At 38.8% G+C, this 72,089-nt stretch overlaps 1 protein-coding gene across 1 annotated transcript in view; it reads left to right on the plus strand.

Moving 5' to 3' along the window:
* The first annotated feature begins 71,662 nt into the window (after nt 1-71,662).
* LOC118617409 (40S ribosomal protein S12-like) overlaps nt 71,663-72,089 on the plus strand; it is a 485-nt gene continuing 58 nt past the window's right edge. Inside the window, exon 1 of the mRNA XM_036243328.1 lies at nt 71,663-72,089. This exon is cut by the window's right edge and continues 58 nt beyond it. Within this exon, the coding sequence (XP_036099221.1) occupies nt 71,740-72,089 (350 nt within the window). The 5' untranslated portion in view covers nt 71,663-71,739.

The raw sequence follows: 72,089 nt of genomic DNA on the forward strand, positions 1-72,089 counted from the left end.
ATCAGCGCTACCTTATTTCCAGGCACCTGGACCCCACCTCCACCCCCAGGTTATGGTGTCCCTCTCACTTTGGAGGAGCCAGGACTATGTTTGGAGCCTCCTGCTCAGAGCAACTCTGCCTATGCTCTGGGCATGGCACACTCAAGCCTTACACTTGGGGCACCTGCCCAGGGATTCATAAGTGCTGCCAACCAATTTTATCATACATCTCAACAAATAATGAGCAGGTCTTCCTCTGCAAACTGTGTGTAACTGTAAATGGACGTAGCCCCTTTAAGGGAAACTTAACCTGCTGGTGACCCTACATCAAGTCAGAGGACCACACCTCAGGGGTGTGGGGGGGGGTGGGGTGTTGGAGGGTGAGGAGAAACGAGCCCAGATAAGAAGTACACTGGACTTGAGATGTCCTAGTGGAGAATTGAAGATTGCTGCCTATATTAACTGTGCCATCCGTGGCTGGACTGTCGACTTGGCCAACCCCAGCTCTGGGCCCGTTTTCTCGAGTCCTGAAACGGTCAGGATGCCCACTGTTGTTTATAGATGCTTCCTTTTCCCTACACATTTGCCTCAATGGGCCCTTATCTTTCCAAGATTATATATATATATATATATATATATATATATATATATACACACACACACACACACACACACACACACACACACACACACATACTTGTTTAAAAACAAACAAGAGCACATAATGTAGAATAAAATACTCTAAGGACTTTTATAGCTCAGTCTGCAGGTGACTTGCATAAAGTCATGGGCAGGTGACAGCAACAAGGTATTTCAACTCCCCGGAGCTCTGTACTGAAAGCAAGACATACCAGGAATGGAAAGAAGTCCAACAGTTACTTCGAAAGTGATTCATTAACAGTTAGTGAGGTATCACTTGATATGCAAAAATTTGCATTTTTTGAATTTGACTCTATGGTTTGCCTTAAATACATTTATAACTGCATGATATAATGAAAAGCGTATGAGATCACAACTGATTTACCTACGTAGAAATTCTAATTCTGCTTTTACTGGTTGTGTGTTAAATTAAAGAAAGGTCATTAGCTTTTGTAAGAAATAAGTTCTTTATAACTGGTATAAGATGATACCTTTTATATATACTTTTATTGTGTTATTGAGTTAAAACATTATTATGGGAAACATTAACTTGGGTGTAGACTTTGCCTTAATTTTTTTAACTCATTTTTATTGTTGAATGTACTACAGAGGTCTACCCTTTTTTTCACTGTTGACCCCTCCTCTCCAATCCCACCCCCCTCCTGCCTTCCCCACACTATTGTAGGTGTCAATTGGTTTTGCATATATGCAGAGAAGTTCTTTGGTTTATCTCATCCTGCCCTCCCTCCCCTCTTCCCTTTGAGGTTCATCAGTCCAACAACCAATTTGTACTTCTTAGTGCATTCTTCATTTCTGACTGGTCTTTTTTGATGTTGTTGATATTTACACTAAGTTCCTTGGAGGTCTCCTTAAGTTCCTTGAAGGTCTCACTAAGTTCCCTGAATGTCTCACCAAGTTCCTTGAGCAACCTTATAACCAATGTTTTGAACTCTGCATCAGATTGATTGCTTATCTTCATTTTGTTTAGTGCTTTTTCTAGAGTTTTGTTCTTTCCTTTCATTTAGGACATGTTTCTTTGCCTCCTCATTTTGGCTGCTTCCCTGTGATTGTTTCAATGTATTAGGCAGAGTTGCTATGTCGCCTAGGCTTCGTAGGGTGGCCTGCTATAGTAGGTGTCCTGTAGGGTCCAGTGGCACAGCCTCCCTGGTCACCCCAGCTGGGCCCTCAAAGTACACCCCTATTGTGAACTATACACCCTTCTGTTGTAATTGAGCCTTGATTGCTGTTGTAATGTCAATAGGAGGGATTTACTCAGGCTGATCAGCTGTAAGGACTGGCTGTGCCCACTGACCACTGGCCTCTGACTACGTTGGAGGATCAGCTGTGCAGGGCCCACCACACAGAGGGATGCTTATTTCAGCAGGGCTCTGGTACCCACTGAGTCTTCTCATTGAGTGTGTCACTTGTGGAGGTGGTTGGGTGGTGGTGCTTCGACATGGTCTGAAGCTGTCCACTGGGTGTGCCGGCTCTGGGGCAAAGTCAGCCACTGCCTGTGTTCTACCCGGGGCCACCAGGCATAAGCTACAGAGTGATCTGCAGATGGTGCTTCTTATGCTGGGCTTGGAGGTGCCCAGGCAAAGCCAAGCTGTGAACCAAGGCTGGCAAAGCTTCTAGTGCCAGGCCTGGGGCCACTTAATGAGAGGTATGGGGCTCGCTGAGACCAGATGCTGCTTGTCTGAATGATTTTTAGAAACTCTGAAGCAGGATCCAAGACAGGCCGATCCTATGGTAAAGCCTTTCCAAACAGCTTGGTTGGGCCCGAAAGTTGGGTGGGGCGGGGCCTCTGGGAATCACCAGAGCGGGGCCAACAGTGTGAGCTGGGTTGCTGGAGTCCCAGATATGGTGGCTGTCTGCCAGCCTGGGGAAGGTCTCACCAGAGGAACATCAGCCTCCACCAGCACATCTGTCCGGGAGAAAGCCGCCTCTGGCCCTATCCTGAGGCCAAACAGCTCAGTTCTTCCACGTATGTCCTGGCACCCCTCAAGCTGCCTCCCCTCCAAGCTTAGAAAGAGCAAGTCTGAGTAAATCCGTGTGCGAGCCCTTTAAGAGGAGCTGCCTGGGGCTCCTGCAGCCTCAACCTCCCTGAGCCTCAGTTCCCGCTGGTTTTACAGCCAGAAGTGATGGGGATTCTCTTCCTGGCACTGGAACCCTGAGCTGGGCACCTGGTGTGGGATGGGGACCCCTCAGACCTCAGGGAGGACCTTCCCAGCTGAGGTGTCCTCCTGATTTTATCCACCACACGTGGGTGTGGGACCAGCCCGTCTGCCTCCACCCTCCTACCAGTCTCCATGCGGTTCCTTTAATCTCGTAGTTGTAGGACTTCTGTTGAGCTTGATGTCAGGTGGTTCTGAATGATGGTTGTGTTATAGTTTTGTTGTAATTTGAATGTGGTTGTGGAAGGAGGTGATACCGCATTTACCTACCTGCCACCCTGACCGAAGTCCCTACACTTTGCCTTATAGTGTCACCTATTCACCCCAGAAAAGGAAGGGGCAGTGAAGGCAATTAACATCTTCTGACTCCCAGCTGGATGCCGTGCATGGTGCTGGGCACTTGATTTCCTAATTCCTGAGAAGCTGGGCAGATGTCTGTCTTTATTTTATAGGTGAAGAAACTGAGCTTCAGATAGGTGATTTGCCCAAGTTTTAATGGTGATGGTTTATACAGTTTGAGAGTCAAACATAAATATGTGTGTCTTTAAAGATCACCCCTTTTCTCTTCTATCAGTTGTCCAGTGAAAGCAGATAATTTAACAGCTTCAGTGATTGTGTAGGAATTGTAGACATATTTCCCTCTGGGAGGGAAATAAGTGTTCTTTGGGCATTAAAGACAAAATTTAGTAAGTGACAGGCAATAACACTCACATGGGATTGGTCCAGCATTTTTATTTTCATGGTTGATTTAGGGGCCAATATTCTCATGCCCCTCTAGCTCCCTCCCAGTATCTAGATGTTTGACAGTCATTAAACATCGATGTAAATTTGAGTTGGTATGCTCACTCTTTGATCAAGATTTTCATTTTTTCCTATTCATTCTGCTAATGGCAATAATTTTCACAAGTTAAAATGTGTTAAACATGCCCAACAAAAGCATATCGTATGCCTGTTGTATGTATTACTTTAGTTAAACTTCATGTTAATCCATGAGGTAATTAACAATTGTCATTGCATCTCACAGATATAGAAATCGAGGTTTGAGACATTGCCCACATTCATACAGCTAGCTACCTGTGGAGCTTGGATTTCTGATGCCAAAGCCCTTGTCCCTGGTGCCGTTCTGTCAGATGCCCAGAGGTGATCAGTGCCTCTTGTTAGCAGTTTTCAGGAAATGTGGGGAACATTGTTCGGAGCGGGGATCTTCTTAGACCTCTTGCGAATGTTCACCTAGTGTTGACCCTCAGCTGGTCACATAATGTAAATTCACACACACACACACCTCACAATACTTAAAGAATAAACAGTTAAGCCAAGTGATTTGTGGAACCCATTCTGTAAAGGCATTTTCAGGACTGATTGAATATAACTAAATATTTCCATTTCCACATGAGGTATATGTCTTTGAAACCCTTCCTTAAATCTAGTTCTAACATCTGTTTTGCGGAACAAAAGAATAACCTATACAAATGATTACAGCATATAATTCATGGGTAAGAGACTCAGATTCATCGTTTTCCTCACTTACAATGAGACCATGTGTATGAGGGGGCAGTTTCGAATTCAAAATTCTGTATGGTCTCGGAATTTTCTTACCAAAGTCTGGCTTTAGATATCTAGTCATACTCTAGAAAGAAACTCAGATATATATTTTTGTTGTTGTTTTTAGTAGAACATCTGGTATTTATTGGCAGAATGGATCAGTGATGATTTTCTGTGAAACGAAGCCAAAACTTGATGGAGTATGAGTTCATCTCTGTGTCAAATCCAAAGCCCAAATATTTCTTCCTACCTACAGTGGCATCTGAAAACATAATAACCACAGCCCCGGGATTGTAGAAGGTTCAACTAAAGACTATGCAGAGCATCAAGATGAAATAGATCAATAATTTAGCAATAATATACCATATTGTTAAATGCACTTGTAAATATATGTGAGAAACGACTCCGCAAAAATACATTTTGTTTCTCTTTTTGCATTCAATGCAGTTGGAAAGAGAGCCCCTGATTGTATTTCTCAAAGCATGAGTGTATTCCCCCACGAAGCAATCTTTCCTCAGCATGCTGATTTAGATAATAAAAGGAAAAAGAGATAACTGGATGAATCCTCCAACCTTGCGCTTCAAGAATTGTGGCTGAGAGCCCCTTGGGGTTGCAGGGCAATTCTGAGGCTGTGGAAGCTCTCCGAACAGCTGTTAGGTAGTAGTCTCGACAGAGCTTGTTAACAGGACGCCTGGTCAGGGCCATATTAACTGGATCCCTTCACTGTCGTCACCACAGTCCCTCTGATCATGTCCCTCCATTATCACTCGCCCACCTCCCCAGCTTGCTCTGTTAACACGTCTACTCTCCCGACAGGAAAGAACTCAGTCTCTCTCTCCCGCCCCCACCCCTTCCTCTCTCGTTCACCTCCCTCTGGCTAATCCCTTCTCATGGCTCTCAGTTTTCTTCTCTCTCGGTGCTGAAGCTTTTCCTGTCTTCCTTCGCTAACAGCTATTTCTCCACACCAAATGTGGGCGTCCCTCCCCACCCCTCCACCCAGCAGTGCCCCTCGCTAGTTTCCATACCATTGATGGAAGGAACTGCTTGAATATCTTACATCATCAAACTACATGGATTTTCTAGTCCTCTGTGAGAGAGGCGGAACAGAGAATTGGTTAAGAACACGGGTCTTGAAGGTAGACTAGAACTTGACTTAAATCTCAGTTCTGATGTTCTCTTGAACTCAGCACACATGACTGAATCTCCCTTAGCTCCCAGGTCCACATCCGTTAAATGAGGAGACTACTTATCTCAGGAAGTTAAGTATTTGGATTAAAGAAACCAGTTATAAGCGCACTTTACACAGTGATAGGAACAGCTTCTGTTACTTTTTATACCATACCTGTTGATCAGATGGCCCTAGTCTCACGTCTTCGTCTTAGCTACTTTATATCAGTCTTTCTCCTTGGCCCATTAAGTGAGCCTGTCCACCTCACTAAGTATAAATTTGTACTTAGAGGATATGTAATGTTCTATCCTCTCTGTCACTAGGCTATGGTCATGAAATGATTTAAGGCATCTTTCTTTCTGGACACTTTAATAATCTAGAGGTGGAGAAATTGGGAGGAAGAAAAGGGAATAGTAAGGGGTCTCTTCTAAAAGGTCGTTTATTCCTACAGTAAAGTTTTTGGTAATGGGCCAGGTACACAAGCACGAGAGGTAGTCTGGGGAAGAACCTTCTCTACCTGCTCACTGGCAAACTTCTTCCAATATCTTGCTTGTTTCTTAACTGCAAATAACTGAGTTTTGTCGCATAAAGTGTATCAGGAAAATTAATATGATCTTGCCACCATGCTAAATAAATTCAGTTCTTTGTAAATACTTTATAATCGCATTTGATCATCACAACATTTCTGGTTGACATTTTGATCCCCATTTTACAGAAGACCAAATGGAGAGGGTAAACATTTTGCTTTTCATCACTTAGCTACTCAGTGACAGAAGTCTTTCTGATGCCTGAACCTTGGCCATCTTTGATCTCATTGGTAACCCATTCATTATTTAAGAACATGCTATTTAGATTCTGAGTGTTTGAATGATTTTGAGGTTTTTTTGTTTGTTTGTTTTTGTTTTTATTGCAGTTGATTTCTAGTTTCATGAAGTTGTGAGCTGAGAAGATGCTTGATATGATTTCAAACAGCTTGAACTTGTAGAGATTTGTTTTGTGTCCTAACAGGTGGTCTGTCTTTGAGAATTCTCCATGTGCACTTGTAAAGAATAAATATTCTGCCACTTTCAGATGAGGTGTTCTCCAACTATTAATTAAATCCACCTTATCGAGTGGGTCATTTAAGATCTTTGTTTCCTTGTTTAGTATTTGTCTGGAAGGTCTGTGCGGTGATGTCAGTGGGGTGTTAATCTCCCCTTCTTTGACTGTGATGCTGTCTATCTCGCCCTTACCGTCCTCCAGGAGATTTTAATACATTCAGGTGATCCTGTGTTGGGTGTCTGTATGTTCACCAGGGTTACATCCTGTTGTTGGAATTATCTTTTTAGTGCTTAGTAGTGACCTTTTTGTCTCCTGTCATGGCCTTTGTTTTGAAGTCCATTTTGTCTGATATAAGTATTGCTACCCCTGTTTTTTAAAAAAAAGTTTTTATTGATTTTTAGAACTAGAGAATGGGAGAGGGAGACATAGATGGAAACATCAATGAGAGAGAAACATTGATTGGCTGCCTTCTGCACAAACCCTACTGAGGATTGAGCCCACAACCCGGGCATGTGCACTGACTGGGAATTGAACCAGCGACCTCTCGGTTCATGGGTCAACACCCAACCACTGAGCCATACCAGCTGGGTACTACCCTCGCATTTTTTATTGTTTCAATTTGTATTAAATGTTTTTTTCCCATTCTTTCACTTTCAATCTGTGTGAGACTTTTGATCTAAAGTGTATTTCTTGTAGACCGCACCTATATATGGGTTATGTTTTCTTATCCATTCAGCTACTCTATGTCTTTTGTTTAGAGCATTTCATCCATTTATTTTTAAGGTTATTATTGATAGGTACTTATTTATTGCCATTTTTATTCTTTATGCCTATGTACCATGCTCTCTCTCTCTCTCTCCCTGTCTCTCTTCTGCCTGTCTCTTGCTTCTAATTCTTACAACAGTCTCTAGCATTTCTTGCAATGCTGGTTTGGTGGTAATACACTTCCTAGTTCTTTTTTTTCTTTGTCTTGAAAGCTCATTTTTTTTCAGATTTGAATGACAGTCTTGCTGGATAGAGTAGTCTTGGTTTTAGATTCTTGCTTTTCATTACTTTGAATATTTTATGCCATTCTCTTCTGGCCTATAGTGTTTCTGTTGAGAAATCAGGTGGAATCCTTATGGGAGCTTCCTTGTAGGTACATGACTGTTTTCCGTCTTTCTACCCTTAAGATTATCTTTTTGTCTTTAACATTTGCCATTTTAATAATGATGTATTGGTGTTGGTCTCTGCATTCATTTTAATTGGAACTCTCTGTGCTTTCTGAACTTGAGTGGCTTTTTTCTTCGCCAAGTTAGAAAAGTTTTCTGTCATATTTCTTCAAACAGTTTCTTTATTCCTTGCTCATTTTCTTCTCTCTCTCTTATAGCTCTATATGCAGATGTTCTTTTGTTTCATATTGTTCCCAATTTTTCTTAAACACTACTCATGCTTTTCAAGGGTTTCTTTCCTTTTTATGCTTTGTGTGTTTTTTTGACCTTTTCTTCCTAATCACTGATTAGATCCTCTGCTTCATCAAGCTACTTTTAATTCCTTCCAGTTTCTTCTTGATGTCAGATATAGTATTCTTCATTTCTGACAGGTTTTTATGCATGTTTTATATATTCTTTTTTATGTACCCACTGATTCCATGTAGTTCTAATTAAGTTTCTTATAATCCTCACTAAATTACTTGAGCTTCCTTATAACCATTATTCTGAACTCTATATCTGATAAACTGTTTACCTCCATCTTATTTAGGTGTTTTTTTTGTTTGTTTTTTTCTGGAGATTCCTCCTTTTCTTTTATTTAGGTGGGTGTTACCTTGTCTGCAGGTTAGCTATCTCTTTGTGTTTGTTGCTATGTATTTATTATTCCGGCTGGTACTTCCACACCTCACAGGGTGGCCTTTTGCAGTGAGTGTCCTGTGGGACCCAGGAGTGCGGTCCCTTTGAACTCCTGAGCTCATGATCTAGGAGTGACCCTTTGTGCGTTTTTTGGGCTCTCCCGTTGCAATTGGGTCTTGATTGTTTTTGTCCTGTTCATGGGTGGGATCTCCTCCCAAGCTCACTAGTTGTGTGGCTCAACCCCAACCACATCATGCGCACTGTTGTACAGATGTGGACAAGACAAAAGAGGAAACAAACAAAAACATACAAGAGTACCAAACAACAACAGTAAAAACAACCACAAAAGAAAAGTAATCTAGGAAAGAAAAAAGAGAACAAGAATAATAAATGGCAAAGAAGGAAAGAAAATAATAACGTATAAATTAAAAGAAGAGAAAAGGGGAAGAAAAAGGATTCTGAAAGAAAAAAAAAAAATGAGAGATAAATAAAATAAGAGTAATGAGTAAGAAAAGGAAAAGACTTAAAAAAGAAAAAATTATGAAAAAGCTAAGAAAAGAGAGAAAGATAAAGTGAAAGAAAGGAAAAAAAGAAAGAAAAAATAGAGTAAGAAAAGGACGGACTCAAATAAGAGCTGCTAAAGAAACAAGAGAGAAAGATAATAACCACAATAATAAAACCAGAGCAGTAAAAAATAAAGAAAATAATGAGAAAAAATAATTTTCTTGTTTTATTTTCTTTTTTTTAATTAATTTATTTTTGTTACAGATGTTTCTCCTTTTTCCCGATTGATAACCCCTCCCTCTCCCTCCCCGCCCTGTCCCCAGCTTTGTTGTCCTGTCCATTGTTCATGCACACATGCATATAAGTTCTGTGGTTCATCTCTCCCCCACCACCCATCTTCTGGGGATTGTCACTGTGTACCCCACTTCCACGTCTCTGGGACTACCCATTCCTCAGACTGTTATGTTCCTTATATTCCACAAATAAGTGAGATCATGTGATACTTGTCTTTCTCTGATTGGCTTGTTTCGCTTAGGATGACATGTTCCGGGTCCCTCCCTGATGCTCCCTGAGGCTGCTGCCTCCTCAGCAGGGGTCAGGATGCAGGTGGGGCTGCTGGATTTCAGGGAGGGGGTGAGCTGTGTCCCATGGTGTGGGGCATTGCCTTCCCCATGTGTCTCCTGTTGAGGTGGGCGGGTGTCTCTCAGGACAGATGCCACTGCAATATCCAGGGCGGGTTGGGGGATGACTCAGCACAGGTTTACTGGCCGCCGTCCTCCCTGTGACTCTCCCCAATCCTTTCCACCCGTCTTTCCTCAGGAACTCTAGTCCACGCTGCCCTCCCCCCCCATGGAAACCTAGGGTGAGTGACGGGGAGCAAAATTCCTGTACACCATCCCTTTTAAAAAAAGTGGTTCTGTCTCCAGGAAGCTCAACTCCCCCACTGCTGTTTGCTGTGTGGGCCGCTGTTGTTGGCTCTAGCTGTCCAGGCTGGGGTGCCCTTGGCTTCTCTCCTCTCTGGGGGAACACTCTTTACCCTTGGCCTGGGCTCCTGAGATCTGGGCCAGCCCCTCTCGTGACCCCACCCTTCCTGCCAGTCTCAAGTTGGTTTCTGTCCTTCCTGGTATAAAAGTCTCCTCTTCAGCCCTAGCCGGTCTGGCTCAGCAGTGAGGGCCAAAGAGTCACAAGCTGGATTCCAGCCAAGGGCACGTACCTGGGTTGCGGTGGGTTCCTGGCCTCAGTCAGGGTCATATAGGAGGCAACCGATCGATGGGTCTCTCTCACATTGATGTTTCACTCTCTCTCCCTCCCTCCCACTCTATCTGAAGATAAATGAAAAATATATATATATATATCCTCAGGTGAGGATTAAAAAAAAAAAGAGAAATGTCTCCTTTTTACCAGTCTTCAGCTGGTACTGCAGAGTGAATATTCCCCAATTTAGTTCTAATTCCAGTCAGATTCTGGGAGGAGGTGGGAGAAAGACCCACCTACTCCACCATCATCTTCCAATCGTGCGTCCTCTTATGTCTCCTGACTTAACCACCGCACGGGGGTGTGGGACCAGCTCGGTCTGCGTCTCTGTCCCTACCAGTCTCATTGTGGCTTTTTCTTCATATGCTTAGTTGTAGGATGTCCATGGAGCTATGTTTCAGGTGGATGTCCTGCAGTTTAGCTGGCATTTTGATGTGGCTGGGGCAGGTTTTGAGTACTGCCTTTACCTACACCGCCACCCTGTCCAGAAGTCTGCAGTTATTCCTTAACCTCTGCGTGGACAGTGATGCTCTGCCCTGGTCCTCATATTGCTGAAACATGGAAGGGAGTATGGATGGTCTATTTTCATCACATTTAACCATGATTTTAGTATATATATATTTCTAGAGTTTGCCTGATTTTCTTTCGGTGCAAATCCTAGTCCAGAGTTTATATTAGACTTTCATTAAGTCAGAGGCAAAATGAACAGCAATTTATGTTCCTGTAGAATAAGTTACACTTATTGAACATTTTTATGTGGGTGGGGGTAGTATCAATTGTTACCCGGAACCTTAAAACTTGCCTTTTTTCTTGGTCACGTAAATGCCTACTCTTTTAGGTTGTGAAATAATTTTAACCCATCTGATCACATTTAAGGCATAAAATTCTATATTTTGTGTAATTGTGAAATGATGAAATTACAAGGGCCATAAAGCACTGATTTTCCTACTTGCATGATTGACATCCAAAGAGCACGTGCCTCACCACGAAAGAATGAAGATTTTAACTTAGTGGTTGCAAGCGACGGGACTTCAAGCTGAAGTCCAGTAACAGATAGACGGTGCATGGTTTAGCTCCACCAGTGTTTGGTTCAGCTTTTTTACTTGGATTAATTGTGTACATTTAGAAATCAATAGACTTCACATACAAATCTAGATTTTTAGTGTCACTTAAAAGGTGAGAAGACTGTGATACTGGGTGTAGTAGTAGCAACCTCCAGTTTCTGTGGGGGCACATGTGATCTGCTTCCAATTCACCTTCTCTGTGTCTCAGTACCCACACCTTTCTCTCAAGATAAATACTCGGACTAATAGGCAGACTGGCTTCCAACCACCAGGCGCCAACCACTAGAGAGAATAGAGGTCCCAAAGTCCAACCCTCAGAGTCTCTTGCTGAGCCAACTGCAACCCTTTGGTTTCTGAACCCTGGGGAGATTAGGGGAGGGGCTTCAGCAGCCCAGGTGGAGAGCACCCCACTTGGGACCTGTTTCAACCTTTCAATGAGCTGTCTGCTATGCTGGTGCTTGTCCCTTAAGGATCATCCCTGCCTGTATTTGAGGCAAAGTGAATAGTGTTTTTGCCCTTAAAAACACTCCCCTCGAGTCTGACTCTGTGAGTGTGTGAGTGAGTGAGTGAGTGAGTGAGTGTGTAAGTATATTTATTAAATGTAAACTTCACAAAGGCAGCATAGTGCTTCGCACAATGTGGACAGTCCATAAATATGTTTTAAGTTGGGTGGATTGAATTATTTATTATTTCATAGACTTTGTATGTTCATGGCCATATGATAAATAAACCCGGTTGGGCTTCCTCATGCATGTTTGACTTTCATACAATTATATTTCACACCAAGAAGAAACCCCATCAGCACTGCCCTCAGACCAACACATAAAGCATATTAATCAAAATAACATTTAACCTTTAGAGTTGAAGTGGAAACAGGAGAACAATGCAAGGATGTGCTAATTGTTCTATACTGCTGTGGACTCGATCAGGCATTCTGTCTGGAGCTAGTACCATGAATACACACAATAATTAATGCAGTCATTTTTAAATCACTGGATTTCTATAGTTCCTTTTATTTTATTCTCTACTATCATTTTAAGCTCTGGGAAATTAATACAGATAGAAAAAAAAAATGGGAAGAAATAACCGCCAGAGGAAATATTTCTATTAAGGTGGTAGATTAAGGAGAAAGTAAAAATTTTCTGGCTGAATACAAATTTTCTACGTATAATTATAGAAAAGTCTTAAAATACTAGTAAAAAAATCTCTTCCAATAAAATCCATTAAACGACTGTGTATTTGAAGATTTGGTTCAAATATTTCATGTGTAATAGTGTCTAATACTTTTTAACTGCAATTTTCAAGGAGTCACCCATTGAGTCAAATAATTCTTTTTTCTGTTTAGATATTACTGTGAATAATTATTTTGCTCATCAGGGTTTAAGAGACTATTTCTCCATGTACAATGGATTTCTTCAAACCCGACAGCCTTTTGTAAAAATATCTCTTTGGAAATATTGGTAGGACACATACCAATTACTGAATTGAGTTTATTAAATAATTTTCTCTGTTACTTTATATAAAAAAGTTTTAGGCCTGGCCAGTTTGGCTCAGCGGTTAGAGTGTTGACCTGCAGTCCAGAGAGACCAGGGTTCTATTCCCACTAAGGGCACATACTTCAGTTGCAGTTTGTCCCCGGCCCTGGTTAGTCGTGCGGGTGGCAGCCACTCGATGTGTCCCTTTCACATTGATGTTTCTCTCTCTCTCTCTCTCTCTTCCTCCCACTCTATCTGAACAAAAAAATGGAAAAAATGTCCTCGGGTGAGGATAAAAAAAAAAAGTTTTACATGCATTCTGAAATTTGATGTCTCAAAAGCTAATTTTAGAAGACAAGCTAATACTTGATGCAAAACTATATATTTTAAAAATCTCACACATACCATCTGTGGGTAATTTTACACACAAATTCTTTTTATGATAATATTAATGGGATTCTTATATTTGTATTATTAAAGTGATCTATAATTTCTAGATTACATAAAAATGGACATTTAAGTTGTTTTATAAACAACTCTTTCGTGGCACTAAAGAATCCATTGATTAGTTAAAAAGGAACCAAACCAAATGAAAGTGCTCCCCGGCAAGGGTAGGGGGTGCTCTGGCCGCAGTGGACTGGTGTGGTTGCCTCTACCCACCATCGTGAAGCTCTGGGCTGTGTCCAGGGTCTTAGTTTGCGGAGTCAATTTTGGGCTGCTGAGTGGAAAGTCATCAGCACCAAGTGACAATAGCAAAGCTGAAGCAGAGGATGAGCACACAGCAGACAACACCCGATCTGCCAGGCGGGGTCCCAGAGGGACCAGTGAGGTCAGAGTCTGTAGGTTCTGTAATGGGGGTGTTTCTTTGGAAGACCCCAGGGCTAGCCACTTTGATCAGAGTTTTGGTCAGTCTTAAATGTAGAGTATTTTGAAATGGGGACCGTACCAACAGAACCAGAAACAAGGCTTTTTTTTTTCTCTTCAGCGAAAGATAACTGTATATGGCTCACAGTACAATTCTATACGTGTTAGATGCTTAATAATGTTTGTAGATAGCAATTTAATAAAGATTGCAACATTGTTACTCCATTGGTCTCTAGGTTGGTTTGCATTTACCTAGTCAGTGGGGAATGTGGATGTGGAGAAGATATTACTTCTGTCTCTCACCTCTTCACGTGTATTCCTCTGAAATGTATGTGCTTTGTTCAGAGGATCCCTTCCTGGGAAGGGGAAAACAGAGACTGTTTTCCAGTTATTACTGTCAATGGACTTTCTACCATGAAGAAGTCATACTTAGAAAGATATCCATTGCATGTTATTTACAGAGAAAAACATCATGCATCCATTCAGAACGCGTTCAGCACCTACTGTCTGCTGGACACTGTGCTAAGCTTTGGGAATCCAGCAGTGAACAAGGCAAATTTCCACTTTCGGGGAAATAAAGAAATAGAGAGAGAGAGAGATGGAGAGAGGGAGAGAAGGGGGAGGGAGGGAGGGAGGAAAAAAGAAAGAAAAAAAGAGGGAAGAAAGGAAAAAAAAGCAAGAAAATAAATATACTTCATTTAAAGACAAAAAGCACTTTGTTTTTTCACAGCTATTATACTATGTCTTCTTCCCCCAAAACCTTTCTTCTCCCCACCCTACTTTCTCACTTTAAAATACTTTACAGACTTAAAAGTAAAGGCAAAATTAAAATGTTTTTGAAAGGGCGGGGTTAGAGTTCATGACAAATAGGATAGGAGTTTCCACTCGTACTCGGTAGGAAGAGTGGAGATCACCATTTCGTTAAGGGTAATTGAGATGCCAAGCACAGAAAAGTAAGTATGTTCTACTCTAATGATATCACTGTGTTTTGGTCCTAGTAACTTTAAAAAAAAATATGTTTTGCCAAATGATTGACTCCTTGTCCCCTGAGAGTGAATATATATGTGCAGCTCTTCAAAGCGACGCTGATCTGAAACTTACTTATACAGCTCCAGTGTATGCTTCAGTAGGTTTTCACTCGAGTGGACAGCAGGTAATGTTCAGCCATCCCAGGGTAGTAGTAACTTGTACTCTCAATTTTTTTTTATTATTCTTTCAAAGCCCTCTCATGAATATGTATATCATATGACTATCAGAGCTATGTCTGCTCATTTTCCATCTTTTCAATTGGACATAGTTTAGTTGCTTACTACTAGTTTAGAGTGCATAACCACACTGGAGAGAGGAAAGGGAATTTTAATGGATGTTAATCAAGAAAAGCAGCATTTACTTGGAGCAAAGTGATCTACACTGCCCTCTGGTAATGATAGTACCATTTCCATGGGTGTATACCAGCTCGTTCTTCTTGACTGGGAGGCAGTTTTTGACAGTGTATGTCAGGGGCACAAAAGCAGGTTCTCCATGTATACTCACAGAGGAGCCTTACATTCCTGTGCTATGATTAATGAAGGATACACAGTAGAATTGTAGTCATATGGATTTTATTTTCTCCTTCATTTAGTCGTAGCTTTTCTTATTCCTCTCCGTGGCTAACGCTCGACCTTGGAAATTGTCCAAACACTCTTAGGCTGAAGCACAAGAACAATAGTTTTGGAAAATGTAGGACAGTGTTGCTGAGAGCCTTGGCCAGAAACTTTTAATTAAAGAGATCTGAGTATTTTCAGGCCACTCACTTTTCACCCTTCCTACCAACCCTGAAGCACTCCAGATGAAAGCGCCTTATGGGGTTTGGAATTCAAGAGAGTTCTTTAAACTTTCTTTCATCATTTCATACCAAACCCAAGAGTTATGCTAGGTCAAGGGTTGGTGACCTTTGGCACACACATAAAAGTGGACTGATATGAGGGGCAAGATCTTGGGTACATTCCTTCTTTCTGACAAACATGCCTTTCCTTCCTCCATATACCCTTCTCTCCAGGAGGGCTGCACGTCCACCAAAGCCCTTAACTAGTTTCTCTTTCTCTTTTAGTTAAGTTTCCAAGGTGGTAACTCAAAGATAAAATGATTCAATTAAGGGCAACCCTTCCCCAAACCATCTGCATGGAAGAGAGAGAGCAGAAGGCGGAAGAGGCAGAAGCTAGCTCTAGTGTTGGGGGGAGAAGTAAGGTGTGTTCCTTGAGACCCGAGCAGCTTGGTCTTTGTCCCCTGTCCCCTGCACTTATAGCATAGATTATAAGTAGATGGTTCCAAATAGCTTTTTTAGGTCCAAACTCCATTTTTATTTTGTTTTATTTTAAATATGTTTTAATTTGTTTATTCATTTATTTTTTATTTCATTAATTTATTTTTGTTACAGATGTTTTTCTCTTTTCTCCCCCATTGACACCCTCCTTCCGTCCCCCCCCCCCCCGCAGCATTGTTGTCTATGTCCATTGGTTATGCTTATATGCATAAATTCTTTGGTTTATCTCTTCCCTCCCCCCACCCTCCTCTGAAGTTTGTCCGTCTCCATTTTTAAAACAAATTTTTTCTACTCATAGTTTCAAAAATAAAATCTTAGATATATTTTACACACATCAAAAGCCTAACTGTGTCATTCCTCAGGCATCCTGTTTTATATTTTGAACACTTTTAATTTCAAGATCTGTTTCTATAGTCACATAATTCCAGTTCTTTGACCAGTGTCATAGATTTCTTCTGCATTGTCTCTAAGTTATCTTTTTCTCTTAATTACGCAATCAATAATCAAATATATTTCTACAGTAATATCCAACATACAGAGACTTTCGAAATCTAAATTCCTACAGGGAATACTGCTCTCTTTTACTATTTTAAATTTATTTTATTAATTTCAAGGATGAAAGTGTGCATGAGTTTGAAACCATTCTTTGTATATGTCCAGGTGTAGCCAGATTTACGATGACTTTTGAAGAGAAAAAGCTCAGTTTAAATACAGCTGTCTCTTCTTCAATCTGCAGCCCCAGTCTGAACAACAGACTCTTAAAATTTGTTCACAGCCATGCACAAAACATTAAAACATTTTAAAATATATATTTTATTGATTATTTGTAGGGAAAAAAGAAGGGAGAGAACAATAGAAACATCTATGTGAGAGAGAAACATCAACTGGCTGCCTCCCACACTCCCCCCTCACAGGGGCTTGAGCCCGCAACCCCAGCATGTGCCCTGACTGGGAATTGAACTGGGATTTCTCAGTCCCTGGGGGTGACGCTCCATCCACAGAGCCACACTGGCTGGGCCACAATACATTTTTATTTGACATTTAAATAATTTACTTTAAAGTTGTACCATCCAATGTATAGCTCAGGATTACTCAACCTTTTCCTGATTGCATTTCCAATTTACTTAGATTTCCTTGAATTTTGATTGAAGTGTCTGAGGGATAAACAGCACCTCCTTCCAAGATGTCATGCTTGAAATGAATAACTAGGATCCTGGCTCCCTCATCCACATCATGGATAAAATGTGTGAAAAGCTTTGGCTTCAGTACTCTCTGGTGTGGAACACACCCAAGTACTTCTTTTTAGTTGGTGTCCCAAAATAAGAAATAATATTTCTCTAATGCTTGACCACAGCCAACATAGTCTGGGAAATGAACACTGAATTTCCAACCTGTCTGTCCAACCTGGACATTTTACACCGCTGAGGCAGAGTTTGGGAGCAAGCACAGGTGAACGCCCTTGACAATGCTATAAGGGAACGTTGCGGAGAGTTTTGGGGTGGTGGGGTGGTGCAGACATGAGACTGAGAAGGAAATGTCCGTGGAGGGCAAGAGCTGTGCCCGATATCACATGAATTTAGAATAGTCGGTAAATGTAGCCCAGGCTGTGTTTGAAGAACTATTCCTTGTTAAAGGGCAGACGTTCTGTACCCTCCAGGTGTAAAATGCTCATTTATTCTCTATGACAAATATCAGACTTGACTGATTGAAAGACAGAGTAGAGAAAACTTGAGATGCAGTCAGATGATCAACCCCTTGATCAACTGTTGTCTTTTTTTTTAACCAGTGAGGAGACACAAATAGCCCAGTGTCACAGCTGGTTAAAGGTGAGCTGCGACCAGACTCCAAAGTCATCAAGTCCTAGGCCAGTGTTCTTTCAACACATCATACTCACATTACACATTTCCTAATGACTATGGACCAGTCTAGCAGTTTCTTTTGGTACAATTGTTTTAACTATACTTGAAATGTATCTTTCTCAGTTGTATCTCTTCTTTAATAAATGGCCACTTTTGCTATGGTCTGATACATGTTCTTTAAAACGGGCAATTTCTGTTGATTTCATTATTAAACTTTATTACCTATCTTTCATTTTTTATTTATTTTTATCTTACTTTCCTGTTTTCTTACAAAATAACTTTCAAGAAGTTTGCCCAAATCACATAAATACAATTTTTCAGATGTTTTATTGAAAATTTTTAAAACAATTCCAAATTTCAGTTAAAATGTTGAATTCTGGCTTTATTAAATATGACATTTTCATCAAGAAAGGAAAAGGAAGTGGGCTAAAGAGGTCTTTCTATCCTCCACCCTCTCCCCCAATTTTTTAAAATTATTTATTTTTGTTACAGATGTTTCTCATTTTTCCCCCACTGATTCCCCCCTCCCCTTCCCTCCCTGCCCTGTCCCCAGCTTTGTTGTCCATGTCCATTGTTCATGCACACATGCATATAAGTTCTGTGGTTTATCTCTCCCCCACCACACCCTCTTCTGGGGATTGTCAGACTGTACCCCACTTCCACGTCTCTGGGACTACCCCGTTCCTCAGACTGTTATGTTCATTATATTCCACAAATAAATGAGATCATATGATATTTGTCTTTCTCTGATTGGCTTGTTTTGCTTAGGATGACACTTTCCAGGTCCCTCCATGTCACCTCAAAGGATAAGAGATCTTTCTTTCTTACAGCTGTGTAGTACTCCATTGTGTATATGTACCACTGCTTTTTTATCCATTCATCTACTGATGGACATTTGAGCTGTTTCCAGATCTTAGCTATTGTAAATAGTGCTGCTATGAACATGGGGGTACATATATTCTTCCTGATTGGCATTTCAGGCTTCTTAGGGTGTATTCCCAGCAGTGGGATCACTGGGTCAAATGGCAGTTCAATTTTTAATTTTTTGAGGTAGCACCATATTGTTTTCCATAGTGGCTGTACCAGTCTGCATTCCCACCAGCAGTGTATTAGAGTCCCCTTTTCTCCACACCCTCGCCAACACTTGTTTGATGATGTGTTGATGGCGGCCATTCTGACAGGTGTGAGGTGATACCTCATTGTTGCAAAAACAACATTTTAGTAGAAAACAGTGATAACTGTGAAAGTCTTTATCCTCGTTCTCCTGCCCCCGTTTCCAGGCCAGAAGTTGTTCCTGTCAGCAAGGACCTTCCAGGAATTTCTTCTTTTTTTTAATGCTTACAATTTTATTTGTCAATTACACTTTGATTGAAAAGTTAAATAAAGCTATAACTTCCTCCATGCCTTTCTTTTATTATTTTAATTTTTAACTCAATTGTGACATTGGTTAATAGGAGCATGTAGGTTTCAAGTGCATATTTCTGTCACATGGTCTGTGCATTGCACTGTGTGCCCACCACCCACAGACAAATCATCTTCTTTTCCCATATATTTGACCCACTTTACACTTTACTACCCCCCAAATGCCCTTCCCTCTGGTAACCATGATATTGTTGTCTGTGTCTATGAGTTTTTTGTTTGTTGTTCTTTCTTGTTCATTTGTTGCTTTCACTTTTATATCCCACATGTAAGTGACATCATATGATGGTTGACTTTTCTGTCTGACTTATTTTGCCTAGCATGATATTCTCAAGGTTCATCTATATGTTGCAGATGGCAATATTTCATTTTTTGTGGCTGAATAGTGTTCCATTGTGTGTATGTGCCACGTCTTCTTTATCCAACTCTCTAGCAAAGGACACTTTGGTTGTCTCCATGTCTTGGCCACCATGAATAATGCTGCAACGAACATAAGGGTGCACATATCTTCGCAAATATGTGTTTTCAAATCTTTTTGGGTAGATACCCAGAAGAGGAGTTGCTGGGTCATAGGGTAACTCTATTCTTTATTTTTGAGGAGCTTCAGACTGTTTTCCACAGTGCTGTACCAGTTTACATTCCCACCAGTGGTGAATGAGGGTTCCTTTTTCTCCACAACCTCTCCAACAGTTGTTACTACATGTCCTGCTAATAATAGCCAGTTTTTCCTCCATTGCCATTTACTTCCTCTATGCCCACTTCCACCTTTACCCACCCACTCCCTGCCCCAGCCAATCACCACACTGTTGTCTAAATCTATGAGTACCCTCTTTTTTCTTTTTTGCTCAATCCTCCCACAACATTCCCCTGCACCCCTACACCAGAGCTGTCTGCCTGCCTTCTATCTATGCGTCTGTCTCTATTTTGCTTGCTAGTTCAGTTCAGTTCTCTGTCCCCCTTTTTTTCAACCTTCACCCGAGGATATTTTTCCATTGATTTTTTTTTTTTTCAGATAAAGTGGAAGGGAGAGAGTGAGAGCAAGAGAAACATTGATGTGAGAGAGACATATCGCTTGGTTGCCTACCACACGACCCACAAATGTGGCTGGGGATTGAACCTGCACAGAGCTATGTGCCCTTGACTGGGAATTAAACCTGAGATTCTTCCATCCTTGAGCCAACACTCTAACTGCTGAGCCAAACTGGCCAGGTCTCTGCCCATTTTTTAAATGGATTGGTTGTTTGATGATAAGTATTTGTATGATTTCTTTATATACTATGGATATTATCAGAGCTGTTGTTTTTAATAGAATCAGCATGATATGGTGAAGGGGCCCCTGCCTGGCTCCAATTCTGGTTCTGACACCTACTCTGTGTGACTGTAGGCAAGTTGCTTTACCTCTCAGTTTCTTCACTTGCAATTTTGGGTAATAATAGCACCTGCATCATAGGCTTTGTGTGAGGATGAATTTAGCTAATGTGTAGAATTTATGGGACTTAATTCATAGTTTATTAGGATTAAAATAATGAATCAATATACCTTCACAGTACATGGAAGAAAGAGAGGGGGAGATACAAAGAAAAACAGACATGAGCTTTGTATATGCATACATTTAAAAGTTGAAAAAGAAAACACTACGACTAATTGGGACTTTGGAATATGCTTCTGGTATCGTGCAAGCTATTATTTGAGGTCGTCACTTCCCTCAGCTTACATTCACTGACTCATACATGCATACATTTAGCAAGGGTTTATTGAGCAGATAATTGTGAGACATTATACTAAACATCATGGATATATATATAAGAATTAATACTTACATTCTTTTCTCAAGATCTTGGCTTTTAGTAGTCAAAAGTGTACATACGTACACAGATATATACGCATAAAAATTAAAGATGAGATGACATCTGTTACATATATAAACAATGTATCCATGCGTTCAGTGATTGGAGAGATAACATCAACCAGTGTGGATTAAATAAGAAATAGTTATGGATTTGGCCTAATTGAAGCAGAAGCAACGAACTGATGATTCAAAGGTTGCACTTGTCACCAGGCTAAAACACATGCACAGTACTACAAAGGTTTTTTTTTTTTTTTTCTGGTTAGTTTGGATTATTTTACAATATTTAAGCACTGAAACTGTATTTTTGGATTTTATTGAAAAACTGGAAGATCTGGTAACAATCCATAAATCTTTATTTCAACACTGCCAAATGATTTGGAGGCAAATTGCCTTGGTTCACTCAGGCTGCGTCACTGAGTACTATAGACGGGGTGGCTCAGAAACAACAGACATTATTTCTCAGTACCAGAGGCTGGGAAGTCCAAGACCAACATGAACAGACTGTCAGCAATGTGTCTGGCATGAGCTTGCTTCCTGGTTCTTAAGTGCTGTCTTCTTACTTTGTCCTCACATGGCCAATGCACAGAGAGGGAGTTAGATCTCTCATGACTTCCCTAAGGAGTTTCAACCATGAGGGTTTCACTCATTCCCAATCATGAGGGCTCCATCCTGATGACCTCATATAATTCTCATTACTTCATAAATGTCCCACCTCTGAAGGCCATCAACTGGTTATAGCGTTTACAAATATAAATTTTGGGAGGACACTAATATTTCAGTCCATGATGCAAGTGATGATTGCCCTTCTAGGAGGGGTATTCATAAGAAGCAGTAGATACTTGTGCACTGAATTCAAACCTGCAGCCACCAGGACACAGTGATACTCAGAAATTAAAGACTTCAGTTCCTGATTGACATGCTGTTCGATGCCCAATGCCTGTCAATCACATTCTTCCATCCCCTGGGCGTTGCTGAGAGGCAAAAATTTACTCAGTAATAACATGTAGCGTAATTGAATTTAACAGCTCTCTCCACATGGAAATCGGCTGCATTTGGTATTGTTACAAAAGAGACTGGCCATACTTTTCCAGGGTCGACACCATATCAGAAGGTTCAAGGCCGAACTAACAAGGCCCTGTCTAAACTGTTCTTTTTCCGGGGTACAGACTGACAATCGCCAGAAGAGGGGGTGGTGGGGGAGAGATAAACCACAGAACTTACATGCATGCACGCATGAACAGTGGACATGGACAATAAAGCTGGGGACAGGGTGGGGGGGAGAATCATTGGGGAAAAAGGGAGAAATATCTGTAACAAAAATAAATTAATTAATTAATAAAAAAATTTTAAACAATACAATAAACTGTTCTTTTTCTCTTTTTCCTACTTGCCCCTGTCTTTATATTCATGAGTCCTTTTTTTTTTTTTTTGGCCTTTATTAAAAAAATATTTGCATAACATAAAGTTTACTCTTTCAGCCATTTTAAGTTCTTGTTCAGTGGCATTAAATAATTCACCTCCATAACTCTTTTCATCTCGCAAAATTAAAACTCTAACCCTCTTAAACAAAAATTCCCTCTTTTCTCCATTTTCTAACCCCTGGCAATTACCATTCAACTTTCTGTCTCTATGAATGTCATTCTCTAAAAACTACATAGGAGTCGAATCATATAATTGTTGTCCTTTTATGACTAGCTTATTTCACTTAGCATAATGTCTTCAAGGTACAACCGGTTGTAGCATGTGTCAAAATCCCCTTCGTTTTCAAGGCTGAGTAGTAACATTTCACTGTAGGTATACATCTCATTTTGTTCGTGCATCTGTCCACCGATAGAACTTGGGCTGTTTCCACGTTGGGGCTATCGTGACAAATGCTGCTATAAAAAAATAAAAGTGTACAAATATCTGAGTGTCTGCTTTCAATACATTTGGGTCTATACCCAGAAGTGGAATTGCTAGAGCATATGGTAACTCTGTGTTTAAATTTTTATTTATGTTTTTAAGAAACACCACACAACTTTCCACAGCTGCTGCATCTTTACGTTCCCACTAGCAACGCAGGAGATTCCATTTCTCCGCTGCGGCCATGTGCTCTCTGCTGCGGTCTCCCTTCCCCACACAGAAACTTCCTTCCGTGTGCCAAGCTGCAGGTCTGCCTACCACAAAAAATACGAAGGCAACTGTCAAAGAGAGATTCAAATCGAAATCTTACTTTCCACAGCACTAGGGCGAGATTGGTGTATTCCACAGTTTTGCTAGGCACATGGGAAGTTCCGACACCCTCCCTTCTAAAGAATTTTAATCCCTTCGAGCTGGAGAGATTCATTGGTGCTCAGATGATTGAGACTGAGCTTAAGGAATTACAGCATTTGAGTATCTGGCATAAAGCATACAATACAGTCATACTTAAACATTCTGTATAACACAGGAGGAGGAAATTGGGAATAAGGGACCAGCTAACGTGAATCACTTGTGTGGCATTAAAAAAGAAGGCTGGGACACTATTTTTATGACTATGTTTGCCAAACTATACAGTAAATATATTAATGGGAATGGTGTTAGATAGAACTTTTAGAAATAGCTTTTAGTTTATGTTTCACTTGCGTGTGTAGTCTGGAAACTAGGGGATGTAAATTTAATAAGATGCTACTTCTCTTGGAGGAGAAAGTGCTTGGAGACATCACAGTCTACTCAGCTCAAGGACCGTGACAATGGAGAAAATGGTTTGCAAAGCTTTGTCCCAGGGGTCCCACTCCTGCTATCACAGACCAGGGATTTAGGGAGAAAGCTGCACTGTATTTAGGGGTGAGCTGAAGACAAAACATTCTCATTTCAGATAAGGTAGAGGAGAATCCGTTGTCTGTCCCCAGCTTCAAGACAGAGAGCTTAAGATGTCGAAATGTAGCTCATGGGTATGCCACTGCCGGCACGTCGCGGGGAGTGTGGCCACGTGCTCACGTTCCAGGGCAGAAAGCGTGAGGGCTCTAATGGGAAGGACCACACGCACCTCGTGGAGTTACCGGGCTGAAGAATTACCAGAAAGAGCTGGTGTCTTACAGACTGGATCCGTCCTGCCAGCCTCACACCCCGAGTCTCCCGCTGCGGGAAGAGTATGCATGATGATATTTAAGAGTCTTCTGCTCTGGCTTTCTTAGGACACTTACAGTGTCCAAGCATTGGGTCGGCTTCCTTCACAGTCGTTGTCCGTGTTGTTCTACTGCTTCTGGACCCGGATGGTTCTGACTCATCTCTGTGATGTTTACACTTATTATTCCACTTCAATCTTTCCGTATCCGATCAGGCTTCGTTCCAGACGAGGATCCCATCCAAGCTCATCTTCCTAAAGCTTGATCGATGTAGGGACTGCTTTGTTATTTCACCACTTTCATTTCTTTGTCTCGTGTAGTTTTTTTGTTTTTTGTCTTTGTTTTCTGTTTTGTTTTGTTTTTACAAAGGAGCATCCACCTAGTTTATTACGAAAGTTAAAAGTAGCCTGGGTCAAAAAAGACAATTAACTTAGTAAGCCTTCACAATACCTACTAGTTAACCAGAGAAAGTAGCATTTGGAACAAAATGCGTTTTCTCTTCAATCCGCAGTTTTCTGGGGTGTTTCCACTCCCTAAATGCCCTGCGCTTTAAGAGCAGATTAGAATCGACAACAATTAGTCACATGTCTGAATTTCTGACATGAAAATAAAAATGAGCTCCTGTGCACAGGAAGTCCAAATTCATCTCTCTTTCGCCTAAGGTTTTCTTTGCTCGATATCAGTTATCAGTTTAATATAATATTGTTGACTTAACCATGATGTATTTCAAGCTGAAGGCAGAAATGAATTTTGCATTAATAAATTGTTTTGAGATGAATTCAACGAGTATTTCATTATATAAGAAGGGCAGCTATAAAACATGATGGTGGTCTTTCCATCATTACTACCTGTGGCCCATTTGTGGAGATGACATTTATCAGTGTGACAGGGAATATTAAGCAAGTGATAGACAGTTATTAGCCGAAGCCCTGATATATTTACACCATGGGAAAATGCACTTGGTATTTTCTTGCTGGCAACTGGTCTGCTGTTCATAATTTGATGGAAAATTGATTAATCACACATTTAACTCAATGCAAGATTTTCTGCACTGTAATAAATTATGGCCATTAATCAATAAGTACAAAGTAATTCCAAGAGTCTGGAGACATGCTGGTTTCTAATAGAAAAACTTGCACTTAGGCCTTTCTGCCAGTGACCACTTCATCTGAGGTATTTTGCACCTGCCTCAATCCAATTAGATGACATAATTAATGAACCTCAATGCTCTTGATAATTTGTTATACAAAAAAAGAATGTTTTGGCACATCCATTACAACCTGATGTGCAGGAAAGGGGGGATACGGCAATTCGGAGCAACGGCGCGCTGAGGCTGGGAATCCTGGTGTTCCCGCGGAATGTGGGCAGCCACGTTCTCCCTTCAGGCTGGGGCGGATTCCGCTGCATTTATTTTTAAAAAATCTAACAGGGTTCTTTTTTTCCATTAGAACAGAAAACAGGGCCTGTGTGCAAAGTTTCACGCCACCTTGTTTTTTTTTTTTTTTATGACAAATTAAATGGTATGATTAGAATAAGTATTCAGGAAGTATTGTTTCAGGGGCAACGTAATAAATGTTTCCTCGGGTAAGTATCAGTTACAGTTTTACATATCACAGTCGATCTGCACCTGTTTTATGCAGCTAACAAGAGGCCTCTCAATAGATTTTGGTGTGAGGGAGCCTGGGAAGATAAAAAGAAAACCAGTTTGCAGCTAATTCTGTCACTAAGAAACGCCAGGAGTAGACTGTGTTTAGAGACTTTGAAAAACAATTAGCCGTGGATTATAGGACTGAAAGGCCTTACCTAACCTACCCGTACCTGGAAAATGCTTTGCCCGTTTAATGCCTTCTAAGCTGTCACTGAGCCTGAACTTCAGTCCCAGTGATTAATGAAAAGCTGCAGGGCACAGCTAGAAGCTAAAGTCTCAATTATGAAAAAGCAGTAACTAGTTTAATGTGCTGATGCTTTTATACTTAAAGTGACAGCTATGAAAAATGGCAATATTTCCAATCACGCTTTAATAATTTATCATTCATTTATTGGCATGTCCAATGTGCTTTACTCCCACTGTTCTTTTTTCTCTTTCTGGGCTCCTGATGTCACGCTGAAAAGCACAGCGTGGTCTCCTTCCTTAAAAAGCAGACCTTTCTGTTTGGAAGCAGAGGCCTGTAACCATAAAGTTTGATGTCTGTCTGTGTGTCTGTCTCTATCTATCATCATCTATCTATCTATCTATCTATCTATCTATCTATCTAATCATCTATCATCTATCCATCACTCCATCATCTATCTATCTGTCATCTATCATCTGCATGTTTTCTGATTAGTGCCATATTATAGCAAATAGTGTTTTTGAAAGGTGTCTAGGCAGTGACCTCTGTCCACTTACAGGTTACAAACGGCCACCTTAAATCCTGACAGACACCTTGAATTATACGCTTTGGGCTATAAGAGAAACTGGACAAGGGTGAGTGGAGGAATCGGTTGAAGTCTACTCATGCCGAGAGAAACCCGTCGAGACCCGCAGACAGTAGACAAGTGCGAGCAAATTACAGAGCAGTGATGAGGTAGATGGGAGACAGACCGCATTTTTTTGAAAGGAGTGGTACCAAATATTTTACGAAATTAGTTAGGTTCAATGTTATACTTATAATTTCAGGAATAAGTTGTTTGGCGCCCAGCTATAGGCAGCCCCTTGGTGCAGGTTTTTAGGTTATAGTAGATTGTTTCCTGTATTGTGTGCAGGGCTAGCGTGGTACCTGACGGCACCTGGTGAGTGGGCAAGAAACCAGTGAACAGAGCCACAGACCTGGGCTGCGCGTTCATTCAATTAGTTAGTCTTTTGAAGTACTGCATGAATGTCCACTGTACACTCAAACACGAATGCACACAATAAGTGAGACTTCAAGGAACTGGAGACCACAATGATATTTATAAGTATTTCAAATCGAGATTATAATACAATATCAAGTTTTATGTAAGATCGGCATAGACTGTGGCATAATATTTTCCAGTCTCCTTACATGAAATTAAGGCAAAAATAAATATATTTAGTAGTTCTTAAGTTGAGACTAGGATTTTTCTGAATTTGGCTTAACAAATAGAATAGGTTATTAGTGCTTGTTATAGAGTAGTAAATAGTATAGATAAAATTTTTTATTTGCTTTAGGTTCATTTTGTTTCTAGAGGTTTTCTTTTTTTCTTGATCTTTAAAATCTGTAGTTATAAAATATATCTCAATTTTATAGTAAAAACATTTATACTTTATAAGAGTACAAATAACTTCTAAAAAAACAAATTGTCAGAACTGTTTTCAGAAGCATAGAAAGAAAACATAATTAAAGTATCATTCTTATAATCTGATAGTGAGAGATGTATTTTTTTTAATGACTATCATCAGTGGTGCTGGGTACCAGCCTCCAAGGCTTCAGATCAAAAATCAGTAAATAAATATAAGTGAGGCCATAAAACTCAAATTTCAAAGCAGGTGGCAGTTTTGTTAGTAAAATATTAAAGGAACCACTTTTAACTAGAATGGGCTTAATGTACTTCCTACTTAATGTACTGTGAACAGTCAATTTCGACTCGGGGACCTCCGGAGCACACGGATCTCGGTGCTGGGTGGGCTTTTGGAAGTTATGTGAGCCACGCGATCGGAGTGGGACACACGGCTGTTTCTTTGGTAAATGAGGAAGAGGGTTTGGTCGGCTCCTACACTCAAAGCAAACGGATCACGACTTATCCACAGAACTAGGCTGATCAAAACTGTGCAAGTAAAACTGGAGACTAAGTTGGAAACTTAGTTTTAAATCCAACAGGCTACATACATTTCTTTACATAGAAAACCGAAAGCAGAGTTTCTATTTGGGGCTGAGATATTTAATGCATTTTGAGAAAATAATGTAAACATATAATTACATGGAAAAAGTATGTCTTTCTTTTGGCAATTATATGTCGTCATACTAAGAAGTACACGGCATCATTAAATTATATGTGGCATCGGTATGCGATTTTTTTTCCCCTCTGTGAAAGTTTAACTAGAGAATGTGAGCACACATTTATTCCATGGACGACTACTCTTAAGTCTACGTAAATAGCTTGTTAGTAAGATCATCTTGACTCTTACCTTGTATTGAACAGTAGACTGTCAGTTCAGTTTTTCGTGTCTAAGCATTCCTCTGTGGAGTTTTCTTCTTTTAATGGCTTAATTTTCTTCTCATGCTATTTAATGTATCTAATAACTTTCTTTTCAAAATACTTCAAATTACTTTCCAGGATTATTATCCAAGTTGATTATTGAAGTTGATCATACCCTTTTTCGTTATGGTTCAGATCCATTCCTTCAACAACATTTGGCTGGAAGTTGTGGTAAATCATAATGCCCACCCTTTTCTCCAAACACCTGTGATTGGCCAGCACACATTGGAAGGCATTATGGGTGCCGCCCTGTTGGTCCCTATACACACTGATCCAGACATCTGTCCATAGACATTTATTACTTACATATGTGGGTACATCATTCAACACACACATACAAACACATCCCACACATACACACATACAGACTTGCACACATGTATGCACAAAACCTATAAAACCTGCTTCGGATGGGAATAGAATCTCAGTCCTTTAATCAAAGCTCTCACACTTTTTCTCCTTTCCATGTGGTCCTTCCACACCAAACTTTAAAGAAATAAAAAAGGGACAGTTCTTTAAATAGATTCTTTGCTTCTCCTTTGACAAAAGGGATGAAAACACAGTAACGAGATAAATACCCCTCGAGTGGCAGAAAACAGCTCTAGGTTCTTTGGACAAGAAAGTAATGATCCAACCATGGAATTTTAAGATGTTTTGGAATTTTCAATTAAATGGTTTTATCCAGAGGTAGTTTCCCCAAAGCTATGGGGGCCGCGTGCTCAGATTGGTTTTCCACCAGGTCAGATAAGGTTCAGATGGAGACGCGGTATTGGGAGCTTGGCCTATTAGGTCCAGCTGTAAGATTTTATCTTCCGCATCTGTCTTGTAGGGGTCACTCTACCAATTCTTTACTTTGATAGATAGTACCTAACGGAGCACACAGTTTTCCTCTGTGGACCATCTGAACCATCATCAGAAGTTTCAATTTTAGAACATTTTGAGCTGACATCCTCTCAACATTTTAGGGGCTCGATGTATGTTAATGCACGGTCTTTTATAATAATACAATTGATAATAATAATATAATAATACAATAACACAACCATAATGATAACGATTATGATCATGACATCACTGACATTTATTGAGGATTATTCCAATCTATTTGTATATGTTAGTTTATTAAATAGTATATTAGTTGAATAACTTTTTTTTTGGTACGTGCCCCCAGTGTAAACCGAACCCGGGACTATCTGGTCCACAGGACAATGCTCCGACCGCTGAGCCAAACCAGCCAGGGCAGTTGAACAACGTTTTAATCCCAATCCTATGAGTTTGTTATTATCCTCTTTATATAGTTGGGGAAACTGATGTATTAGAGTTTAAATATCTTGCCTGAGTTTATACAACTGGCACATATGGAGCTGGAATCCATACATGGGCAGCCTCCTCCAGGTTTCTCACTCTTAATTGTTATAATATATGCATTACATTGCATCTAAACCACTATGAATAGCTTTATATTTTATAACGGGTGAAATATAAGAGAAATGAGGTCATTCCAAAGTAGTAGCTATGATGAGTTCTCCAGCAACTGAAAATTGTGTACAAAACCCTTTTCTATCATAATCTCTTCCGTCCACACATAACTCATTGGCTTTAATCCCTTGTCTCTGATCATAATAAAATAGGGAAGGGAAATTCATCAAGAATTTCATGACAATGTGTCTCACAATGGGTCCGACGGTGGCAGCCACAATGCTTTCGTTTCTGTACCAGGCACTGGGTTTCTCTCTTCTCTATCCTATTTATCTTCTCGGGCTTCTTCAATTGTAAGCGACCATCATCCTTTGCAACTAGTTGTTTATACCTGTGCAAAACATTGCCTGGCCGGGGTGGCTCTGTGGTTGAGCATCGACCCATACATCAATTATCTCAAATTTCTAATCGGTCACATACCTAACTTTCAGAAATTTTCACACGTTCAAGTTTTATTATTTCATGTTTGGTTCTGCTACAGCATTTTTTCCTCCTGTTTTTATATCTCTGAGGCAGATGCCAAATCTTCACAACTTTATACTCTGCTTAATAGTGTAGTCCACACATGTAACAAGCTTTAATTTCAATATTTTATAGAGTTGTTTTATCAGCCAATTTTATACATTCTTCTCTTTAAAATATATAGTTGTATTCATTTTTAGAGAGTGAGGAAGGGAGAGGGAGAAAGAGAAACAAGACGTGAGAGATTGACCAGCTACCTCCCGCACACACCCTGCCAAGAATCAGGCCTGCCACCTGAATGTGTGCCCTGACCAGGAATCAAACCAGCAACCTTTTGGTGCACAGGACATACCCAACCAATTGAGCCACACTGGCCAGGGCTATATGTTCTTCTCTTAAAAAATGTCTCATCTTGCCTGACCTGTGTGGCTCAATGGTTGAGTGTCAACCCATGCACCAAGAGGTTGCCAGTTCAATTCCTGGTCAGGGCACATGCCCAGGTTGTGGGCCTGATCCCCAGTAGGGGGCATGCAGGAGGCGGCCAATTGATGTTCTCTCTCATCGATGTTTCTCTCTCTTTCTCCTTCCCCCTTCCTCTCTCTCTTAAATCAATAAAGAAACAAAATTTTTAAATATACCTATAAAAAAAAAGTCTTACCCTGGCCGGTTTGGCTCAGCTGTTAGAGCGTCAGCCCATGGTCCAGAGAGATCTGGATTCGATTCCTGCTAAGGGCACGTACCTCGGTTGCAGTTTGTCCCTGGCCCTGGTTGGGGTTGTGAGGGAGGCAGCCACTCAATGTGTCCCTTTCATGCTGATGTTTCTCTCTCTCTCTTTTTCTGTTTCTCCCTTTCATTCTATCTGAACAAAAAAGGAAAAATGTCCTCGGGTGAGAATAAAAAAAAAAAAGTCTCATCCTTACATTTTATTCCATTCTTTCTAGCATCTAAGAAAACATTGTAAATGATTTAAATATAGTATGTTAAGCTATTAGAAAACAGCCATATTCCTTAGAAATTCCATATTTTTCTAAAATTCTATCTTAAAAATGCATTCGGTAGATGAAAAGAGTTAGGAAAGTAGAAGGTTCAGTCTTATAATAAAGAACACTATATTTCCTGTACAATTTAAAAGAGTAAAATAGCTTTTGTTATTGAAAGCTAAAACAATTAGAAAATCAAATCGAGAATATACGTGAGTCTTAAAGAACGTTTGAACCAGACCAAGTTCAATGGGTTTGTAGACCATCAAAACCCAAACCAACTGCTATAATGCTCACAACTGTCAAGAGCAGACCAAAAAGGCAGGACTGAAAAGGTGCCCATTGCAGTAAAACACACGTCATGTTTATTCCTACACTGAAGTAAACGAGCTTGTTTAAAAAAAAATCCTCTCAATACTATTTGCTGATTGCTCTTACAGTATAACCAGTCGCGGTCCATACTGCATTTCTCAGGCGATTGGTGCAACGTTTCAGAAAGCAATCGACTGCTTGCTGAAACGTTGGAACCTGGAGTCAGCCCTTCCTAGTTTGCAAGATTTGATTGTTACACTTTCAGAAAATTGGACAACCAGATGTTAAATGTATCCATTACTAAATTTTAAATAATGTAAACTTATGAATAAAGTGGGGAGCAAATATTAAAAATTCACCACTTCCTGATTAATTGCCACGTTCTGCTATTCCCTGGGCCTTGAGTCTAGGTGTGTTGCATGATACAGGTGCAGTGTAAGGGTGTGCACCGCGTGTCTCCAAGTCCACGCTCACTGGTACCACACTGCTCACTTGAACGTGGCTAATGCAAATGTGCACCATAGAAGTGGATGAGCCCTACAAATTAAAGCATCCCCCCATTGTCCCACCCCGCCTCCATCTTTAACAGGTTATGAAACATTGACAAGCATACCACTGGCTTTCATACAAATTAAATTCATATCATATAAATTGATATTTTCAACTTTCATCATACACATTAACAGAGGTTAGCCAAACTCTATGGTCAAGATTTTTGTTTTTTTAATTTTAAAAAGCAGATATAACAAGTAGAATTAATAGATATAATGAATGTGTCTGGTTAATCAACCAACAGGTGTCTAGTCCACAGAAACGCTGAGTTCCGTGACATGGATGCATTGGAGGTTCCATTAGAAACAGTCGTATGGAAGTTTTCAGGTCTATTGCTTAAGGCTTTTTAGGATATTTCTATTATATCACATGAAAAATTCATTCTGGAAATTCTCCCAAACATAAATGCTGAGAGGGTTTCCTTTTTCTTAGCTATTGGACAGTTTTATCTCATAGAAGTGGTGAATTTTGTCACTTATTATGTCTCCACCTTTAGTTTGACACTTATCAAGCTTAAAAATAAATATGCGACTCCCTTTAACAAGTGCCAAGGACCTGTGTCTTTATGTACCAACTTTAACACTGCTTTATTTCACTATGCTAGTTTTATTTTCTGTTCTGTCCTCCTTGTTTATGTAGACTTGTATGAAACTGTCTGAATTGCATTCCTTAGGTGGGAATTTCTCTTCCCACACCCTCATGGATCTACTTAACCTGACTTAACCTCACTCTTGGCCACAGGTGATTGAACCCTGACCTCGCCTGGACCAAATGAGTCCTTGCTTTGGCCTGGGCTTGGGGAGGAGGGAGGAAAGTCAACCTCTCTTCAGGGAACTCCAGTAAAATTAAAACGTGCTCTCGATGACCCTGTGCTTCCTTGTGGACAAGGAACAAAGAGAGGCAGTCAATTGAGAGAGCAGGTGGGAGTGGATCTGGGCAAGACCACAGTTAAGAAACCCTTACAGAGCCCTGGCAGGCAGCTCAGGTGGCTAGAGCGTCATCCTGATACCCCACGGTTGTGAGCTCCATCCCGGACAGGGCACGTACAAGAATCAACCAACAAATGCAAAATGCATGCTTACCTCTCTCTCTTCCTTCTGCTCTCTCTCTCTCTAATAATCAACATATAAACATTTTTAAACAAATACAGGAAAAGAAACACTGAGGGAACGTGCCAACCATATTTGACTGTATGTCCATTTGGCCCTTCAGCATAGCTACTTCCTGTCCTTACATCCTCTGAGCCATGCTCAAATCCTCATGATAGATTCTCTTTTAGGTTGTTACTTCTTGTTGCTTGTTTTTATTTGGAAGCAGTAAGATTTCTGACATGTTCAGTTTTATTCCATTATGTACTTTTTTTATTAGATATTCTGCCTACTGGTAATGAGGCATATATAAATAAATAAAATATTTATAATCAGTGCTATATTATTCTAATGTTTGATATTCATAAAGTTTTACAAGGGATATTAAGAGGAGTGCATTAGGAAGACAAAACTAGGTACTTCTCAATAAAGTACATGGAAAAATTCTATTTTGCGCTGGGCCAGTGTGGCACAGTGGATTGAGTGACGTCCCATCGCCTGAGAGGTCCCGGTTCGATTCCAGGTCAGGGCACATGCCTGGGTTGCAGACTCGATCCCCAGTGGGGGCCCTGCAGGAGGCAGCCAATAGATGTATCTCTCTCCCATTGATGTTTCTACCTCTCTTTCTCCTTTCTTTTCTCTCTAAAAAAAAATCAATTTAAAAAAACATATTAAAATTTTTTAAATTCTATTTTGCTATTTACAATGAACAGGAAAATATTTTTGCAGATCTGCTTTGTGACTCAAAATTCTCCAACTCCCACCTCCGTCCCTCCTTCCAGAACTACCCATCCATCTCCTTGTATGTTCTAACTTGGTGTATTGTTTTTTTGGTTTTTTCCATTGCTTCCATAACAAAATTACTGCAAAGTCAGTGTATGAAAACTAAAGAATTTATCATTTTAAAGTTCTGTGGGTCAGAAGTCTGTTGTGGATCCCCCCAGACTGAAATCGAAGTGTCGGCAGGCTGTGTTCCTCTTTCTGGTACTGTAGGGGGAGAATCTGCTATCTGTTCATTCAGGTTGCTGGCAAAATTCAGTGCATTGCTGATGTAGACCTTAGACCCCAGTTTCCTTGCGGGCCGTCAACCGAGACGTGTTCCCAGGTCTGAGAAGCCACGTGCATTCTTTAGCTCATCACCCTCGTCTCTCCATCTTCAGAGTCAGCAACAGCAAGTGGAATATCCGCAGCACAGCCCTCTGACCACACTCCTGCCCCCTCTTCCATTTTCAAAGACTTATGTGAGTCGATTAGGTTCCCTGGGACCTAGCCATCTCAAGTCCTTAACCTCAACCACATCAGCAAAGTATGTTTGTAAGGTAACACATTCACAGCTTCTGGGGAATCAGTCGCGGACATTTCTGGGGACCATTAATTCTGCCACACTTGTCATTGTATTTCTACTTTCTCATACTCCTGCATCATAATATGGATTTTTCTGTTTCAGCCATATGCACACAAGATTCCCATTATACCAGTGCTGGTGACCTTTCACTGACATAATGCATTGTTATGCCCAAGAAAGCTGACTCTAGCAGTGTTATGATTCCGTTACCTTATCTGCCCTTTCTGTATTTCCAGCGATGGATATTGGCACTAAAATCTGCCCACTCACCCAACCTGAAGATTACACTTACTGCTATTTACTACTCTGAAACTTGTGAAGTCCTTTTGCTTCTTCATCTACCAGCCTTTCAAATCTGTCCCTTCCTCTTGATGTTGTCTCAGCTGATACATCATCTCTTCTCCTTTAAAATACTGAAATATTCATACTCATTCTCTCCACCCTATGTTCCTTTCCCCTGTTCTTCAATACATCCCCAGCTGTTTTTCTTTTTTTAAATTTTTTCCTTTGTTGATTTTTAGAGAGAGAGGAAAGGAGAGAGAGAGGGAGCCAGAAACATTGACGAGTGAGAACATCAACTGGCCGTCTCCTGCATGCCCCCCACTGGGGATCAGGCCCACATCCTGGACATGTGCCCTGACTGGGAATCGAACTGGCGACCTCTTGGTGCAGGGGTCGACGCTTAACCACTGAGCCACACAGGCCATGCTGTTTTTCTTTAACATAACTCTTATCACTGCTTTTCTTTCATATGTTGTGGTTTTTGATAAACAGTGAGAGTTGTCGATGACTTGACCTCTATATACATGTTGATCCCCATCCTCCTTGTTCCCTTTCTCATAACCTCAGTCTGTTTATATCCACCTTGAAGTCATCTTTTTATTTGTGCACTTACTGCTGCTTTTTCCTTCAAAGGAGTGTTTCTTCTTCTGCCTTCTGAAACCCTACCATTCTCTTGGTAAACTGCTGTCCACTTGTTAGACTTCATTTAAGCCTTCTCTGCACCCCTGCGTTTGCTCATGTCTTCTGAGCTATCCTGCACTTTCTACGTATCTCTTTTTAGCATTCTTTATATGCAAGAAATATTTTACTTTTTTAAAAAAACAAACATGTATGATTCTCTTTGGATTTTACCTCCTTAAAGTTAGTTAGCATGCCTTTTCATCTTTGTATACCAAAGGTGGATCATAGTGCTCTGTATATAGATGGCACACAATACCACTGACTGAATGGACCTCTAAAAGTAATAAAATGTAAAAAGAAGGCAAAATTTTTGGATACACACTTCAAATCCAAACTTTTAGATACTTAAAATCAGTGCTTGTCTGGAAAAGTAAACAACCCCAAAATTCTTATAGTCCTAATAGCAACATTGTAGCAATTGATGTCAGGGTTCCTGAAGATTTTAAAATCTCTGTACAAAACGGTGCCACAGTAAAGGATTTAGATATTCTCAGGAAGCTCACTTGGCAAGCTTGTTAAGATTATTTTTCATGCTTTTTTCCTTAGACCAGTTATAATTGAACTACTTCGTATACGTGATTATGCGGCACAATAATCTAGATAATGCGTATGGAGCCGTGTAAAACAAGTCCTGGATTTGTACTTTTTCCAGGCTCTGTTAGCACTTCATCTGCTTCCGGCCACCCACTGGGCTGGCCTGAAGAAGCTGCCTTTTGATCTCTTTTATGAAATGACCTTTGAGGGCAAAAATAGATGAGAATAAACCTTTAAAGGTTTGTTATAAATATTCTGTTTGGCATTATGTATCTTTCCAAAATGCCAGACTAAAACACTTAACTAAAAAGGGTAACTTGAATGTCTTAGACAAATAAGGCGAAGCCCACAAGTACAGGCTGCTCACAAGTGTGCTCCTCGAAAAACTCTCCACAGCCCCCCCCCCCCCGCCCCCAATTGCCTTGTCCAGGGGCCAGGGACAAGGGAGTGAAGAAACTCCTTCCACACGTCTCTACAATACAAGAGCTGTTTTATTTTTTTAATTATTGTGTTAGTGTCCCTTTTGCCCTATAATCCTGAGTTTTTGCAGTTGGTGTAACCAGCCAATGCTCCCATCTGTCATCAGGAGCAGCATATGTACTCAGAAGGGAGGAACTGTTCACATGAACGAAGCCAGCCTGCTCCGTCCTTAATCAGAAAGGGCTCCGTTACAGCCGGCGCAAATGCCGGGGGTGAAAACAGTTTATGAATCCCAAATATAAATGGTTCTGATGCTATAAAAATATATTTTTATTAAGGCTAGACACAAGAACAGTGACTGTGAAGAAACAATGTTACATTTCTCTTAACAAAAAAAATGGAAGGAGGATCGTTTCCTTTTTTCAGTGTTTAAATCTTTGAAATCAGATTAGCCACCCACTCATCGTTGCTTTTCCGTTCATCCAGCAAACAGTGATGACCTACTAGGTGACGGGCACAGACAGATACCAGAAGCAGAACAAGGGTCTAAAACTCTCCACACTAACAGATTTATGCTTTATGCACTCACGGTTACAGGTCGAGGTTTTTATAATTCTTAGATGCACAACAGTTGAATTTTCTTTGTAGTTTTTACAATGTTTATTTATTTATTTTTGTTACAGATGTTTCCCCCCCCCCATTGACACCCTCTTCCCAATCCCACCTCCCCCAGCACTGTTGTCTATGTCCTTGATTATGCATACATGCATATAAGTTCTGTGGTATATTTCTTCTCCCCCCCATGTCCATCTCTTCTGAGGTTTGTCAGTCTGCACCCCATTTCCATGTCTCTGGGTCTATTTTGTTCCTCAGTTTGGTTTGTTCATTATATTCCACAAATAAGTGAGGTCATATAATACTCGTCTTTCTCTGACTGGCTTGTTTCGCTTAGGATGATACTTTCCAGGTTCTTCCACGTCGTCTCAAAGGGTAAGAGATCTTTCTTTCATACAGCTGCATAGTACTCCATTGTGTATATGTACCACAGCTTTTTTATCCATTCGTCTACAGATGGACACTTGGGCTGTTTCCAGATCTTAGCTATTGTAAATAGTGCTGCTATGAACATGGGGGTACATATATTCTTTCTGATTGGTGTTTCAGGCTTCTTAGGATAAATTCCTAGAAGTGGAATCACTGAGTCAAATGGCAATTCAATTTTTAATTTTTTGAGGTAACACCATATTGTTTTCCATAGTGGCTGCACCAGTCTGCATTCCCACCAGCAGTGCACTAAAGTCCCCTTTTCTCCACACCTTCGCCAGCACTTGTTGTTGGATGCTTTCTGTGTATTTTTTTCGTCTTTAACTCCTCCTAGAAATGGCTTCTATTTTCGTTTAGTTTTTGACCAACCTACCATTAGTCGTCGTTTAGGAGAAACCTACCAAATACCGACCTTCGATAGCACCGTCTCAGAGAAAACTGCTTTCCGGAGGCTTTGCTGAAGGGTCAGGTGGGAGTGACGGTGATAGTCCCTGCTGGTGAGATGCAGGGGTCCCAGCACGCTCTTTTGGGGTGCTCGTGCCAGGGTGAAGGAAGTCTTGTCAGGCACAAGTTAATGTGGTGTTATGGGGGAAATAAATACCAGAAATGTTTTTACATGACTTAAGGGTCTGAACAAGAAGATCAGAGAAAATAAAATAAAAGGGGGGGGGGGGACAAAGAACAAGATAGGAGATAAATTGAAAAGAGGAATTTTGAAGCTGAATATAAATTAACACACATACCAAAAAGAAATGTAAATACCTGAACTAAGAAAGGATGATTGCAACTTCAAGAAAAGTCTCTCTCTCTCTCTCTCTCTCTCTCTCTCTCTCACTCATTCTCTATTTATCTATCATTCTCTATCTATCGATCTATCTATCTATCTATCATCTATCTATCTATCCATCCATCCATCCATCCTAGGGAGATAGTCTTATGCAGTTGCAGAAATAAGGCTGAAAAGAAAGTATAGAACAAGACTGAGGAATATAAGAAGAAAAATTCTGTTGGGCAAACATAAAGATAAAATTTTTTTATAAAAAAAGAAGTTAAAACTTCATAGAGTATAACAGATAAGTCAATCCGGCCTATCTAAAAAAAGGCTTTATATTATCTTTTTAGAACACACACACACAAAAGAAGCAAATTTGAAGAAAGTTTATTTTAAAAACTTATGTTTTAATTTAAAATAAATAACTAATAGTTTGTTAACTTCTGAGACAGTAAATTTAATAAGTGTACATACATTTTAGAAATATCTAAAACGCATTATAAATTCTAAAAACACATTTAAAAATCAGTAATATTTATTTTTTAAATTTACATTCGTATTGAACTTACTGGGGTGACATTGGTCGATAAGATTATGCAGGTTTCAGGTGTACAATTCTCTAACACATCCTCAGTGTATTGCACTGTGTGCTCACCACCCCAAGTCAAGTCTCCTTCCATCACCATCACCATTTATCTCCCCTTTACCCTCCTGCACCTCCCCCACCCCCACACTCCCTGGCAGTCACCATGCTGTTGTCTGTTTTCATGAGTCCTTCTTTTTCTTCATTTGCTTAATCCCTGCACCTTCTCACCCAGCCCCCAACCTCTCCTCTGAGACAGCTGTCAGTCTGTTCTCTGTACCCACATTTGAGTAAAATTAAAAAAAAAAAAAAAACTTGGTATATTACATATACTGGTATATTACATACTTGGTATATTACATACAATGTAACATACTTGGTATATTACATACAATACCACTCAGCCATAAAAAAGAAGGAAACCTTACCTTTTGCAATAGCATGGATGGACCTGGGGAGTATTGTGCTAAGTGAAATAAGCCAGTCAGAGAACAACAGATACCATATCATTTCTAATCTGTAATATTTAAAAATGTGTAAAAACAGAAAATAATTATTTATGGTTTTCACCTATAATTTAATAAAAAGAAGGCATACATATGTTAAATTCATTTGTTTCTAATATTATTGACACATTATTTAGTATCAATTAAATATCAGAGACCTCATTCATATGATTTCTGCAAATAACCTAAGATGTCATTATTTTCCCTTTTATGTATTTACAGATACTAGAATAATCCATGTCACAAAGTTAAAGATACCTCTATGCTTCAGTTTCTTGTGGCAGAAATCATATGCTCTGCAGAAGATTCAAGTTATCCTCTAAGCATTTATTTGTTCAATGTGTTTGCTAGGTTAAAAAAATAATGTTAAACAACTCAGCACAGGTTATTTACTACTTAGATTTACATTATTTCATGGGATGGCTCTTGCTAGCATTTTAGTGCATATTCTTTTTATCATATTATTTTTTTGATTAATACAAATATCTACTTTAAAAAAACCCACACCATACAAGGGGTGCTGTTTGGTAATTTGTTTTTCTATAAAGTATGTCATGGACATCTTTCAACAGCAAATAAAACAATGGTTGTTTATGTATTATATTTTTTAATGTATCATAATTTCTAAAGCATTGATGAGTGTTAGGTTGTTGCCGACTTTCTTCTCTCTAACCTCTAGCTTCTATATGTATCTACATACATCCGTAGGCATTTTGGCTTTATATCATGCATGTTTAAAATTGTGTTACATATTGCTAAAAGTTGCTCAAACGATTGTATTCATGTATATACTCACAAGCAATATAGGAGAGTTGTATTTTTCTTAAACTCTGGACAAGAGCAGTTATTTCAATTATTTTTAGTCCTTGTCAATTTAATTTGAGAAAATAATGTAATTTTCCATTAAAATTTGAAATTTTTCTTTCTTTCTTTTTTTAATCCCCACCTGAGGATATTTTTCCATTGATTTCAGATAGAGTGGGAAGAAGGAAGGGGGGGGGGGAGAGAGAGAGAGAGAGAGAGAGAGAGAGAGAGATGTGAGAGAGACACATCGATTGGTTGCCTCCTACATGACCCCAACTAGGGCCGGGGATAAACCCACAACCAAGGTGCATGCCCTTGACCAGAATCAAACCTGTGACTGGTTTGAGGGCCAATGCTCTAACCACTGAGCAACCAGCCAGGGTCATTTTTAACTAGAAAGATTGAACATTTTTCATCTATTTATTGGTCCATTATATTCCTTGTTTTTTATGAACCTTGAATTATATCCCTTTTTTTTTCCTGAGGTGCTTTTCCAGTTTTTGTTGATCTGCCAGCAACTTTATATATTAGCAATTTTGTTGCTCATATATTCCCAATGTTTTTCCACAAGAATATTAAAGTTTTAATATATTAAATCTAACTACAAGACAATAAAGGAATTCCTATTTTTCACTTTAAATTCATCTGGAAAGGAAAATGTTGGGGCAGCTAGCTCTTCTACAGTCTCTTTTAAAACAGATTTCTATAACAATTTGAGTTAATTTATTGTTTCCAAGATGCATTATCATTTGAGAATTGCTGAAGCCCAATATTAACTTAATTTCTCATGTCACTGGTAAATAATAAGCTATCTAAAACATTTTGGAAGAATTTAGAAACAAAGGATATAACAAAAAATTGGAATTTCACCTTTGGAAGACTAAATGTTCAGTCTCATGTTATGACTTATCTGATTTTGGATGTGGGATGAAAATCTTGATCCTTAGTCACCAGGGGCTGACCCCACAGGCAGAAACCCCTTCTCTAGGGCACAAATAATCCACAACAGTCAGGTCTCTGGTACCTGGGTGGGCCCTGTGCAAAATTTTAGTTTACTTCTTTCAATGAATGGAGTCTTTCCGTTCTGTTTTTATTTGCTGACAGCAGAAAATATGTCTCTAGTTTATTCACATAATGAATGGGGTGGGAAATTAATTCTATGGGAATGAAGATTGTTTAGTTTGTCATGAGACATCGTTGACATTTACGGCTTTTTCCCTTTTGTGCTATTCCAGTACCCTGCTAAAAGATTGTGCCATAAATCGGAAAGCATGTTTTGCAAAGTTCATATCTGCATTTGCTACCTTTAATATTAATAGGAGTGTATCTTTAAAGTGAGTAAATTGAGAAAGTGGCTGAAACTATAGTTTATAAAAGAAGATTAGTGGGTTTAATATGCACTGGAGAGTAAAAGAAAAATCTTATTACTGTATGGAGAAATTACCTCATAAAGAAGCTAATACAGCAGGCTAGGGAGTAATTTTTAACAAGGTTTTTATGATGCGCAAGTGTAGGCAAGTTAATGAACTTATCTTTCTAGTTATTTTCAGACTGTAATGATGCTCCTCTTTCCTAGTTCTTGTGCTTGAAAAAGTAAAATACATTTAATCACCTGTAATAAAACTAATTCATTACTTTAATAAATCAAGTGCAATCTTATACTGTACACTTCCGTGGTGCTGCGATGCGTCAACCAGATCAGGTGCTAACATTTAACATGGAACACAGCAAAAGGTGACGATGGAGCTGCTTTATTATTTGAATAAAAATTTCTCGTTTTGACAATGCACAGTCATTTTGAGAAGGTTTGACTCCCTTTTTGGCTCTTGGATACAGGATGTGAAGACAAAAGAATGAGAAATGTTTTACCTTAATAATCACATACCTTTTTGCAGCATGACCATTTGGTCTTTGAACTAAATGTCACACAAATAATTTGGGAGAATTGTTCATTTAACAGCGAAGTAGCTTGGCTTGGGGGGACAGTACATTCAGCGTGTCCATCCAAAACCTTGCATGGAACAGTGAAGAATTATTTAGGAAGAACATGTCTTCATTGTTTTCTGCTCAAAGACAAAAGACTGCCTGATAAATCCTCACACTAATTGCTGAGAATTGTTCTATACTGAGACTGTGATGAATTTGTGAAAATAAAGTAAAGGGAAAGGTAAAAGAAGAAAAACAAATGGTGGGAAAATAAATCCCTTTAAAATATGTAACCTGAATCAGAGTTATAACAACGGGTTTACCATCCATCACGTCAAATTTTGGTATATAAGGCATACACACACACACGTAGTAATAACTTATTTAAATTTTAACTTTTTTTCCAACATGGGAATACTAGTGAAAGTAAATTTGAATTAGAAGGCCAGTGTAAAATCCTAGATCTGTGCCACTTTGAAAGCATCATTAGACTTAGATAAAATACTCTCTCCTAGACAGAGTAGATGCCCACCCTCTCCTGATTTTATCAACCTGATAACAAACGTTCATAGCACGACTTAGGGTCCTGGTTCCCTGCAGTCAAATACTGGTTGCTAGGGTCCCTTTTGCAGTAACAGTGCTGAGCATCTCTCTGCTGGACAGTTCTCATCTCCTTTCACTATCCATCTGCCTCCCAATCAATACTTTTCTGTCTCATACTGCCCCTTGGCACTTTCTCTGCTAAATCACAGTGGGTCACATCGAGTTGGAGCAATTCCTACTACAGTGCTAGCCAACTGCTGGAGAAACAATTACCAATGGTAAAACGCCTGCTTCTTTCTAGCGTTCTCGTACGGTGCTGACCATCGTAAATTCAGGATGGTAGCGGACCCATAGTAAAGGTGCCATTAAATTACTCCTGCAGGTAGCTGCCCACTCTGAGTCTTTTGAAGTTGGCTTTATCTGATAATAAAAGCGAGATAATAATAAAATATACCCATGTTTTAAGAAGTTGTGTTTTTCATTTGTTTGTTTGTTTTATTTTAGAGAGAAAGGAAAGAAGAGGGAGAGAGAGATAGAAACATCGATGAGAGAGAACATCAATCGGCCACCTCCTGCATGCCCCCCACTGGGAATTGAGCCCACAACCTGGGCATGTGTCCTGACCCGGAATTGAGCTGGTGACCTCTTGGTGCAGGGGTCGAAACTCAGCCACTGAGCCACACCAGCCGGGCTAAAAGGTTGTTTGTTTTACACAACGTAATTTATAAAATACTTTGTATAATTAAATGTGGATCGCTAATACGCAGCCTATGTATTACTGAAACTTAAGCAGGGCAAGAACGCACATTCACTGCACCTAAGAATTCACCGCATGTGTTCTGCCTGGAGACTAGTTTCAGAGTCGCAAAAGTTAGATCTCTCTAATGATATGTAAATGATGGCAACCCAACCAACCCAAGTTTCAAAGGTCATAAACTGGCATAAGGGTCCAATTCCTTGATGTCAAACTATTTCTGGTTATGAAAAAATATGTATATGCTCATGTGTTCTTCCCTGCTGAGGGGTTTAACTCCCAAATTAAGTCTTGGTTGTTGTCAAGAGTTTGATAGATTGCATGGCCTTTCCTCAAGGTCTTTGCAGGTCACTCACTGGCATGGAGAATGTCACAGGAACATGAAGGCAGTCTGGAATACTCGATATCACTCTTGAGATTTGGTTGGATAGTTGGATAGAATCCTACAGTCAGCAGGGCCGAGTTCTTCATGCGTAATACCCATCTTGCTATGGTAAACCATTTGTCTCTCTCAGTCACTCCTCTCAAAACCTTTAGGATCATTGTCCTTGTCATTATTCTTGTGTTTTCAAAGGAACGAATACCTCTGGGATGTTCTTTCTCCTAAGTCAGACCCTTAAAACCCTCATAAGAGACAAGCTATGTCCAGTGGGAGGGTCAGAAGGAAACAGATGGAACATTGAGGAGTTAGTGGGTGGGACCCACTGACGTCTGACCACCAGTGGAGGGAAATGGAGTTACCACCGAGGTTTTGGCAGTGAGGATTGAACTAAAATAGACCTCAACCACAAGAGATAAAGGCACTGGGTGGTGAAATGTGATAGAGAGAGTACAGTCGTGTTGGTGGGGAGGCACCGTTCAAATCTTCCAGACATCAGGGAAGTGACTAGTTGGCAGAGTTCCAAATGCCTGATGCAACTGTGGGTTGGCCGGTAAAAAATGTAATTCTCACATGAACTAATAACTTTTGCTGCTTTTTTCTTAATTCAAAAGTGATTAATTTACTAATTCGTGGTGTTTAGGCTACAAAATGTTTTCTTTCCTTTCTTCTTTCCCTTCCTGTCTCTGCCTTTTCACTTTTTTACCTTCCCTCCTTCTCTCAGCCCCTCCCACTCTCCCCTTCCTTCCTTCCTTCCTTCCTTCCTCCCTCCCTCCCTCCCTCCCTCCCTCCCTCCCTCCTTCCTTCCTTCCTCCCTTCCTCCCTTCCTCCCTTCCTCTCTTCCTCCCTCCCTCCTTCCTTCCTTCCTTCCTTCCTTCCTTCCTTCCTTCCTTCCTTCCTTCCTTCCTTCCTTCCTTCCTTTATTCTTCTTTCCTCTCTCCCTTCCTCTCTCTCCCTCTCCCTTCTCTCTCTCTCTCTCTCTCTTTCTCTCTCTCTTTCTTTCTTTCCATTGTAAGCAGTACTATAATTGCTGCTTAGGATATATTCTAGCAATATAGTTGCTGAATCAAATTATATTTTAAAGAGTATTTTTAAAAAAGGCTTTCACAAATATTTTATAAACTATATTTGAGTTGTTATTCTTTCATGCCCTCACTTAGAATGGATATTATCATCTAACAGTACTTTTGCAAATTTGATAGATACAACCTTAGTGTCAGGGAGAGTACTCATAAAATCACAGTATTTCTCAGAAAATATAACAGAAGTGTCTATGAGTTACAAGAGGGGCAATAATTCTTAAGGAATAATTATACATTCTTTTTCCTTGAGTTATTCTAGAATAGTTCAGCAATATTCTCTATTTCTTTATGACAAACTTCTCAGTATGATAATTTTATTTATTTATTTATTTTTGGCTCTATAACTCTATATTTTTTAAATTAATTAATTAATTTTTGTTACAGAAGTTTCTCCTTTTTTCAGTATGATAATTTTAATGTGAAGGTTCTCTAGTCATTAAAAATTTCTGGTCTATGATCACTTTTTTTTTTACCTTAAAACTAACTAATTGATTTTAGATATTCCCTTTTCTTATATGCTTTTGTCTTTGGACAGTGGAGTCATCAGAGGCCTCTAACTTTTTATTGCCTTTACTTTCCTATATAGCGTTCTATGAACAGTCAAATTAATAGTTGATGACATCCTCAGGTGAGGATTAAAAAAAAGTTGGTGACAAGTGCAATTGGGTATAAGGACCATGCTCAGCTGATGTGTTCATTAGTGACTGTCCAGAAAGACAGTAAATATCTCAGAGGCATTTAGGCCAAGCAACCCCCATGTATATGTGTAAGAATGTGTGTGTTTTGAGCAAAAGTAGGGGTGAGGGAATAGTGAATAGAAGTGATTAAATGACTGTGTAAACAAAAGATTCAATGTGAAGTTTTTTTCCCTTGAAAAATAGTGTATGTTGTTACTTTGCCTGACATGTTTTAAAAAATAACAAACAGAAACTTCATCCATGACATTTTCCCACTCACTGGAAATGTGACTTCAGATTCCATAGGTTTATCACCTCGTCCTGCTGAACCGATATGTCCTATCCATTCCTGCCTGTCCAGCTCTGCAAAGTGCATGCTGTTCTCCAGGCCTCCTTTGTCCGAAAGCTCCGTTAGGAGTCTGCTGAACATATCAAGACATGAACATGTGGTACATGTTACCTATCTTGTTTTTGTTAATGAATTCCATATGCCCTTGGCCCATTTTTTAAAATCGGTTCCTTTATCTATTCTATTTGTCTCTATTTCCTACTGTTCTGAACACAGCCATTCTCTTTCATGTTATTTGCCACTGAGAATACTTAATATAAATGTTTTCCATTCATAAATTTACATTACATATAAATAATGATGCTTTCAGTAAAGTTCAGGATCACAGAGGGCTAATCCTTCCTAAACCATATGGTATAAATATCTTAACTTTAAAAATAGGTTTTAAAAACAGATATTTAATCGGCAGGGAAACGGTCTATTTAAAATCTGTTATTCATATAGACACTAAGTAGCGTCCCACATTATCATTTGCTATTCGCTGTTTGTTACTTGGTAAACCTTTTACATGGATAATCAACCAAGTACAAATTGCAAAGTACTTGACAAATCTACTTATTAAAGCAGATTTGCCTACAGTGTCGTCTCTGGACAGAAAGCAAATGGAGGGTGGGTGTATTTACACACAAGTATGGAGACGCCAGCCCCCGACTGTAATACAAACTGGAAATGAAAGTCACATACCTTTCATCTGATAAATTAATGTCACGCTCATTTCAATGCACTCCTGGTTCATCAGCTGGCCTGCAGAATGATGGACCCTGTTAAGATAAGAAGAGAGGAGGAAGGACTAAATACGTTCCCTCTACGCACTTCTTGAACTCAGAGGTTTATGTCTAATTAGGGCCCAGAATCCCTCAGCCAGAGCTCTAAACCTCCGTGGTCACTGCCTGGAGCACCTTCCCAAGCAGCTTTCAATGCCGCTGAGAAATGTCGTTGAAGATGCAGCTGGAGAGAATCCACGCGTAGACCTGCTGGTCCTGCCAGGTTCAGGACTGGTCACGCAAGTGTGTTTGCATTTTTGGGGAATACCTGCTCCCTTTCCCCAGCCCCCACCCCACCCCCATGGCCCACATAATGACAGAAAGCGTTCTGGCCTGAGAATTAGAAGGAGCCCAGGGTAGCCTTGGGCCTGCCATGACCTAAAGGAAATTCACTTCACTCTTTCATGTTCTACAACAGCTATGTGAACAGTAATCCTTCTCTTGCCCTATTCATGAGGACAAGGTGAAGATAACATTAATAATGGGCATACAATATTTTGAAGTATAAGTGTTTTTCAACTTTGTGCTTTTCTTCGTTTACATTTTTCTACAAATATATATATGTATATTACTTTTTAATATAAAATAATCAATACATCCTATTTTTAAATTTTTTAAATCCTCACCCAATGACACGTTTTTATTGATTTGAGAGAGAGGAAGAGAGAGAGTGAGAAACAGCAGTGAGAGACAATATTGGTTTCCTCCTGTATGTGCACTGACCGAGGACTGAACCAGCCACCTCCCTGTCCCCTTACAGCATTGCTGTCTGTGTCCATTGGTCATGCACATATTCATATAAGTTCTTTGGCTTGTCTCTTCCCGCCACCCTGCTCTGAGGTTTGTCAGTCTGAACCCTGCTTCTATGTCTCTGGGTCTACTTTTTTCATTAGCTTATTTTGTTCATTATATTCCACAAGTAAGTGAGATCATGTGCTATTTCTCTCTCTGATTGGATTATATTGCTTAGCATAATACTCTCCAGGTCCCTCCTTGTCATCTCAAAGAATAAGAGATCTTGCTTTCTTACAGCTGCATAGTATTCCTTTGTGTATATGTACCACAGCATTTTTATCCACTCATCTATTGATGGACACTGGGGCTGTTTCCAGATCTTAGAAATTATAAATAGTGCTGCTATGAACATAGGGAACCATATATTCTTTCTGACTGGCATTTCAGACTTCTTAGGATATATTCCTAGAAGTGGGATCATTGGGTCAAATGGCAGTTAAATTTTTAATGTTTTGAGGAAACAATGTATTGTTTGCCATAGTGGCTGCACTGGTCTACATTCTCACCAGCAGTGTACTAGAGTCCCCTTTTGTCCACACCCTCGCCAGCACTTGTCATGTGATGATTTGTCAATGGCAGCCATTCAGATAGGTGTGAGGTGATACTTCATAGTCATTTTAATTTGCATCTCTCTGGTGATTAGTGACATTGAGCATTTTTTTATATGTCTCTTGGCCATTTATATGTCCTGTTTAGAGATGTGTCTGTTGAGGTCCTCTGCCCATTTATTAATTGGTTCTTTGTATGAGTACGCTATATATTTTGGAAATTAACCCCTTATCTGATGTGTCATTGGCAATTATGCTCTCCCATATAGTGGGTTCCCTTTCAATTTTAATGGTTGTTTCTTTTGCTGTGCAAAAGTCTTTTAGTTTGATGTAGTCCCAAGTATCAAGTTTTTTTCCTTTGTTTCTCTTGTTTTAGGTGTCATATTGGTAAAAATTCTGCTTTGTGAGATATATGAAATTTTGTTGCCTACATTTTCTTCTAGGATTTTTGCGGATTCACCAGTCACATTTAAGTTTTTTTACCAATTTTGAGTTTATTCTTGTGTATGGTGTAAGTTGGTGGTCTAGTTTCATTTTTTGCATGTAGCTGTCCAATTTTTTAAACAATATTTATTTATTTATTTATTTATTTATTTATTTATTTATTTATTTATTTACTTTTATCCTCACCCGAGGATATTTTTCCATTTTTTGTACAGATAGAATGGGAGGGATAGAGAGGAAGGGAGAGAGAGAGAGAAACATCGACGTGAAGGGACACATCGAGTGGCTGCCACCCGCACGACCAACCAAGGTCGGGGACAAAGTGCAACCGAAGTACGTGCCCTTAGCGGGAACCGAACCCGGGTCTCTCCAGACCGCAGGCCAATGCTCTAACCGCTGAGCCAAACTGGCCAGGGCTAAATAATATTTATTAAAGAGTCTGTCTTTATCTCATTGTATGCTCTTGCCACCTTTATCAAATATTAATTGAACATAATGCCTTTAGTCAATTTCTGGATTCTTGTCTATTTCATTGATCTATATGCCTGTTCTTGTGCCAGTACCAGATTGTTTTGATTACAGTAGCTTTGTAGTATAACTTGATATCCGATATTGTAATCCCACCTACTTTGTTATTCTTTTTCAAGATGGCTGTGGCTATTTGGGATCTTTTTTAGTTCCATATACACTTTTGAAATATTTGTTCTAGTTCTGTAAAATATGCTATTGGTATTTTAATGGGGATTGAATTGAATCTATTGATTGTTTTGCATAGTATAAACATTTTAATGATGTTAATTCTTCCAATCCATGAACAAGGTATATGCTTTCATTTTTATATCTTCCTCTATTTCTTTTTTTTTTTTTTTTTTTATCCTCACCCGAGGAAATTTTTTGTTCAGGTAGAGTGGGAGGGAGAGAGAGGAAGAGAGAGAGAGAGAGAGAGAGAGAAACATCGATGTGAAAGGGACACATTGAGTGGCTGCCACCCGCACGACTGACCAGGGCCGGGGACAAACTGCAACCAGGGTACGTGCCCTTAGCGGGAACCAAACCCAGGTCTCTCGGGACTGCAGGCTGATGCTCTAACCGCTGAGCCAAACCGGCCAGGGCTCTATTTCTTTTTTCAATGTCCTGTAGTTTTCTAAGCTACAGAGCATTTGTTTATTTGGTTAAGTTTATTCCTAGGTATCATAGCTTTTTTTGGTTCAATGGTAAATGGGATTTTTAAATTTTCTTTTTCTGTGAGTTCATTATTGGTGTATAAGAGTGCTGTCAATTTCTTGATGTTATTTTTGTATACTGCTGCTTTGCCAAATTCATTTATTAAATCTAGTAGATTTTTTGATGGAGTCTTTAGGGTTTTCTATGTACAACATCATGTCATCTGCAATAATGACAGTTTCACTTCCTCTTTCCCAATTTGGATCCCTCTCATTTTTCTTCATGTCTAATTGCTGTGGCTAAGACTTCCAGTACTACGTTAAATAAGAATAGTGAAAGTGGGCATCCCTGTCTTGTTCTTGTTCTTAAGAAAAATGCTTTAAATTTTTGCCCAATGACTATGATCTTGGCTGTAGATTTTACATATATGGCCTTTATATGTCGAGATATGATCTCTCTATTCCCATATTGCTGAGCATTATTATCAGAAATGGGTGCTAGATTTTGTCAAATGCTTTTTCAGTGTCTATCGATATGATCATATGGTTTTTATCTTTCATTTTGTTTATGTGCTGTATCACATTTGTTAATTTGTGAATGTTGCAGTAGCCTTGCATCCCTGGGATGAATCCCAGTTGGTCATGGTGAATAATGTTCTTAATGTATTGCTGGAGCCGATTTGTTAATATTTTGTTAGGGAGTTTGGCATCTATGTTCATCAGGGATATTTGCCTGTAGTTTTCTTTCATTGTAGTGTCTTTGTCTGGTTTTACAATTAGAATTATGCTGGGCTCATAATATGAGCTGGAATCATTACCTTGATTACTTTATACCATTCCCTTCTGGCCTGTAGTGTTTCTGTTAAGAAGCAAGCTGATTGTCTTATCAGGTTTTCTTTGTAGGTAACCTGTTACTTATCTCTTGCCACCTGTAGGATTCTCTCTTTGTCTTTAATTTTTGGCATTTTAATTATTATGTATCTTGGTGTGGGCTTCTTTGGGTTCTTCTTACTTAAGGCTCTCTGTTATTCTTGAACTTCTATGCCTTTTTCTTTCTCCAAGTTAGGAAATTTTCTGTCATCATTTCTTCAAATATGTTCTCTAAACCTTGTTCATTTTCTTCTTCTTTTGGTATTCCTATGATGCAGATGTTGTTATAGTTCATATTGTCACAGTTCTTTTAAGCTGTCTTTCTGTTTTTTAATTGTTTTGTTGTTGTTGTTGTTGTTCTCTGATTTGGTGATTTTCTTCCTCCTTGTCTTCTAATTTACTGATCTGGTCTTTGGCTTCCTCTACTATGCTGATTATTTCTTTCAATGTGTTCTTTATTTCTGCTATGTCATTCTTTATTTCTGATTGGTGGTTTTCATTTTCAATTGGTTGATTTTCAATGTTTCTGTATCTTCACTCAGGCTGTTGAGCTCTTTACTCATGCTCTTGAGCTTCCTCAAAATTATTACTCTGAGCTGTACCTCTGATAACTTGTTTAATTCCATTTTATTTCTGTCTTCTGTACAGTTATCTTGTTCCTTCATTTGGGATTGGTGTCTTTGTTTCATTATTTTGGCTGTCTCAGTGGAATTGGAGTCTGCTGAATTTTCCCTGTGCGTGTTGATGTTCTGCTAATTGTGGCTTCCTCTACTGGGTTTGGATGAGTGTGGGAGGATTCACATTAAACACCACTGTTGAGTTTTACTTTCCCGGGTAGATTTGCAGGCCAAAGAAAGGTTCAGTTATCCTCTAGCTTTTGACTTCTGGATATTAGTCCCAGTTACTGATGAACTATGGGTTGTAGCCCTCAGCTGTATGAAAAATCTCTCAGTTGCAGAGACAAGAAAACTTCCAGTGGGTGTTGCAATGGCTCCCCCCCCCCTTCTTTGTTTGCTGGCAGTCTCTAGCTGTTAATAATCCTCAATTTATATTTCTCTGACCTAGTCTGGTGGTGTAAAATTCCTGAGGGAGGGATTGTTGCTTCTCCCCATGGCTCTGGGAAGAGGCTCCTTGAGTAAGATGGCTACTGTCCTATCAGGGAGTGAGTTGGTATAAAACTCTCAGTGTCCTCCTTCCCAGCTCTCTTACCTGTGCTACAAACACCCAACTCTCTTCACACATTTTCAGTGTAGTCCAACCTCTCTCTGCAGGAGCCCAACGTGAGTGGCTATAGCTGATTTAGTGCTCTGATCCTTCAGGAAGTTGCCATTTTTTTCTGCACCTCTCCACCTCTCTTTGCCAGACAAAGCTTCAGCTCTGGTGTTTTCAGCTAGGTGTTATGCAGGCACCTTTCCCTATCCTGCCCCTCTGTGCTGGGGAGCTGGTGTGGGGTTTTATTCCCTGACCTCTCAGAGAGAGCTACTTACAGCTAAAATAACCCTCAGCTGCTGTTCATGGGCTCCCAGTCTCCCTCTCGTGCCTCCACAGTTCCTACCGGGCTCGATTCGCTGTCCTCTTTCCGTCCCTGGTTCTAAGGGTTCTGTCCAGCTAATTTTCAGTTAGTTATCTCCAATGATTTTTCTTTATTTTAGTTGTAGTTCCATTTTGGTCCTTGGAGACAGTCTATATAGTTTCCATTCACTCTGCCACCCCTTTTTTCCCCTCCTCCTTTCTTTGTTTTAAAGGAAATCACCAGAGCTGCATATGTCTACGTGTAATTTAAAACAAGTAGAATTTTAAATTTTGCTTATATGTTTTAGTCTCAATTCCTTTTTTCAAATTGCATTTATTTGGGTGATATTAGTTGAGAAAGTGGTACATTTACAAAATGAAATACTATTCATCTGTTTTTAATTTATTTTTATTTTTTTAAAGAAGGAAATCTTACCTTTTGGGACAGCATGGATGAACCTAGAGAGTACTATGCTAAGTGAAATAAGCTCATTAGAGAAAGACAAGTACCATATTATCTCACTTATATGTTTAATTTAATGAACAAAATAGGCTTAATTCCTGGCCTATAGTAGTCTCTTTACATTTTACTTCATGCTTGACTTCAAATTTCATTCATTAATGAGGTAAAACTACCTTAGTTCTTTATAGTATTAGAATCAAGACAAGACATTCCATTTCATGGAGTTCATCAACATTTCCCTTCTAGAAAGTAAATGAAGTGGTGGGTGTTGTTTTCTCGTGAGATGTAAGAAGGATATCCATTTGGGAGTAAAACAAAGTAAAGGGAGCAATTGCACCAGAATGCTGGTAAATACATTTTATTACTTAAAATTTACCTTAAATTTTGGGCAGTGACAGTAGGTACACTCGTTTCTCAGCCTTCAAATCAGGACTCCTGGCATCTAACTCTAAATTATTTGCAGACTTCAAAGAAAACATCTAATACTTGTTCCCATATCTTGCAACCGTCCTGTCCACCTTGGCTCAGAAAGATCAGCAGCATTTCTGACTTACATTTTATTTTCTCTCCGTAACCACGTAGTCATCAAGTAGCTTTGATTTTTACTTGAAAATATCTTGCTATCTATTGTTTATCCTTCACTGACATTAATAAATTGTTTCAGATTTAACTTTTCTCACTTCATATATCAGTTACTGAAAGATTCTATTCAATTAAATAAGCATGTGCTGATAGAATATGTTGATAGACTGTTGCTCTGTCATAGAGTGGAAACACCAAAAATAAACACAAGCAATAAATAAACAATAATGTAATTATGTCAGAGAAGCTGACGCAAAGGTAGAAATAGAAATATTTCAAAATAAAACTACTTGCTTCAGCAACTGTGATATTTTCCAGTATATTCATGGGCTAGCTTACAAAACAGAGATTAAAATTTTCAGAATAGTCCAGAGGGTGGAACATTTAGGTATTTTCTGTGTCCACTATGATAAATGTTTGAGATCCATTTGGCTTAATTTGCACAAAGCCTGAATAGTTTTGGGTATTCAATACATGTCATTTGTTGTAAACATTAACACAATAGCTATTAATAGAACAAATTGTATTAATTGGGGAACTTATGCTATCATCTCTTTTCATAGTGCTTTAACACTGTCATTTTATCACCAGAGTCAAGTATCAAATGTGCACATAATTTTGCAGGAAGTATAATGTTTAAGGTTGTTGTTGCTGTTGTTATTATTGGGAGTTTTTGCAGAAGGTAGAGTCAAAGAAGATGAAGAAATAAATAGCAAAAATAAGTTGAGGAGACATTAGGTGAATTCCTATGAAACTGAGTTTTGGTTTTATCACTGAAATAAGGGAGATCATTTGAAATTTTTAAGCTATTATTTTCCTTTTTCTTTTTCTAAATATAAGGCTCCACTATAGTCAGTTATGCATCCATCTACCTGAAGCATGTATGTATGGAGATTAGGTATGTTAAATCTTTTATTTGATGACACTCAAATAAAAGAGCAAATGAAACTAGAATTATATATCAAGATAATCACTTCATAAACCAGGCTATTGCCTTGGAAGAGCTCTGAGCTCTTGGAATTTTTGGTACAGAGAGGGTTCTCTTTAGGCTGGGTAAATGAAAACTACAGTTTAGGACAATTTAACAGAGAACTTGTCTGCTTTGGAGAGAGGAAATGGGAAGGAGGACAGAGAGAAGGAAGGAGAGTCAAGCAGTCATAAATCTGGGGCTGGGGCTCAGAAAAGAAAAATGGACAAAATAGGGCAGGATAAACTCAATGACAGAAGTGTGCTGGGACGATGACCTTGAAGAAATCTCAATTACTTTAACCTTATGCAAATATATACATTGCTGCCATTATTTATGTCACTAGTACTGTTGATTATCCACAGATGTATAGACTAGTACCTAGTACAGTCCCCAGTAAATGATAGATACTAAAAAAAAAAAAAAAAAAAAAAAAAGTTTGATGAATTAGGAATAATTAGATAATGTCACGTTGGGACACAACTCTCCTTAGGTATTAGTGGTACTTTTCGTAAATGACCAAAGCGAAAAAACGTAATGTATCCTTCTGTTACGCTGACTTGGTAATTTTTATTCTTGGAACAAAAACATTATAGTATAAACTGTATGTATAGATCAGCTGTGAATAATAAATGTGATGACCATGCAAGTTTATAAAATATTTTATAGCGGATTTTGAAAACTATTTTTTCAGGAAAGAGAGGATCCTTCTCTCTTCAAAGACAGGAACATTTGAAGAAAAAGCCATTGTACAAACTTCTGTTACTATTCTCAACTGATGCCGGTCTCCCGGCCTGGACATTGATATGATTGCCAAAAGCTGTGAGCATGGAGGATTCCGGGTACCCAGTGAGCATTGCACAGGTGTCTCATGAGCCCTTAATGACAACCCGCTTCCCAAGGTGCAGGAAGAGAAAAGATCGGAGCAGAACGGTAATGTGATTCAATCGTGCATGTACTAGTAGAATAAAATTTAAAATCAAGCAAGAATTTTATCAAGGATATTTTCAGAGGTTTTACTTAATCTATGAGATGATCCTGGCAATATGGATGCCCTTTGTCTACAATTTTACTGTCTTTCTTCTGCCCGCTCTTTTCTTTTACCTGGTTCTGATGCTGCGAGTGACAATAGGGACCACACTACAAAGTGAAGTAAGGCGAGAGCAGAATGAAGTGTTAAAGATTTCTTTTTAAAATTCATTGGACATACACACCCCAAATCAATGACCAGTGCATAATGCACTTCAATCATGGAAGTGAGGAAATGCATTAATGGGTGTCAGAACACAGATTAAAAGGGCATCACCCCAGAGCCAACAGCCCTGCAAAACGGTAAAATTCAACTGTGAAAGAGTTCTTGGAGATTCACGATGTCTGCTACTCAACATTTTTCACTGCAAACTACCACACTGAATATTTGGCCTTCATTGCTGATTCTTTATTTCATAATATGTTACCATTGTTGTTATTATTATTATTGTTATTTTGTGACAGATCTAGAGATAGATATTGAAGGTTTTCATTGTTTTTCTTAAGGTCAAGTCTTCTTTAGTTGAAGGGGATAACTTCAACTAATATTGGTTTATTGGAATAGATTGAGAACAAGGAATGTTAAATTTAAAGTATGTATAGGTTTTCCATACAGGAGAAAGAGGAGTTGGGGGTGTTGAGAGCTATGGGAAAATTATAGACACCAAATAAAATCCAGACTGTAGTCTGGCTGGTGTGGCTCTGTGGACTGAGCATTGTCCCGTGGACTAAGAGGTCCCAGTTCAATTCCTGATCAGGGCACATGCCCGGGTTGCTGGCTCAATTCCCAGCAGGGACAGCAGATCAATGATTGATGTTTCTCTCTCAATGCTTCTCTCTCAGATCAATGTTTCTATCTCTCTCCCCCTTCCTCTCTCTCTAAAAAAAATCCAACAAAAACAAAAACATATTTTTAAAAAATCCAGAATGCACAACACAGATTGCATAGTCTGGGCCCTGCCCACTTTTTCAACTTCATGTCCTCCCACGTGAAGCTGGCTTCCTGCCCCTGTGACACACAGGGCCACATGCTTGGTTTAAGGCTCTGTTGTTGCCATTCTGAAAGTCTCAATTTTATCTTTGAGTTTTTGTGTTACGAAGTCCTGTGAGACAAGAGAGCATGCTCCTGAGCAAGAGAAATATATGCAATGTATGAACCCATCATTCCTTGATGCCTTGTTTCCTATACCCTACAAGCACAACATTCCGCTGGATTCATGAGTATGTGGGAGTTTAGTTAGGCTCAAAGCGAACACAAGGTCAGTGTGATGTGTCTACAACCGAATAAGTGGAGGGTGCTGACACCCTCCAGAGGCATCTTTTTTTTTGGTACATGCCCCTAACGGGAACTGAACCCGGGACTCTCTGGTCTGCAGGCCAACACTCCAACCACTGAGCCAAACCAGCCAGGGCAAAGGACATCTTTTTTTGAACCAAACCTTGCTTCCAGTGCAGAAAAAGGCAACAGCCTTCTAAGAACAGATAAGACCAAGGACCCTATTATACCCTTTCCTATTCTACTCCCCTGCATTGGTCAGTCACGTTCACTGAAAGGGATGGTACAGATTCAGAGGGAGAGATAAGGCAGCCCATAGTTTCCACTAGTCCCTCTTTCTTATCCATCAGTAAAAGCTGAAGGTAAAGAGCGTTGGAAAAATGTGTTTGTGTCAAGAAGGTTAGTAAAAGCAGTTGAGTTAGTTTTAAGCAGCATTTCCACTTATGCTCTGGCTGGTTCGGCTGAGCAATTAGAGCATCGGCCCAGGGTCCAGAGAGACCCAGTTTCGGTTCCGCTCAAGGCACGTACCTCAGTTGTGGTTTGTCCCCGGCCCCCATCGGGATTGTGTGGGTGGCAGCCAGTTGATGTGTCTCTCTCACATGGATGTTTCTCTCTGTCTCGCTTCCTCCCTCTCTCCCTCTCATTCTATCTGAACATGAATGCAAAAAAAAAAAAAAAGTCCTCAGATGAGGATAAAAAACAAAGAATAAAATACATATGTGTATATGAGCTATGAAATACAAATTGTGTAATTTCGGTGATTCTGCCTCCAAGGTAAATGCTTTTATATTTGTATTTTAAAAGTAGCATTGCCCAATATAAAATAAATGGGAAAATTATACTAATGGTTTGAAATGATAACTTAAACAGTTTTAAGTTAGATTGATATCAAATAACAGGTAAAAAAAAATCATTACAAATCAAAAGAGACAATGGAACAAAGGAAAAGATTGTATCTGTTGGCCCCTTTAATGACACGTTTTCTTTGCTTTTGACTAAGGAGGCACAATTTTATATTGCAGTAGGCCCTGCAAAATAACCCTGCTCCCCTTTGACCACTACATGAAATCATTCTTTTTTTTGTTTGTTTTTAACAAATTCTATAGTTTTTCTTACCTCCAGTCCTTCTACCAAACTCTTCCTCACAGGCTTCCTTCCCATCGAGGGAAATGTCCCGAGTTCTCTATCACTACTCCTTGCTCATCTTCCAGCACTTACTAGTTATAATTATTTATTAATTCTTTAATCTATTTTCCAAAAAAAATTCATCTTCCCAATTACCTTGTAAACTCCTCAGGGAGAGAGCCTATAATCTGTTTTTTTCACTAATGTGTACTCAGTATGGATAGAGTAGTCAGCCAATTAATATTTGTTGAATGAATAAATTAATTAGTGGAAGTTGAATTGAAGGAAATCTGTACGCGGATAATGAGAAATATAACATGTCATTCTAGAGAAATGTTATTCCACAGATTGTCTTTTATAAGGATCCAAAAAAGTATAGGACACCCCGTTAAACATAAAATTTTATTTGCTACAACCTGTATCTCATCCTATATTTTTATTAGCTCACCCTGGCAACCTTATCCTAAAAAACAATTGTAAAAAGGTTTATCTTTTTTTTATTACCTTTTTAATAGGTTTTTAATTGATTTTAGAGAGAGGGGAAGGGAGAGGGAGAGACACTGGTGAGGGAGAGAAGCATTGATAGTCGGCCTCCTGCACTCTCCCTACTGGAGATTCAACTGACAACCTGCAATGGAATCGAACCCGAAACCTCTAGGAACATGGTGCACAGGACAACACTAAACTAACTGAGCTACCCTGGTCAGGGCAGGTTTGAGTCTTTAAATAAAGTGTAAGCATGATACTAGCACAGTGTGATAGTTTAAACCTTGTTTTAGTTATAATAAACAGAGATCTGATGAAAAATATACATTATTTCCATCAGAAAAATGCATTTTCCTTCCTAAGGGAAGGTTTACAGACTCTAGCACCCATCCTTTCTGGTCTCATAGTTCCATATCTAATTGATCTTAAAATCTCCTAAATATGCCAGGACCACTTAGCCCAAGGCATCATCTGTCATTTGGATGAATATAATGGGTTCTTAACTGGTCCTTCCTTAGTCCTTATCCGCTTCAGTTCACCCTCACATAGCTTCCAGACTCCAGCTTCTCTCTAAAATATATTTTGTCATTGCTCTCCCCTATGAATATCATTGCATTACCTATAAAAAAGTCTTTACAATGACATGGTAAATTTTGACTCTTGCCCACTTGATGATAGCTCATTTCTTTCCATTTCATTAATGCTGGATCATTTGCAGTTTCCAAGTGCTACTCTGCTGTTTTATAACTCCACTTGGTAAACGTACTGTTTGCTAAGCCTAGAATGTACTCTCACTCTATTGGTGTGTGAAAAAAAATGTTTTCCTTGATATTTTAGGGTTCCTGGTTGGGTCTGAAAATTGGACTGACAAAGACAGATAACAGAAGAAAGGATACAGATTTATTTCACATAAATGTCACATGACATGGGAACCTTCCCAGTGAAATAAAGACTGAGGTAGCAGTTAGGATGAAGTGTTTTTATGCTGGGTTTGAGGAAGAGTCTGCTGTGGTAGGAATATGGTGGGTTAGAGTATGAGTCAGCGTTGGAAACTGAGGAAACACAGGGCCTGTTTGTCAGGACGCTTCTCAGTATCTCTTTGTCCTTGGAGATAAGAATGCTTATTTTCTTGTACTACAGGGAGGGCATATCTTTCACGAAGGGTTTATGACCTGTTTCAGGGAAGAAAGATGGAAAAAAGGTCAGAGTGACCTTCCTACTTTGGTCATTTTCTCAAACTTCTTCAGCTTAAAATAGTTAATGTGCCAAGGTGCCATATTTTGGGATAGCATTTTCTGAACCTCGTCATTTTACTAAGAAACCATTGCTCTATGAAGCTTTGCCAGAATTCCTTCCTCATCCTTACCTTCTCCACCTACGCTGACTTGGTTAATAAATGTGCAAACTCAATAGGGATTGTTTACTCATCAGTGGTTTTCTATAGTCCCTGTAAATCTTGGAGCAATGACTCTCTATCAACTTTGTATTGGTATTACTTGCACAGTGGCTAACATAGTTTCACTCAAAATTTTGACAAATAAATAAATATCTACATGTATTTAATTATCATCGTTAGATATACCAAACCCACACACATTTTACTTTTTATCAATAAATCAAAAAACAAATGAAAAGTTGCAGAGGTATTTACCATGGGTCAAGATAGCCCATTAAGGATTTATTTTTATAATAAATACCACAACAAGATAATGTGAGCAATTCTTAGTGCTTTGCTAAGCTCTAAGCTTATAAATATCTGTGACAATCTGACAGTTATTACACATGTGATTTCTTTATGTGAAAATACATCAATAAATACAATTTAATGGAGCAAAGTGAAATTTTTTATAATGTGTGAAAATCATTAGGCAAATACATAATTTTTCGTTCTTTCTTTTTGTTTTCTACATGCTAAATTTCACAAGACATGCTAATCTAGTAATAGTGGTTCCAGTTTGCTTATAAAAAATAAATATAACTCAAATAATTTAGAAATATATGTGAAGCCAGTTATTTTTATCAACAGCAGAGTTCATAAAGTATGAATGTAATGACATTCTATCAATATTGCCTACCTTGTTCAAGGAGACTACTCATTAAGAAAAGCTATAAACTCGTTGTCATAAGGGATATATGTTATTTTCTAAGTTAAAATTGTTTGTAGTACCCAAGCAATGTATGACTACATTCTTATTATGAAATTTAAGCAATCACATGTACAAATGTTAACTGTGAACCCTCTCTTTTTTGTGGAACCCCCTCACAATTTCAAATGCCCTTCCAAGAGGTAACTATAGCTACCATCATGGTGCCTAATTTGAAACCCTTCTTTTGTTTTGCATATAGAGTTATGTCTCTCTAACTATAGGTTTTCATACAAATAAAATTATACTGTACACACCTATCTAGAAAATACTCAATGAAATTTGCCATGAACACTAGTGGGCTCTCCTTTTTGGGCTAAAAGTAGTATCTATTGGAGAAGGCACTTTTCTTTCTTCCCCACACACCGTCTTGTAGGATTAACCCATCCATGATTCCTGAGTGGTCCCTGATTGTTTGAGCTAATTAGCATATCCTCCTTTGGGCCACAGGGACTGGTTTCTGGACGGGCGCAAACCCATCTGAGTCAATGAGAAAGAAAGGAGCAACATGATTGAGAAATGTGAGAAGCTATAATAGTTACTTTGCAAAGTCAGGGGATGATGCCTTTTTCTAGGCTAGACCTGATTTTGATTCCTTTAAAAATAATCAATGAAGCAGAAATTTTAGGGCATTGCTGTTCCAATAGATCAATGAAAATGTAACTGATTGCCAAATATTGCCTGTTCAAAATATTACACAACACTAAAATATTATACTCTAGTTTCAGTGTGCTTTCTGTGAGAGTTCTTATTTTTTAGTATTTCCAAGCAGAACTAGCTACCCCATGTCCCCCTCCACACATGCATACATTTTGCAGGTGGCCTGGGTTTCTACTTCAAAGGGAGTTGGATATTCACTCTCTTTTATAAACCATAATTGACAGGAATAACATCCAGTCAAAACTTCATCACCTAATTTGAAATGAGTTTAATGAGTTAGTTTCTTCTCTGGCCTTCATGACCAATATTTAACAGCAAGTGGAGAATTATTAGATGAGTCTTTTCCACTGGAATTATATGTTTGATTGATAACACACTTACGAGTTGATTTTTCCTTCAGTAATGTATCCACAGATGTTAGGATGAATTTTTAAAAAATTTATTTTCTTGTTGCGAATATTACAGATGTTCTCCATTTCCCCCTCTTTGCCCCCCTCCACCCAGCTCCTACTTCACCCCAGTCCTTTACCTGTCTGTGGTCTGTGTCCATGGGCTATGTTTATATGCATATAAGTTATTTGATTAATCTCTTCCCACCCTCCCTCCCACCTTACCTCTGAGGTCTGTCAGACTATTTCATGTTTCCATGTCTATGGTCTTATTTTGTTCATTAGATTACACATATGAATGAGACCATGTCATATTTGTCTTTCTCTGACTGGTTTTATTTTGCTTAGCATAATACTGCCCAGGTCTATCCATGCTATCTCAAACGGTAAGAGAGCCTTCCCTTTTACAGCTGTGTATATTCCACGGTGGAAATGTGCCACAGCTTTTTTATCCACTGATAGGCACTTGGGCTGTTTCCAGATTTTAGTTACTGTAAATAGTGCTACTATGAACATAGGGGTGTGTATATTCTTTCTGATTTGTGTTTCAGGATTCTTAGGATATATTCCTAGAAGTGGGATCACTGGGTCAAATGGCAGTTCCATTTCTAATGTTTTGAGGAAACTCCATACTGTTTTCCATAGTGGTTGTTCCAGTCTGCGTTCCCAGCAGTGTGCTAGGGTTCCATTTTATCCACGTCCTTGCCAGCACTTGTTTGATGATTTGTTGATGGCAGCCATTCTGGCAGGTGTGAGGTGATTCCTCATTGTGGTTTAATTTGCATCTCTCTGATGATTAGTGATGTTGAACATTTTTTTCCTAAGTCTGTTGGACATCTATATGTCCTCTTTGGAGAAGTGCCTATTCAGGTCTTTTGCCCCCCCCCCCTTTTTTTTTTTGGTTATTCCTCACCTGAGGATATTTTTTCATTGATTTTTAGAGAGAGTGGAAGGGAGGGAGGAAGGAAGAGAGAGAGAGAGAGAGAGAGAGAGAGAGAGATCAATGTGAGAAAGACATGTTGATTGTTTGCCTCCCACTCACTCCCCAACCATGGCAAGGATTGAACTTGGGTGCACGGGCTGATGCTGTAACCACTGAGCTCCACTGGCCAGGGCAGGTCCTTTGAACATTTTTTAAAATAGCTTTTTTTGTCTTCCTCTTGTTGAGTTGTATGAGTTCTTCATATATTTTGGAAATTAACCCCTTATCAGATGTATCATTGACGAATATGTTCTCCCATTCCATGGGTTCCCTATATTTTTTGAAGAAGGTTTATTTTGCTTTGCTGAAGCTTTTTAGTTTGATGTAGTCCCATTTGTTTATTTTTTCCTTTGTTTTTCTTGCCCTTAGAAATATGTCAGTGAACATTCCTCTACGTGAGATGTCTGAAATTTACTGCCTATGTTTTCATCTAGGATTTTTATGGTTTCCTGACTTACATTTAAGTTTTTTTATCCATTTTGAGTTTATTCTTGTATATGATGTAAGTTGGATGTTTAGTTTCACTTTTTTGTATGCACCTATCCAATTTTCCCAATACCACTTATTGAAGAGACTGTTTTTACTCTTTATATGATCTTGCATCCTTTGTCAAATATTAATTGACCATATAGGATGACTTTCTTAGGATTAACATTATCCTTCACCTTTTAATCTAGACAAAAGTAAATCTTTATTAAATATGTGGATAATATAAAGAAAACTTCAGGCTTACAAAGAATATGATCAGTGTTTCTCAAAAAAGATAGGACAGCCAACTCATTTTATGAGAGCTTCTAGAACAAATTCTCTTTCTATTGGAAATGTTCCAGGTGAGGGAGGATGTGGTCTTGTTTCTTTTAGGACAACCCTACTCCAACACCCATTATCCTTCAATTTTTTTTTTTTTTTACTTAAGCAGTTTGAAACAAGTCTTTGTCTATTGCAGCTAAGAGTCCTAATTAATAGAAAGTCTGTGATACAAAGCATGACTTCTAATCTTCAAGGGATTTATAGTATAACTATGAAGACAGATACTGGGAGAGAGTACTATGATTGCTGTTTTGGCCTTTGTAACATTTGTACAGTGTCTGGAATAAGTGAAAAATCATGAAACATTTTTGTTAAAGGAATAGCAAGAGAGAAAGCCCCAAGCAGATCATGCTTGGCGTATTCCACTTACAACAAGAAGGCCAGTGTTAAAGAATTAAGGAAAGCAAAAAGGCAAGTGTTAGTCACCAAAGTGAAGATATTTACAGGGGCCAAATCACATAAAGTTTTATAATCCATTGAAAGGACTTTGAGTTTTACTCTGAGTAACACCAGAAGGCTCTAGGAGCTTTTGAGCAATATGTAACATGATCAAAGTTATGTTTTGAAAGGTTACTCTGGCGTTCAAGAATATGGTAAAGAATATCTGTGGCCAGGATGTAAATAGCAAGACCATTTCAGAGAGTATACCAATAATCTAGTAAGTGATAATATGGCTTGAACACAGGTAGGGAGCTGAGAATGGTAAATTTTAAACAAACAAAAAAAAATCAATAGGATTTGTTCATGATTTGGTATTAATAAAAGAAGGAGGTAAAAAAAAGCATTAAGAAAAATAAAGAAAAGGAAAGCATTAAGAGTTTGGGTTTGGGTTGTGGGAAAATGGCGGTTCCATTAATAGAGATAGAAAGTTTGTATGAAAGCAGTTTGGGGATCTTGGAAATGAAGAGTTTGGATTTGGATATTGGGGCATATTATACTTGAGATGCCTATTAGGCAAATAGAAATGACAGTAGGCAATTGGAAAAAAGTCTGGAGTTTGAGGAAGCGGTCTGGGTGGCTGAGATACATTGGGAGACATTATCATATAGATGGGATTCAGAGGCATGAGTCATCTGAAATCACCAAGAGACTGAGTGTGGACAGAAAAGAACAATCCTGGAAATAAAGCCTTCGGGCACTTACATTTGGGGTTGAGAAGATGAGTAGGAATCAGCAAACGGAACCCAGAGGAGGACCAGGAAGAAAGTGGTACCCAGGTAACAGAGAAAAAGAGTTTCAACAAAGTAACTTACCAGTTCTGCCAAATTCCATAAACTAGTCAAATAAGGTGAGTGAGCATTGACTATTTCATCATGTAGAGGTCCTTGAAAACCTTGACAATAGCAGTTGGGTGTAGTGGAGGACAAAAATATTTACAAAGTCAGTTCAAGCAACAATGAGCAAGCTGGATCGAGGAGGATGTGACTTTGGGGCCCCTTTTTTTGGGGGATCATCATTAGAAATTATTTTTATGACAATTAATAAAAAATTTATTACTATTATTAAATTTTTATTTTTATGTTAATAAAAAATCTGTTAGTAAGAAAAAGCAAATGACTGGGAAAAAGAGGAGATAAATATAGAAATAAGGTCCTTTGCGGGGGGGGGGTAGTATTTAGTATACATGAGAAAAAGTTAGGCTTAGAACATAAAGATTTTATTTATTATTACATATTTATGATAGGAGCAAAGGAAAAATATACAGGTACAGATATAGGAAAGTTTGTGAATTTGGTGGTGAACGTGGAGCTTCCTGAACAGTCAAAAATGAAGCAAATAAAACAGGACGTGGGTGTTAAAATGCAGCAAAACTGAGAATTTGGAGGAAACGGAAACTCAGCACCAATAAACATGAAATCTCCCAAGAATTCCACAGAAATCTTGAGGAAAGCAACTGGATTCTCTTGCTGACATTGGGTGTGTTTTAAACATATAGATTCACACACACACACACACACACACACACACACACACTCACCTCTTATTATGCACAAATGAATATTTGATCTTAAGATCTCAAGTCAGGTAATTTGATACCAAGGTTGAATGACTGTGATACCTTGTGGAAAATTGAATCTTCTCTCTGGGCTTTCATTTTATCTGCAAAATAGAAGTAATATTACATTTACATGTAACTTGTGCACACAGAACTACACGTATCCAAATTCCTTGTGCACTTGATTTCCCACAGGTATCCCAGATATTCAAGATTGAAATTATTTTGCCTCTAATTTCTCCACTACATCACCTATTTCAAATGAATAGGCACTAAGTTACCTCTTTCACGCCCAAATATTTCACCTAGACTGCACTCCCTCCCCTCTCCCGCCATGTCAAGATTAAGTGATAAACAAGTCCTAAAAATTCTACGCCCTAAAATGTGTCACTGTACCATAATTTATGTTTTTGATATATGAATTCTAGGTCTTTGTAAATAAAAAAGCATGAGTTCATACACTTTTCTTCAGATTTTGTTTTAATTTCATTCTTATTTTTTCTAAGTTGTGTTTGTTGTTGTCATCATTGCTGTGTTATAATTCTTTCCTTCTTCCACAGGGCTTTGCTTTTATTTTATTACACTTAAAAAATGAATTCTCAACCATGTCAGCATTTCTGGTTCTATTTTTTTTTTAAATATAGTTTCTAAACTTCTTCATAAAATATTTATGTGCTGAAGATTTACTAATATATACTAACGTATACATAAGAATATCTTAGATTTTCTCAGCATTGTGGAGTGTTGACCTTCAAGTTTGGAAAAGTGTTTCTCTTCTAGATTTCATTCTCTCTCTGAATTTGAGTAACGAGTAAAGTAGCCTTATGAGTAATTGGATCTTTTGTGCAATTAGAACTTGTCCCTGTATTATAATTCATAACGTGGTTGAACTGAGCAACATGAAGTGAGTCATTTTACTGAGGCTTTTAAGCAAGTTATTCCTGCAGGTCTGCCTAAGAGGCTAAAATATGTCTGAATTAAAAAGAATGACAGGCTGCAATCAGGACTATAAAATAAAGGTACTCAGTAAGCAGCCCTATTATAATCAGAGAGTAAAGGACACAGATCTCTGTCTCGTGTGCAGAGGCAGAGGAAATGATGAATACCTTAGGTAACTCATTCCGCGCAAAATCAATCTTTCACTGTCAATTTTAAATGAACTAATTTGTTCACAAATCGGCTCAGTCAGTTTGGAAGCATACTCTGTTCCTTCATATTAGCAAATCCTTTAATCTTGACTAGTCCACTGAGTGAGAAATCTAGAAATGTGTTAATATGATTGGACATATGTAGTAGGATAAGAATTGATTCTTTTAATTACTGTCTGCTCAAGTTAGACTCCCTTTCTTGGCTGAACTATTGACCCACCAATATAACAAGAGAGTATTTTATGACTAACATATATCCAGAGTTCAAGTTAACTATTTATCCATCAATACTGCAGTAAACTTTCTGGAGATCAAATCCTGTATTTCTTTTTCAAGGATTGTTTAGCTTTAGATGCTATCATATGGAAAAAGTAAATGTATAAATATCTGAACATTAATCATTTGTACCATAACATAGCTGAAAATTGTGCATTGATAATGCTCTCACTATTTGGGGGATGCAAATTCTTTATAAACTTAATTGTCATTTATTAAAATGAAAAGGTGGTATCGTAGAATAACATAAGAAAAAATTTAAGAAGTACTGTGTGAATATAAGATTTTGTCAAGAGACACGAAATAAGATGTATGTGACTCTGTTTCTGTTATTTTACACATATTGGTAGTTACTGAATAAGTATGTACATTTTGATTCAGAAAGGGAACAATATAGAAATTTTGTGTAAAATGAATGTCTATAAAACCCAAAGATACAATCTACTTAGGTTTTACTTAGACACACTTAAAAATGTATGCTTAAATGAATTATATCTGCCTATGCTAAAACTATTGATGAAAATGTTGAAATCATTTTATATATTCATACGCATATTCCAGAGTATTTTTAAAAACATATTAAAAAGATTATCTCTATAAGTATTATCAGTTTGGCTATTTTACCATTAAAATTGTTTTTTTGGTTACAATATAAGGTAAACAAAGAATTTGAGAGCAGTGATATTTCTATATTGCATCCACAGCATGGTTAGAAATTGGGGAGAACTGAGTGCATTTAATTCATTCAGCAAATATTCTTACTACATCTTCTCTGTGCAATGTCTTGTACATGGCATTTTGTACGATTTCAAAAGCTGAGAGATATAATCTCTGATTTAAAGAATATTTTAATTTTAACTTTTATCTCAGAGGCTATGCATCATTTTAACATTAAAGTTAGGTGTACATTTCATCCAAAACTGATATTCTACCCTCCTCCCCTTAAAACTCTTCTGCCTGTAGCCTTCCCAACTCATTGGTCTCAACTCCATTCTTTTGGTTGATCAAAAAAAACTTGTTGTATTATCTTTTTTTTTTTTTTTAAATTGGATTCATTGGGGAACATTGGTTTGCCATATAGGTTTCAAGTGTACAATTCAAGTGAACATCATCTGCATGCCTATTGCCCCAAAGTCTCTTTCCATTCCCATTACCCTTCTTTTTCCAACTCCAGCTGCCTCCCCTTCACTCTGGCTAATACCACACTGTTTCTGCGTCTATGTGACATATAAATATATTTGGACTTAATCCTTTCACCTCCTTTTATCTAGCCCCTTAACCCCTTCCCTATGACAGCTGTCAGTCTGTTCTGTGCATCAATGCCTCTGGTTCTATTCTGTTCATCAGTTTATTTTTATTCATTAGATTGCACATATGAGTGACATCATAGGTACTTGCTTCTTCTGACTGCATATTTCCCTTAGCATAATACTCTCCAGGTCCATCCATGCTGTCACAAAAGGTAAGATTTCTTTTTTTTTTTTTACAGTCCACTGGTATTCTATCATGTAAATGTACCAGAGCTTTTTTATCCAAGCATCCACTGATGGGCACTTGGGCTGCTTTCAAATCTTGGCTATTGTAAAAATACTGAAGTGAACATAGGGGCGCATATATTCTTCCAATTAGTGTTTTGGTTTTCTTCAAATGTATTCCCAGAAGTGGAGTCACTGGGTTGAAAGATAGTTCCATTTTTAATTTTTTTAGGAAACTACATGTTGTTTTCCCTAGTGGCTGCCCCAGTGTGCATTCCCACCAGCATTGCACTATGGTCCCCTTGTTTCCATATCCTTAACCAACACTAGTTGTTTGTTGATTTATTGTTGATAGCCATTCTGACAGGTGTGAGGTGACATCTCATTGTGGTTTTAATTTGCATCTCTCTGATGCTTAGTTACATTGAGCATTTTTTCATGTCTATTGGCCATCTGTATGTCCTTTTTGAAGAAGTGTTTATTCAGGTCTTCTGCCCATTTATTAATTGGGTTGGTTGTCTTTTTGGTGTTGAACAGTATAAGTTCTTCAGATATTTTAGAAATTAACCCCTTATAAAATGTATCATTGGCAAATATGTTCTCCCATTCAGTGGTTTTCCTTTTCGTTTTGTGGTAGATTTCTTTTGCTGTGTGGGACCATCTTTCATTCCTACTATGCCTTCTGATTCCACATCCAATTCGGTAGGAAATAACTATTGCCTCTATATTAAACTTTATCTAGAATCAAGGAGTTTCACCTGCTTCATAGCTTTGTTAGTGGTTCCAGTTTCCACCATCCGTCTCTTGGACATTATATAGTCTCTTCATTGTTCTCCTTGCTTTGGTCTTTGCCTTACCCCATCCCACATTGTATTAACACACTTCTCAGTGATTCTGTTAAAATTTATCTCAGATCCTATCATCCTGCTGTTCAAAACCTTCTGTCTCTCTATCTTACTCATTGCAAATGGCTAAGAAGAAGGCTTCCAGGTCCATAAAGAACTTACACGCCTTCTCTTGTTTCTATTACCTTATCTCCTCCTCTCTTCACTCTGTTATAGTCACAGTGGCTTTCCCAGCTGTTCCTCAAGCACACTATTTATAATGCCGTAGGGCCTGGGCACCGCTATTGCCTTTACCTGTGAAGCTTCCCCCACAGACAGCCACAGTTAACATTTGCCAGTCCTTCAAGGATGCTCAAATATCTCATTCTCCATGAGGCCTGCCATGACAACCGTGTTTAAAATCGCAAGTTTCAACCCCGCAATCCATTTCCCCTTGTCCCTCTTTATTATGTTTTTAGCACTTAATGATCTCTAATCTACACTACGTAGTTGACTGATTTATTATGGCTATTGTTGATTGCCTGTCTCCCTACAGTCTCTGTTTTGTGTGCTGCTGGTACTCTGAACACCTGAATTAAGGTCTGGTACATGGCAACATTCAATATTTGCTTAATAAAAGAAGAGTTCACATTCATACTAGATTTTGGTTTAAGTGTAAATTATTTGCCCTGGCTTGTTTGGTTCAGTGGTTAGAGCATTGGCCTGTGAACCAATGAGCCTCGGGTTTGATCATGGTCAAGGGCACGTACCTCAGTTGCAGTTCATACCCTGCAGGTCAGGGTCCTGCAGGAGGCAACCAGTCGATGTGCCTCTCTCACGTCGATGTTTCTCACTTTCTCTCTTCCTCCTTCCCATTCTATCTGAAGATAAATAGAAAAATATTCTTGAGTGAGAATTTAAAAAAATATTGTAAATTATTTGCAGTTCTTGAGTGTGACTATCTTGTATTATGTTGTATTATATTCTTTGTATTTAGTTTCTCCTTTTGTTTCTAAAGATATAATACAGTTTTCCTTCTAAAGCACTGGTATTATTCTGCTGATATCTGTATTGGCTACTAACCATGATGCTACAGAATGAACCAAGTGCTAATGTATCTGTTTCACTAATTTTATCTGTGAATGTCATGATCCCTTGATTTGTGGCTGCAAACTCAGTGAGCTCTGAACTCTAAATCTTTTGGTTTGTTTGTTTAATGACAGCTATTGCTGTTATGTCTCATTTGCAATGAGTCCTTAAGTAAAAGTTATTGAACAATCTCACATTAACAAATCCAAATTTCCTATTTGTTTAAGATATTTGATAAAGAACCTCAAGTATTTTTAAATTTTTTAAACTCTTTATGCCAAAGTATAGTTAACAACTATACTCTACCTTTTGAGATTTATTAATAGTTAACTATTCTTTATGATTAGATACTTTATAGTTGTTCCATAAATGCTGTGAATTAATTGATTCAAATTATTTTTCTTTTGGTGTTAATTAATTAATATAGTAAGTTTTTGTTGTTGTTTTTTTACTTTTTCATTGAACTCATTGTGGTGACATGGATTAATAAAATTTTATAGGTTTCAGGTGCACAACTCTATAACGCATTATCTGTTTATTGTATTATGTGTTCAACACCCCACGGCAAGTCTTGTTCCATCAACATTTATCCCTCTTATACCCTTTTACCTCTGTCTTCTGCCCTGATCCTCATTTCCCTCTGGTAATCTATACTGTTGATTGTGTCTATGTTTTTTTTTTTTTTTTAATCTCTTCACCTTTTTCACATAGCCCTACAACCACACTCCACTTTGACAGCTGTCATTCTATTCTCTATAAATAAGTCTGTTTCTATTTTGTTTGTTAGTTTATTTTGTTCATTAGATTCTACATATGAGTAAAATCATATGGTACTTATCTTTGTCTGACTGGCATATTTTACTTATCATAATACTCTCCAGGTCCATTCATGCTGTTGCAAAAGGCAAGATTTTCTTCTTTTTTATGACTGAGTAATATTTCATTTTGTAAATGCACCACAGCTTTTTTATCCACTCATCTACTGACACTTGGGCTGCTTCCAAATCTTGGCTCTTGTAAATAATGCTACAATGAACACAGGATAGGGGTACATATAGTCTTTTGAATTTGTGTTTTGGCTTTCTTCAGATATATTCCCAGAATTATAATTGCTTGGTCAAAAAATAGTTCCATTTTTAACTTTTTAAGGAAACTCCATACTATTTTTCATAGTAGTTGTACCCAGACCTCAGCACTGTACTAGGGTTCCCTTTTTTCCTTGCCAGCACTTGTCCTTTGTTGATTTGTTGATGGTGGCCGTTCTGACAGGTGTGAGGTGATATCTCATTGTGGTTTTAATTTGCATTCTCTGATGATTAGTGATATTGAGCATTTTTTTGTATGTTTATTGGCAATCTGTGTGCCCTCTTTGAAGAAGTGTCTATTCAGGTTCTTTGCCAAATTTTAAAATTGAATTGTTTGGGGGATTTTTGGTGTTGAGTTGTAAAAGTTTTTAACAAATTTTGGATATTAACCCCTTATCAGAGATATCATTGGCAAATATGTTCTTCTATTCAGTGGGTTGTCTTTTAATTTCGTTGGTGGTTTCCTTTGGTGTGCAAAATAACATTTTTTTAGTTTGACCTAGTCCCATTTGTTTATATATCTTTTTGTTTCCCTTGATGAAGGAAATATATCAGAAAAACATAGTGACACGAGAAATGTCTGAGATTTTTATTGTGTGCATTCCTCTCAGATTTTAACGTTTTCATGTGTTACATTTAAGTTTTTAATCAATTTTGAGTTTATTCTTATATATGGTATAGGAAGGTGGTCTAGGTTTGTTTTTTGGCATGTATCTATCCAACATTCCAAACACCATTTATTTAATAGATTGTCTTTACCCCATTTTATGTTCTTGTCTTCTTTGTCGAATATTAATTGACAATAAAGGTGTGGATTTATTTTTGGGCTCATCATGCCAGTACTAAGTTGTTTTGATTACTGTGGCCTTATAGTGTAGTAGTTTGGTATCAGGTAGCATGATTCCTCCAACTTTGTTTGGCTTTCTCAAGATTGCTGTGGCTATTTAAAATATTTTTAGCTCTTTCCCTGCCCCGGCGGAGTTGCGCGGAGGCGGAGGCTTGGGTGCATTCAAGATTCGGCTCTCCCCATAACCCACCGCCATGGCCGAGGAAGGCATTGCTGCTGGAGGTGTAATGGACGTTAACACAGCTTTACAGGAGGTGCTGAAGACCGCCCTCATCCACGATGGCCTAGCACACGCAATTCACGAAGCTGCCAAAGCCTTAGACAAGCGCCAAGCCCACCTTTGTGTGCTTGCATCCAACTGTGATGAGCCTATGTATGTCAAGTTGGTGGAGGCCCTTTGTGCAGAACACCAAATCAACCTCATCAAGGTTGACGACAACAAGAAACTAGGAGAGTGGGTAGGCCTCTGCAAAATCGACAGAGAGGGAAAACCCGGTAAAGTGGTTGGTTGCAGTTGTGTGGTGGTTAAGGACTATGGCAAAGA

The sequence above is a fragment of the Molossus molossus genome, unplaced genomic scaffold (assembly GCF_014108415.1).
Source record: "Molossus molossus isolate mMolMol1 unplaced genomic scaffold, mMolMol1.p scaffold_m16_p_5, whole genome shotgun sequence".
NCBI lineage: Eukaryota > Metazoa > Chordata > Mammalia > Chiroptera > Molossidae > Molossus > Molossus molossus.